The sequence below is a fragment of the Watersipora subatra genome, chromosome 2 (assembly GCF_963576615.1).
Source record: "Watersipora subatra chromosome 2, tzWatSuba1.1, whole genome shotgun sequence".
Classification (NCBI taxonomy): domain Eukaryota; kingdom Metazoa; phylum Bryozoa; class Gymnolaemata; order Cheilostomatida; family Watersiporidae; genus Watersipora; species Watersipora subatra.
This window is the reverse complement of record NC_088709.1, coordinates 6,238,875-6,310,963: the sequence shown is the minus strand read 5'-3', so window position 1 is coordinate 6,310,963 and position 72,089 is coordinate 6,238,875. Positions and strand designations below refer to the sequence as shown.

The following is a 72,089-nucleotide window of genomic DNA, read 5'->3' as shown; positions in this document are numbered from 1 at the left end:
ATGTCGCTATATGAGTGAAAATATGCTACTGCTCTCTGTTACGGCGCAATGTAATTTTATGCTTGCTCTCAGGCCTCTTATTAGTAAGCTTACTCAAGTTAGCCAGTGGCATTGTGCCAGGCTAATGATAAATGGCAGGCAGTTACATTACCTCTCATTTTTCATAAGCTGATTGTTAATACCTGTGCAACGCCGGGCATTCCGCTAGTATTATACTATAATTCACTCTGCATATAAATTTTTTTACCAAACTATCATTTTTAGTGATAATAAGTATATAATTTAGGGTACTTTATTTACATATAACAAAAACAGAATTATATAATTTAGTTCTTCTTGTGCTGTTGTCACTAATACATGATGGGTAATACCGAATTCAAAAAGTCAATATGAAACAGACTACATAAAAGCTTTGCATTTGCACTCTTTTGAAAACCCTAGAAACATTTATGAAACTTCTAGTTTACAGCCGCGGAACTATTTTTTCACATGCAAATCACAAGATTACAGGCCTTCAAATCAACAGTAAGAACTCACATTTTACTAAACTCATATTTCAACAGCCGACTGTTTAGAAAATTGTAAAAACATGAACTATAAGTTTAAAAACATTTTTGTGTTTTCTCATGATTTTCACACGCATGTGCAATACGCCTCATTTTATGGAAATGACAAAATTCTATAGAAATGAGAATCAAAGGTCAATAAAATGATACATTGTTTATAGGTTCAACTTCCTTGTAATCCTGAATTCTCACTGCAGCATTGACGACTTTACCAAGAAAGGAACGGTAGAGCAACATTTGAAGTGGTGGGTACTTCTGCGCTGGAAGAGTCAAGAGCCATCAGTTTTAGTTAATCAATTCTTGTAGTTTCAAATACACAAACTTTTTCTTTACTAGTTTATTAGCAATAATTTCATTTCAATAAAAATGTTTTCCAAAATTATGGCATACAGAAATCATACAAAGGGCAAAGTTAGCCAACCAAATCAAATAAATGGTTTGACACACAGTGTTTAAAATACCTTTCTCTCTTAAGAGAACAGATATTGAGTGAAACATTGTTAAAGAAGCTAACGATATTTTTTTTCGAAATAATTGTTAGAGGTTGCATGAAATTTTTTCACATCATTTAAGTTGAAATGAATTGGAAATCTGTGATTGCGGTGTAAAAAATGATGACAGAAACTGTATAAGATCTTGTAATCTATTATTTAGGTAAAATAAACCTTTAGCATAAACTATTCATTTTTAAATATTTTTTTAAACATTGAGAAACTTAACGATTTTAGGTGAGAAACTTAGCACTATGGCTTAAAGTTAGTAAGTTCAACCATGACTTGGGTGTTGCTTTGTTGATTCAGAATTAGGGAACTTGTCCACACATACATTGTATGTTAACATACTGAGCCAGCAGCTGCGCATATTTACTTCTTTTTTGTAGAAGATTGGATCTCGGAACCTCCTGTTCACCAGGCAAATACTTTACCAATTAAACTACATGAGATTTATGAGTTCATTGGATGATATATGTCGCTATGTGAGTGAAAATATGCTACCGCTCTCTGTTACGGCGCAACATAATTTCATGCTTGCTCTCAATGCTCTTATTAGTACCCTTACTCAAGTTAGCCATTGGCAATGTGCCAGGCTAATGACAAATAGCAGGCAGCTACATCACCTCTCATTGTGTTACCTCTCATTGTTTATAAGCTTTAATACCTGTGCAACGCCGGGCATTCCGCTAGTATTATACTATAATTCACTCTGCATATAAGTTTTTCAAAAATGATGATAGAAACCATAAAAGATCTTGTAATCTATTATATAGATTCATTATTTACCTACCTATTTGCTAACACATAATTGAAATTTTGAATATTTGAAACAAATATTGAAATTTTAAATAACGCTTACCATTTTTTTTACGGTAGAAAATACCATTTTAAAAAGCTTGTACAGTTCCTTTCATTGCCCGTTACCTTGAAATGCTATTTGGGCATAGTTCACTCATCTCAACTCCGTAAAGAGGAAGACTCTTGCATTGTTCTTACTTTCTGAACCACTAATCAGATCTGAGGTGACACCTTGCAAATGCTCCATGCCGATGACCTTACCAGAGATAATCAGCAGATCAGACACTGACATCCAATCCTGATAGACAATCGGAGGAACTAAGGCTATCTATCATAATAATGCTAACTGTAATCTGATATTTTGAACTCTGTCACCCAATTGGCAGGAGTTTAACAGACATGAAAATTTGGTAGATAGGCAGTAATTTATCTTTGTTAAATATGTTGCCTGATTGAACAACAGATGGCTTTCAAAAGCATTGCTAGTCTTTCCATGCAGTTGAGTGGTAAGCTCTTGTTTTATAGCACAAAGTCTAGTTGCTGGGTAGTTTTGGGAAGATCTGTATCTGTACATCATTTTTTAAATTTATCCTTCGTAGACTCACCATTATTCATGCATTGAGGGAAATTTGCCAATTTAATTCAAATACAGAGTTTGCAATAAACGATTGACACTTTTCAAACCATAAAACATGTCATGAACCCGATTGGAAAATTGGTCAAGCTCAATTTGTAAATATCGCTAACCATGGCCTAGTGGTCTACAATCCCTGATCTGCAAGCAACGTGTCGGGGTTCATTTCTCGAAAAAGGCAAAATAGTGGTGACAAGAATGACATGAAATCTTGAATTGCTCTCTGCAACTGGGTATATCTTCAACAGTCGATGGCTCCTTGCCACTAAACTCAGAGATTTTCATCCAAGATTACAGAGCCATTGTTGTACAAACAATGGCTCTGTAAAAACACACATAGCCGCTACTTGCAGTAAGCTCAACAGACATCATACTCTGTCTTCAAGGAATAGCTTACACCACATCGCTGTTCAGTTGTTAGTGTAATTGTTTCGTCTCGATTGGCACTATCTGTGGGACCAGATCCGATGTTTCATTCTTCATATTTTTATACGAAGAATACCAGAGTTACTTATGTGAAACAGTTGCTATGCATTTTAAAGTTATTTTTGTCGTTTGATATTGGTACTTTAGTGTGTGTTAACTTTCCCATACATCTTTATAAAGCTTAGTGTTTGTTTGTCTTTTGTTCATCTGTTTGCATGTCCAGTAGTTATAGCACCAAAGGTTTAGGCATGAAACATCTGCTGTGCACTAGATTTGAACTTGGAACCTCTCGTTCTGCGGACAGGTATTTATCCAATACACTCCATGATCCAACTGACTATACTATGGAATAAATTGTACGCATACTCATTACACATGCAAGCCTTTCATGGCTTCACACTGAACATTTCAGCTAGCGTTATGCTAGAATTGTTGGTCGGAAGGAAAATGCTTAAACTCCATGACCAACAGGGCTATTATAATCTGTATAGAGCTGTAGTAGGAACTGAAACTTATAGTCTGAATTACACAGAAATGAACACAGTACACAAAAGTAAACGAACACCTTGATTTAAAAATTAGAATGGTAGATGTTGTATATGTTGATTGAAAGCAAATTTTCTGTGCAAAATTTTTTTATTACCCATGCAACGCTGGGCAAAAATTTTTAAGAATTACCTTCATAATTTGAAAGTTATGCCACTTGCTAATTTTTTCTAAACTTTTAGCGTCTCAGACTGATTAATACAGTTAGTTGCTTTATAAGACCACAAGAAAACTGATATAGTGAGGCAATCATTATGAAGTCGATAGAAGCTGTTGCCATAGTAAGGCAGCCACAGCTTTCATAGTCTGGTTTTTAAAGAAGTTAAGTATACTATTAATTTGCTCTGCTTTTACCATGAGCTTTTACCTTTTGCCACAACTTTGGCTAATATGCTGTTACAATTAGGTTTTGTTATGTACATGCATTAAGATAAGACCATTGTATTAAATTGCTGAGAATAAGATGACAATTGGTTCCAATAAAATTTAGTACCATCGAGTGGCCAATTGTACAAAAATATCACATGAGAACCAAATGAAACGAACTTATCAGTGCATACACAGTAATAAAAGTTCAATGCTCTCAATTGCAAATTTATGGTATTAAAATATTCAACATTAGAAATTCAATTTTGAAATATTTGAAATTACGCTTATACTTATTTTACAAAACTTTTCTGCTCCAGTTTATTCTCTAAAAAATTTAAATTTTGCTAAAATCTTTTTGAATAATTACTAAAACATGGATATTATTAATATTCACAATTAGATTACTTTGATTAAAAAATAATTACTAGTAAATATTAATTTAATAACAATTTAATATCGCTGACATAAAAATGTTTAAAATTAAGCTTAAAAGCAAATTAATTTTTAATACTATTTTATAAATATGCTCAAAAAAAAAAAGCATAAATCTATTTTAAAAGTTACATGGTGTCAAACAAACAAAAAGTAAATTAATATGTTCAACATATGACTTTTCGAAAAGTTATACATTTGAATAATATAATACTGCTTTTGACAAATTTTAGTCTTCTTTTCCTTTTTACAGGCTGGGTTGGAACTTCCACCAACCTTCAAACAAGGTTACTTGTGTTGTACTATTAATAAAAAATTTGCACAGAACCGACGGCAAAGGTCCAATTTCCACAATATGTCTCCGGAAAACTAGAGATTAGAGGAGCCTATGAGAAACAATTCTTTAATCTGCAGTAAAACTCCAATCAATCCTTATTAGAAGTTATACATTGCAGATCAGCTCTCAGCTAAAAGACATGAGGAAAGGCCAGAAGACAAATAAGTGTCCATGACAGCTGTTTTAAGCAGACACAGTGATTTGGGAAAGGTTAAAAAGTAACGCTGCAAGCAGGGTTTGTGAGTTAGCGACCAGATAGCTTTTAGGTCTGTCACTTTATAAATCCGAGAATAATAAAACTAGAAAGGCTTAGCTACTGAGCCTTTTGGTTTTTCATCAGTTATTGCCATTCTTAATAACAATGCTTTTGAGAAAACTTTCTATTCAAAATTTATTTTAGTGATGAGTGTTTGGTGGATTTTTGCACAAGCCTTTGTTTTTAATGATTTTTTTTTGTGAGTTTAAACTTGAAAGAGCTATTACTACCTATAGAAGGGAGAAAGTTTGAGCATTGAAGCTGACATGATGGCTTAGCAGTTAGTCAAAACAGCTCAAATTATAAACTGACCGACTCAACCCACATTTGTCAGGATTTTAATCAACTTCCCATAAATAGCCAAAAGCTTAAATTAGCCCAGTTTTGATAATAATTCTATTTGAAGGTGTGTTATACTTTAACACGATCACCTTAAATGCTCAAGAATTATGGTTTGATTATTAGTTACATGCAGTTGGCTCATGAATTATTTTGGTTGATCCGCAATACAAAAATGTCATCTGTATTCTAAAAAATACTGCTTGATGAGAGAATAGAATGCCTCGTTGAAACTGACAGCAGCTGAAAGCTAATAAAGTATAGATATAAAAACGATATATATTTATATATGTATATATACAGTAAAATCTCTATACACGCAAGATGGCGCTGTATTTTTCAATCCTTCCCATATAGTGGCGTTTTATAAAAGGTGGCGTTCAAATAGAGGGTAGCACTTTATTTTTTAATCAAAGGGTCAGAACATTGAGAAGATAAACTTAATGTTGTTTATATTTTGCCCTCTTCTTTAGACAAAGCGACATTAATGCGGACGCTTCAGCATTTTTGCTAAACCACTTTTTATATTCGCCAAAGTATCAGTTCAGATACAGTTATTAGCCATTTCGATGGCTTTCAAAGTTTTAAGGAAGAGCCTGTAAAGCTTTAGAGTTAGAAACAGACTTCGATACGTCGTAAAAATGGCCGCTATTATGTCATGCGTTCTTGAAAACTACTCTCATCATTAAAACATATATATATTTCTCAAAGTTGGTCATCATATGTTTAGCAATGTGGGAGCATTGCTAGACTTTTGACTATTAGATTCCTTTTGAGGTTACGAACTTTACTGGTTCAATGTAAGTGTCAACTTTATTTATCTTTACTTTAATGACACCACACGACAACCGTGAAGTCTAAAATAAAACAATGCAACTAAAAAATAGAACGAAGTAGTCTTAATTAGCAAGTGTAACACAATGTAACATTATTTGACAGAAAAGAAATGATACAAATTGATACATATTATAATAGGGAACAGTGGTAAATACCTTTTGCCTCCTGTAGTTTCATTTGATTATAAAACAAGCTCCAGTGATTTGCTTACAACATTAAGACTGGATCGATTTTACTAAACTGGCTGACTGCGTGACCGGTTAGAACCAAGTTACAAAAACCGCATGCCGTCAACACAGATATCGCGTCATTGGCCGACAGAAATAGCCCCACAAACGCAAACCAATCACACGGCAGCCCACCGAATTCAAATCAAGCCATCAGTAACTGATATACCACCAAGGCAGCCTGAAGGCTGAGACAAGCAAAAATTGTATCTAACATTTTATAAACTGCATAGGAAGTACACATAATCCTTACAATATGCGTATTTGTAGGTTTGATTGTCTGGATATAGATATTTGCATAAATTTTGGAATAAAGATTCCGTGCCGAAGAAGATTCGATCTCGAGCCCTTCCATTCACCAGTCTGACACCCTACTCACTAGGCTACAGAAATCAAATTGCTAGCTAGCCAATACAAGTCATTATATGAGAGCAAATATGTAACTGCTTTGCGTACGACGGCGGTCATAGCATAACCTCACGATAAGCTGTTCGCTCACATTATTAAACGTACTGGCTAATAGCGAGCAACTCTCACTACTTCTCATTGTTTATAAGACAAAACGCTTTTCTCATGACATGTAGTTTGAAAGTTAGAATGGCAAATGTTGTTATATGTTAAATACAAATCAATTTTCTGACCAAAGACTTTTCTCTTACCCGGGCAACACCGGGTAGCACAGCTAGTATATATATAAATATATGTGTATATACATGTATATATATACATGTATATACATGTATAGGCCTATATATACATGTATATACATGTATATACATATATATATATATATATATATATATATATATATATATACATGTATATATATATATATATATATATATATATACATGTATATACATGTATATATATACCAATCTCATTGGTAATGGGATTTGTGTCCTTTGCCTAAGCTCTGAGCTGGACTGATGAGGCTTCACTAGCCGAAACAGTACTGTCTGTAGCATGAGTATATGCTCCCTCACTTCGGTTTGGTTGAGCACTCTGTGAGAGGTGCGGCACTATTAGCCTTTGTGCAAAGCTCATCACTTTTGTGATTTGAGCACTCTGGTGTCAGCACATTGACTTTCTTAAAGTCTGTGGGGCAACTTTGTTGTTTTATGGCAGGAAGTCAACTCTCATTGGTAATGGGATTTGTGTCCCTTGCCTAAGCTCTGAGCTGCACTGATGAGGCTTCAATAGCCGAAACAGTACTGTCTGTAGCATGTATATATTTATATATATATATATATATATATATATATATATATTTATATTTTTATATATATACACATACATGTATATGTGTATGCACATATGTATGTGTATATACATATGTATATATACATGTATGTATATAAACATATATATTATATAAGTGTAAATATATATACACATAAATATATTTATATATACGTATATGTATATACATGTATATACATGTATATCTATATGTAAACATATATAATTTTATATACATGTTTAGACATGTCAAACCTCCAAGGTAGTCGATGGTAAAGTTTACTAGAACGAAAAGATAGTTTATATGGAAACATGTTGAAGATAGTTTATATGGAAACATGTTGAAGATAGTTTATATGGAAACATGTTGAAGATAGTTTATATGGAGACATGTTGAAGATAGTTTATATGGAGACATGTTGAAGATAGTTTATATGGAGATATGTTGAAGATAGTTTATATGGAGACATGTTGAAGATAGTTTATATGGAAACATGTTGAAGATAGTTTATATGGAGACATGTTGAAGATAGTTTATATGGAGACATGTTGAAGATAGTTTATATGGAGACATGTTGAAGATAGTTTATATGGAGACATGTTGAAGATAGTTTATATGGAGACATGTTGAAGATAGTTTATATGGAGACATGTTGAAGATAGTTTATATGGAGACATGTTGAAGATAGTTTATATGGAGACATGTTGAAGATAGTTTATATGGAGACATGTTGAAGATAGTTTATATGGAGACATGTTGAAGATAGTTTATATGGAGACATGTTGAAGATAGTTTATATGGAGACATGTTGAAGATAGTTTATATGGAGACATGTTGAAGATAGTTTATATGGAGACATGTTGAAGATAGTTTATATGGAGACATGTTGAAGATAGTTTATATGGAGACATGTTGAAGATAGTTTATATGGAGACATGTTGAAGATAGTTTATATGGAGACATGTTGAAGATAGTTTATATGGAGACATGTTGAAGATAGTTTATATGGAGACATGTTGAAGATAGTTTATATGGAGACATGTTGAAGATAGTTTATATGAAGACATGTTGAAGATAGTTTATATAGAGACATGTTGAAGATAGTTTATATGGAGACATGTTGAAGATAGTTTATATGGAGACATGTTGAAGATAGTTTATATGGAGACATCTTGAAGATAGTTTATATGGAAACATGTTGAAGATAGTTTATATGGAGACATGTTGAAGATAGTTTATATGGAGACATGTTGAAGATGAACAAAATGGAAAATATAAAAACCTTTCAAGTGGTAGATTGTGTTTTATATGCATCCATAAAATAAGGAATTGAACTAGTAATGGTTACAGAGAACAGCTATAGATCAGCCGGCAGAGCTCGAGTCTCCGCCCATCTTTCTCCCAGACCGGTATCACATAGTCAAGTTGCATGACTATGAACAGGAAACCATAAGAGCTGTCACGTATCCCAGGGCTTCTGGTGACAACAATGATCTATAGAATATATCAGACTAGTGACCCCTCGCATGGTTGATGAATAACGGCTCTCTAAGCATTAACCAATCGGAAATGAGTCTCTCATTTCCGATTGGTCAATGTTTTATTCAATGTTTTTAATATTGGTGACCGAAGTAGTACCAGTGATATGGTGATTTATAACAACGCAACTCTATATATTTATTTCTCCATGACATGCCAGTTACCGAGTTGTTATTGATTCTCGTTATTATCTTCCTACGGTGACTAATGCTTTTCATCAGTTTTTCATGTAGGAAATGATGATGGAAATAGTGTAAGGGACTGTCATCCATTTCATGGCAACCTGATACACTCAGAAAACAACTTATCAACTATATCTTCCTGTAGCGACATAATTTTTTGTCCATTTTTCGTGAAATATCTTTGCGAAGTTATCTTTCTAGATCTACCCATAATTTAAAGGTTTACCTGTCTGTGGGACTGAAATGAAGGTGAAACGAGCTATAACTTAATGAAAATTAACCTGTCACTACCAACAGAAATATCCCTACTTAAGGTTGCTCGAGATTTATTATTGTGCTAGCCGAATGCTAGGCGTAGCCAGAATAAAAAAGTCTTTGGTCAGAAAATTTATTTTTATTTAACATAACAATATTTAGCATTCTAACTTTTAAACTTCATATCACGAGAAAAGTGTTTTTTGTGTAGTTCAAATGGGTTAAGAAAAAAATAAAACAACTGTAAAGGTTTTCAAACTTTTTTCAAAACAACTGTAACTTTTTAAATTCATATTACGATAGAAGATTTTGTTGAAATAAATTTGGAAAAAAACTGTAATGGTGTTTGAATGTAAATGTGAAATCATTAGCAAGTAATGGTTAAACATAGTGTGTTTTGCTGCGATTACAATGAAAAATTATCTGCTATACAATCATAGGGTTTTAATTTGTTTGTTTCAGTGTTGGGATCACAAAACGAAAATATCCTATAGACATATAGACTGGTATAGAAACCCATAGTAATTATCTCCTGGTAAAAATAATCAAAATCATAATCACCAAAAAATATTAACAAAACAATATGTTAACCTTAGTAACTATAATTACCTATAGTAACGTTAGTGTATTTAGTGGTTATGATCTGCAATAAAATGTAGCATTATAATGTACTATGTGCAGTACGTAGTGTGGAGAATTCTTACATTCGAAACAGACGTGTAACATAAACACTCAATTAAAGAAAGTTTTAGTATGTATTTATAGTAAACTTCAAACTGTTAACTAAAATTTTATTACTTATTTGTTTGTGAATCTGTTTCTACTATAACCAATAACGTTGAACTGTGAGGGAAGCAAAATAGCACATCAACATTTTGTTATTTCCTCATAATCAGTATCACAATCGCCGATTGGTAATTTCGAGAGAAATTATGGTTGATGTCATATGGGGGAAAACAAATTCCCCTAGTATGGTGAGAACAAAAAACATCGTGTTTCATAGAGTCAGGAGAAAAATATTTTATAACAGGGGCATCGTAACCCACGGGCGGGGCGCAATATATCAATTAATACACCATTTAGCTTGTGCAATCGAGAAAATGGTATAAGGTAGGTATGATCAGAGTGATAGAATTCTAAGGACTGTCTAGCTTAGTGGTTAAATGCATGATTGGAAACTTGTGGTTACATTCTCTGTGAGTTCAAAGACACAGCATAGTGAGCTTTTCATTCAAAGATTTTAATAGCTACAGCTGAACAGACTGAACCACAGACCAACGGACAGACGGACAGACACTGAGATTTATATATTTAGATTGATGAAACTATTAGAACATCTTGTACTTCCTCCAAATTGTACTGCATGTATACTGTGTACTGTGTATATGGTACGCCGTGACGCCACATCAGCGTTGTTGTCCAGCTACAGCTATTCTAATAATAGCTATAGATGGAGGGACACACATACCTACTTTCAGAAATGTATGTATATATATATATATATATATATATATATATATATATATATATATATATATATATATATATATATATATATATACACATGCATGTGTATATACATGTATGCGTATATACATATGTATATATATGTATACAAATATATATATTATATATGTGTAAATATATATATTATACATATATATTTCTATATATGTATATATATAATAATATAATGTATATACATATATATATTTATAGTAGTACAAACACGCAATATAATTATACTGCGAACTGCCTGGCTGTGACATGATTACTACTGGTACTGTACTGCTAATGCGGCTTCGTAGATAATCAGGAAAACCTATCGCCAACTATAATGCATTTTACACATGGGCATCAGTGAATACTTTTCAATGTGCAATTACGATTTTCCATGTGATGGTTGCAGCCTGGTCGTATTCACATCTGAGTTTCTGCTGAAGTTGTGTTACCTTACCGCACTTGTTGATCAAGTGACTACTGTCTCACCCTTCTCTCTGTATAATAATCATATTGTTGTGTTGATAGTTTACTCTTGTTCCCTTATAGATTCTTTTTTATGCCTGCTCATCATTGGTTACAATTATAATCTCTTAATGTCTTTTTAGACATCAGGAATACTAGATCTAATCAAATGGGAAAATATGTTTAAACATGGGATAAAACAGCACAGGTTGGATAAACCTCTTTCTAAAAGTTTGACACAATTAAAGCAGTTTTAGAAGTAGTAAACTATTTATGAGTCACCTTGTACTTTTTACTTTGGATCAACACATATACATGTATGCTCGCTTTCCTGTTGATTGTTTTCTGTACAATGATTAGTTATGTTTGAAAGAGAATTAACTACTTTTTGAATAAGCTTTCTGTCACATATTATCAAATATATAGCGTGTTTGTTAGAGAAGTTGACCATGAAGGCCAAAACTATGTAAGATAGACCATCAAGTACTGACTTCTTGAGAACACTGTCTTACTCGCCATAGCACAGCACAGTCGAGTCTAAGGTTAACTTAGAATTTCAGATGAGAACCTCCTTCAGTCATGCCTATTTTAGCAGACGACCTCCTCTAGTCATGCCCATTTTAGCAGAGAACTTCCTTTGTTCATGCCCATTTCAACAAAGGAACTCCTCTTGTCATGCCCATTTTAGCAGAGGACCTTTTCTCGTCATGCCCACTTTTTGTAATTTTTTAAGGAATTATTTTTTATTCTTTGTTAATATTTATTTTACAAAATGAATATTCAGTAAAATGCTTTTGTTATAATTTAGTGAATGTAGAATGTAGAAGTCTGATTACAATGAACCATTGTGTGGTAGCAGTAAAGAGCCAATCATAGTCTCCAGATAACCACCTAGTTGGCAGCCCAGCTAGTACATGATCTTGAGTAGCCGGATGGTCTGATCTGCCTCAGAGTTAAGTGCTTATCTTCACAGCTGGCCCAACTCTCACAGCTACTAATTGTCTAGTAGCCTGAGGCCCTGTAGGTTGGTTGTAGCTTAGAGTAACTAGCAATATTCAACCTGTTTGAAATTGTGTCCTCATTATAATCTTACTCTTTGCATTGTGCTGGCAGTGGCCTCACAGCTTCTAGCTACTCAACAAGACATGCGCAATTATTGCAATGAAGTGTTGTAATGAGGTTGGAAATGCACCAACCTTATTTGTATTCAGCCTTGACAAACCTGTATATATATATCTGATTTATTTCCTAGCTCTGAGCTGCACTGATGAGGCTTCAATAGCTGAAACAGTACTGTCTGTCGCATGAGTATATAATATAGCATAATATATAGTAAATATATATTATACTATATATAATAAGTATACTATATGGATTATAGTATAATTATATATAAATATACTGTGTATATAGTATAATTATATATAATCCCACGAGCGAACGAGGGGGAGCGAAGTTTGAGAGTTTTTATGATAAATGCATGTGCACACAACTTACGAAAATTATTCATCAACAAAGTCGCAAACCCTTGTCTCGAAATCTCATCAACAAATTTAACCAATGTTTTGTAGAGTCGTTAAAGTATAATAACAATACAAAACACATATAAGCCTATTTAAATATGTTACCAAGTTTTTGTAAATTGTTGACAGTCTCTTAAAACTTACCCATCTGAACGGATTATACACAAATAGACAGATTTATTTGGCCAAAAATCGTTATTAAAACTTGCTAAGCCTTACTTTTATTAAAGTTAAGACCGGAAATTGAAACGCCGAGCGACAGAGAATAGAACCATTAAGTCGTGCGCATTTCACAAAAAAATAATGTGCACATTTCACCAGTCTATAGCATTGTCGAATTGCCGAAGGTTTCTGTAATTAACGTAGGAATACTGAAATCGTCTCATTTTTGCCGATTTAAAAGTAACTGACATTTTAGACACTTTTGAGTACTTTGATATTCTAACCGATGTCCAACGCAGTGTAAGTAAAGAAAATGACGATGATATTTTGGATATAAGTTTGGATGACCACAGAACAATGACTACGTAGTACAGATTTTTTAAAAATCTATATAAATATCACAACTTCTTGATATTGCTAGCTATGACGTTTTGAAATGTAAACAAAATTGTGCATTGGTTTTATTTTATTACTATATTAATAATATTGGTTATTCTAATAATACCAGTGAATTTTACTTCTAATATTGGCCAATATTGCATTTCTCCTATTGCAGGGGAGAGATATAAACATATAATCTTTTCCTTTCATTATTGCTATTTGTTGTATATAATAACACCTACACCCAGTACATTACAGCTACCATTGTAGTTACCCTATTCCACTGCAGTGCCACTTGACTGCCAATATTGCATTTCTCAACAATCAGTACCCTTTCTTTTTCCATTATCTCTTTGGTCGTTGGCTGTATGACAGGGGAATTTCTAGTATATATGTTTGAAAAATTATTAAGAAGAAAGTAAACTGTTAGTAATTGCGCTTTTAGTAATTGGCTATATATATAAATATATATGTATATATACATATACATATATATCAATAATATATACAGTAATATTAATATATACACAATAGTATTAATATATATGCAGTATATATGTACAGTATATGCTATGCTCATGCTATACTCATGCTGTGTATATATAAATTTCAAAGTCTGTGTGTAGTTCAGTTTGTCCAGCTATAGATATTAAAATATAAAATTGAAGAACTCGTATCGCAGAAGATTTAATCTCGGAAACTCCTGTTTGCAAGGCAAATGCCTTACCAATTTAGCTATGCGAGATTGATGAATTTTTTGGGCGAAACAAGTCGCTATGTGGATGAAATTATGCTACTGCTCTACATTACAGCAAATCATAATTTTATGCGTGCTCTCCCGTGGGAGTAAGTAGTTGGCTCTTATTAGTAAGCTTACTCAAATTAGCCATTGGCAATGTGCCAGGCAAATAGCAAGTGACAGACAGCTACATTACCTCTAATTGTTTCTTGACTGATTTTTAATACCCGTGCAATGCATGACATTTCGCTATTGTATATATATACATGTAATTGCAATTTTAGCGAATATGCTGAGTAGAAACTAAGGCTACACACATACTCTATTTATGTACTCATAGAGGCAGTTACATAGATTGTGTTATGAGCAGTTTTTGGCAAAGTTTTAGAAGCATTTCTCATTGACTGATTAATTGCATGTGAAAGATATTGAACGTAAATATTTTGTAGACCACACTGCAGTGTAGGCTTATATCATACATGAAAGTACCTTTTCTTTGCACATAGCCTTAGGAAAAATTTTAGAACCTTCAACTAAAAATTTAAGGCTATAGAAATCTTATCTATAAAAATGAAAGAAGCCGACAAACAGTAAATTACTTGTAACTAATGCAGTTATGTTTCCTCTCTGGGAATAGCAGCTGATGCCTTCTCATAGGATTCCACAACACAAGGTGCCTCCTAAGTATTATATCGACACATTTTGATAAAATTAATAAGAGGTATAACTGGGTGGTAGTTACTATAATGCGAGATGGGGAAGAATCATGGCCATTTCTGATTCTTATTTGTGCATGTGCATATATGTGTATGCAGCATCATTGGTTGAGTTTGAAACTGAGTGTTATGTTCTTCCTGTCAACATTGCATCATCTTTCATTATGTACGTACATAATGAAATAATGTAATTCCACTTACGTACATACATACCTATGTGGAATTATATTATTCATTACTCCTCTGAACTGTATTTAACCTGAGGATCTAGTATTACTGAAGTTGTCCTCACTTGAGTTTTTTAAATAATTGCAGTTGAATATTTCACGTAGGCGGCGTTGTTAGTGGTTGTTGTTATAAATGTAGATAAAAGGTAATCTAAGGAGTTATGACCTCTTAAGTCAAGCATGTGATGTCATCTTTGAGATTCTATAAATATAATATTCGTAAGTGTAATAATGAGCAATAATAACAGCTCTGTCTGTAGACTGTGTTCCTTACTGAAATCTATTGCAGATCAATGCTTATAATTTATTAGTTATCAGTCTTTGCTATAATAAGAGCCATATCTGCCTACCTGTCTGGAGTCAGGCGATGAGGCTTAGGAAAAACATTTTCTCAGCACAAGAATCGAACCCACATATTTGTAATTAAGTCAAGTGTGCTCCTGTAGCGCTTCTAGACCACCTTTCCTCAACTAAAAGCAATTGGGTGCATTGTAATTACACATGTCGCTCTCTCACAGTACACAGGTTATCCACATACTAGTTATCATAATGGTAGGCTTATTATTTTTGGAAGGTTTGCAAGACGTGGACTCATCACTAATATAAGTAAAGCAAGGTGCTACCTGCAAGAACCAGCATGGTAGTGTTGATGTCATGGAATGTATCTATAGAACACATCGATGCTTGCATCACCAAGTGAAGTCTCCCCTTTAGAGTTCATTCTTTCCATTCCTCACTAACCAGCCAATAATGCAAGTATACTGTATTATTGTACAGTTATATGTATGTACAAATGTATGCACATATGTACATACATATATATACGTATGTATGTACGTATGTACATACAAAAAGGTATGTATGTATGTATGCATGCATGTATGTATGTATGTATGCATGTATGCATGTATGCATGTATGCATGTATGCATGTATGCATGTATGTATGTATGCATGTATGTTTGTATGTATGTATGTATTTATGTATGTATGTTTGTATGTATGTATGTGTGCATGTGTGTATGTATGTATCCATATATGCACGTATGCACGTATGCACGTATGTACGCATGTATGCATGTATGTATGCATGTATATAGGTATGCATGTATGCATGTATGCGTGTATGTATTGTTGAATATGTACTAGTTGTTGACATTGACCAGTCATTATCTTGTATTTGTATATACGTAGCTGTTGTCAGACTCTTTGTTCATATTGGCTTACTCATCTGTTATGTAATTCTTATGCAATAATCCTTTTACTCTCTTGTCTCACTTATGTAGTAAGTCAGTTGCTGTTTAGCTTTCAAGTATACAAGAATAACATGTATGTATGTACACATGTACGTATGTACGTATGTACGTATGTTCATGCGTACGTGCGTATGTACATACATGTGTACGTGTGTATGTACATATGTATATACGCGTGTATGTAGGTGAATATAAAATTTGATTCCCATTGGTGATCATCAACAAAATTATTGTTTTTATTACATGTAAAAGTAAAGAAAAAATAAGACAAGTAAAAACATACAAATCAGGAATTATTGAGTAAGTTGAACAGTTGATAATTTGTTAAACAATAAGTTGATAATCTAATAGTATTGCGGAGGAGTCAGGGTAGCGAATGAAGGTTGTAGTAACAGAAAGTTCATAAACTGAAACATTTGATGGTGGATGTAGTATGTTGGTGTCACGCAATAGACAACTATGTTGACCATATGTAAGTAATATATAACATATTTCACAAATTTTGCTATAAAATTTGTGAAACACACTTAAGTATATGCAATAAATAGAAGATTCTGAGGTTCTTTATACACTCACTGTAATAGATTTAGAAAGTTAGAGGAAATATAATACCGTATCATACGCTATTAGTAATTAAAGTCACTGACTACTGACTAAGTTAGCCTTAGAGGTTAGTGTGACACATAGCCTAGACCAATAGTTGTGGGCAGCACAATGTGTATTGAGAGAGTTATTATACACAATCACATACATACATGTATAAAAAGGTGTGCATCATACCATGATAGAGCATACAAGTGTCTATTGCATTTAGACACTGTCCAATAGGTCAAGGTCAGTATACATTATAGCTAACAGATATGAGCTGTATATTTTAATGAGACATAGTCTCTCAGTAATGTGATAAGATGATAGTTGATACTTATTAGAGATGCCTCCATTCAAAATACACGAACTAGAGATATCAAAATACAAGAAAAAAACCAAGTGTCATTCAAAAAATAAAAAATTAATGTGATTTAGCCAAATAATGTTTTGCCTCATATAACTTTACAATAGCATTGTAGCAGATAATAGCTGTCACTACTTGCATTATTGGCTGGTTAGTGAGGAATGGAAAAAGTGAATCTAAAGGGAAGACTTCACTTGGTGATGCGGAAATCGATGTGTTCTATAGATACCTTCCATGACATCAACACTACTATGCGGGTGCTTGCAGGTAACACCTTGCTTTACTTATATTAGTGATGAGTCCACTTCTTGCATTTTGTAAACATTCCAAAAATAATAAGCCTACCATTATGATAACTAGTTTGTGGATAACCTGTGTACAGTGAGAGATCGACATGTGTAATTACAATGTGCCCAATTATTTTTAGATGCGAAAACGTACTTGAGCAGCGCAGCAGTAGGGTGCGTGGCGTCGATTCTGAATATGTTGGTTTGATTATTGTGTGGAGAAATTGGATTTCCTAATGCTCTTAGCATCACTTCAGACAGACGAACAGACAGACGGTCACGGCTCTTATTATAGCAAGGAGTGATAACTAGTAAATTATAAGCATTGATCTGCAATAGATTCCAGTAAGGAACACAGTCTACAAACAGAGCTGTTATTATTGCTTAGTATTACACCTATTGATATTATATATAAAGCATCTCAAAGATGGCATCACCATAAATACTTGACCTAGGAGGTCATAACTCCTTGGATGACCTATTATCTACACTTGTAACAACAACCACTAACAACCCCACCTATGTAAAATATTTAGCTGCATTATTTAAAAAAACTCAAGTGAGGACAACTCCAGTAATACTGAATCCCGCAGGTTAAATACAGTTCCAAGGAGTAGCGATGAATATAATTTCTTATCTAAGCAATTTGATGATAGAATTCTGAGTTGCTATGTTACCTGAAAGTATTGCAACTGTTCTCGTATTTATATTATAATTTTTATGTTATACTATTATTGGCCATTGTCCACCTGACTGCTTCCTTTTGTTGTCACTAAGAAATCTATATTGTTAAATTGATATTATTATTTGAAAACGGTGGTCGACTAGTCAGCTGGTTCAAGCATCACTCTAATAAACTGAGTGTCATGGTTTTATGCCTATATTGGCCGACATCGTCCGGCTCTCATTAATTGCATGTATAGAATTTTGTGTTCGAGTGAAAGTTGTTACACTCAAAACGACTTGTCATACAAAAGTACAAGGTTTTGACATCTATCCAGCACTTTACCACTTCTGAAAACTTAATACTACTTCACAAATCCCTTTCCTTTTTTATTATGACACATCTGTTGGCCCATTGAAATGAATCTCAAGGGAAGGTAATTTCAGATAGAAGAACTTACAGTGGAAATTGGAATTTGTGCACTGAGGTCTACTCATTTCAATGAATCAAATATACATAATTTATTTCACATTCATGAGTTATAAAGGCTTATGGACAGAGAGAGTTGTATCAATCACTCAAAATGATCAATGATAAAAATACTTGAAATTGTTCTTTAATCTGTTTTAATTTTAATTATAAACAAGCTGAATAATAGCGGTAATTGTCATTCAGCTTGTTACATATTAACAAAAAGTTATTGGTAAATTGTAATATATATTATTAGTGTAATTCTTGACAATCTAAGAGTATTGGGCAAATATAAAGAAGTAGAAATATATAATAACAAGCAAAGCATCGTGGAACACCAAGCCATAATGATCAGACGCTTAACATGAGCATTTTTATATTACTGCAGTAGATCTACGAAAAGAGAATTATTAGTTATGTTTTGTCTTCTACATCTATAGCTATACAAGATAACTGAAGCCAGTATTTAGAACATATTCTCTGTTGACAATGTTGCAAGGTCAGATAGGCATTGTACAAAGGTCGTTGAGAGATGCTACGTATCATCAGGTGCTGATTGAGAAATGATTACCAATGAAGAAGGGGAGTTGTAATACCATCCTATGACTCCTTCTCTACAGCCCGAACACAGCTAAGCTGGTCTGACCAGATGAACAATAACTGCCCTAGGACAATGGTTCATTAACTATTGACCAAAATAATCACAGGTTTTTATTGGACAAATACAAATAGGAGCAGGGTGTTACAATACTAGGAGCTCAAGATCGTTTGTAGAATATTGTTAATAACTTTCAAGGTTTGACAGCCTTTTTCAAAGGTATCACTAGTTAGATTGTTTTATGACAAACATATCGTTATATTACGAAGTTTTTAAAAATATGCGAAAGACTTGATGCTGAGCACCACTTGGAAGCTGTTCACTCCTTAATCTGGACAGAAAAAGCGTGCCAAAAGCCAACATACAGAGTACAAAACAACATCGAGGGCCTCTTTATTAATTTTGCCACAAAGTATGTAAATATAGAAATGATATAGGCCTATAGCCAAAATTGGCTATATCTATGGCTATATCTTTTATAGCCAAATGACCATTTTATGAAGCGATCAATGGAGCGTGTCACATCGTTATGTAGAAGGGCCAACGGTTGAGAGGTCAGCTAGGTTTCTGTCACGAAAATTAAAGCTGAATAACTAAAAAGCCATCAACCGTAGCTCTCAGCTTAGTTAAAACTACAAGGCTCTATCCCTGCACATACACACCGTTAGAGACCAGCCTTCAGGTAAGATTTCTATTGTTGTATTTGGCAAAAGCTTTAACCTCTGCTCCTTTACGCTTTGCTCCTCCATTCATATAGCAACCTAATAAGGAATCTCAGCATCTGCCTACGGTGTGCGTTAGTCTTGGTTTTTGCTCTCCTTTAGAACTCATATAACCTTTTAAATGGACTTCCCAGCCCACCCTGCTGGCGGCTCAGTCACAGGACAGTACTTCACGAGCGCAGACGGTCAGGTTAAAGTGCCAGCTCTTGTCCTTGGAGACACCTTCCCGACAGTAAAGAATGACATTCTCAACTATAAGTGGAAAACTGGAGACTTTCTTCTCGCTACTTACCCTAAGAATGGTAAGTAGATCTGATTATAAGTCAGCAATACTTATGGCAGCCCTAGCTGGTAGAATGACTAAACATACTGTCACACCATGAAAACCTGACTAGAACAGGTTATTGGTAGCCTTTAGTATGTGTTGGGAAAAAGGCAAGAACATTTTAGTAGGGGGTAAATGCAGTATATATGTCTGAATCAGTCGTGTTGGAATACTTATATGACTGAACAACCCGTGATTTAATTACGACATTTACAACGAGAACAAAGAGTTAAAAACGGTATAAACAAAAAAGATACAAATGGACATTTACATGCTACAAATAGTCTTAATGGAATGATAAAAGCTGCAAAGGATTAATATGACCTTGACCTATGAGCCTTCAGTGCATACAAATACATTAACTCCTTCATGAATCTACATCATACAATAAACACAAATAAATGCAGCAGGAAACATTTTGAATATATTCAAGCATAATGCATTTATCTGAGCTGCTCACAGAGAGCATTGGTTTCATGGAGTTCAGATTCTTTACACAAACCGTAAGAGGATATGTGACAGAGTGCTGAAAAATATCTATCATTTGGTTTTGTTCATTTGTTTAACCCCTTAGCACTACCCATATCTATAAACCATGAGTTATTCTTCCAATGCTGCAATTAATAACATTTGCCAAATTCTATTAGTGATTCGTAAGCGATGCTAATAAGAATTTGATCGAACAGAAATCACAATTGTTATAAAATGAGCATTGAGCTATTGCAACTATCACACTATATATAAAGATCTAAGGCTACAGCTTTTGATGGTAGATTGCTGTGTTATTTACTGTCAGCAGAGCCTATTCGACTATTCCATGCCTTAACCCACTGAATCCTGGCTGTCCTCCCCAATGTTTGTCAGTATTCCTTGACAGTTTGCCAAAAAAAAAACCATTTTGAAACTTTCAAATGTATATAAATTTGACAACATAACAAATATAAAAAATTTTATTTTAATTCTTTTTGAAACCTAAACTGTCAAAATTTATCTTATTTTCCAAGTGCGGTGAAAATGTTTGCTGTATCATCTTGTCCATTGAGCGTATGCTAATCATCATTTTCTGACTCAAAGCTAGTACCACACAATTCTTCATCAGCATCACTATCATCTATTACATCCAACACCGAAGTCGTATGAAATGTTTTTGTCTAATACTGCCACTAAAATTGTTATATTAATAAAGGAAGCTGGGAAAGATATTCGAAGATGGCAAAAATGGAAGGTAAATTTCTGGCCTAATGCTCAATGTTAAAACTAATTGGATTTGTTTGATCTGTTACTTGAAAACAGCAGACAGAGCCTATAAACAGAGCCATGTTAATCTCGGAATACCGGCCGTCATGGTTCAAAGGATTAAATAAGACAAGAACCAACAATATTCATACCATTATGAGAATTTACGTGATTGAAGTCTGACGACTCCATGTTTATCCCAATCTTTTTGAGTATTAAAAATGCAAAAGCCCTTTGTATCTTTCAAGAATTCTTTCTTCTTCCTTAAAAATAAAAAAATTTACTCAGTTAAATAAATAATTTGTAGCTGCGCATCAGAATAAAGACTTTTTAAATTCTCTGCGAAGAGTACAATAGTAAAATTATTACCGTTCATTCACCTAAGAAAACATTTCCTTGTAGTTCTTACAAAAAACTAGTCTGTGTGTATTCATGCGAGGCTGTAAATTACTTAAGGAACTCATCTCATGTGGGAAGTGATGACGATGCTTCTCCAAGGCTCTGCTGAGTACAAGGAAGAACTGGCGAGACAACTCGTCATGTTAGACATATTTCCCATCTCCAACAGTGAAACCCATTTCCCTTCACCTCGTGTTCTCAACACACATTACCGACAAGATGTGATTGGTCCGGAGTACAGGAAGGGCAAAACTGTAGTTGGTAAGATAACTCCTGACAACCCGAAACACACGTTAATCGTGCCTACGCTTAGTTAAAATTCAGCTAAAACCTTGTTAGACTGATAGTTTAGAATTTTATTGCTAATGTGTTGATATTAAAAATTTAGGAGCCTTCGTGAGATTTAACTTTCTTGGACACACCAAATTTATAGGCTGCTTATAAAATATCTCTTTAGTAGCATAAGACACCTTCAGACTATTTGAAATTTACAAGATACACAAACGTTGAGAAAAACTAGAGTAACCTATTTGATATACAGTTGGACTAGCACAAGAGGTATAACTCTTTAAGCGTGGTGTGTGTATAATGTACTTATATGAAACAAAATTATTTGTATTCCTATGATATTAGCAAGCTTCTCTCTACATCTACTATGGCTAGCTAATAACATGTATGAATATTAGTACCTCACAGCTAGTCTCACCTACATAAGCTCCAACTTCATATTGCAGTGTTGAGAAATCCGAAAGATGTCTGTGTCTCCCAGTATCACCATGAAGTCAAAATGGTGAGCTTAAATTTTACACTTCTAACGCATTGCCAAGTATTTCTTTGTCAGTTTTCTTAAAAATCTGACTGGTGTCTTTGATAAAAACGTTAAGTACCACGAGTACCATAGACTTCTTTACTTGATATCTTTGATAATGATAACTTTATATCTTTGGTAAAGACATCAAATACAAAAGGTACTTGTAATCACAATTGATTTTTTATAAAAAAATTAATTTTAAGTCCTGTTAACATTTTTTAAAGGCATTATGCAGTGCTAGTATATTTATTATTCATAAAAACTAACTTTTGTGTAACCTAAATAAACAATTATGATGTTACGCAATATCAGATACAAAAAGTTGTATATTAGACACGCTTTTGACTAAAGTGATAAAACTACTAACTTTAGCTCAATTCCTGTCTCAGGTATTTTTAGTTTATAAATTTATAGTCTCAGCTGCTTTGCCGCCTCCCATTTTAAGAGTTTACCAGACTTGAGGCAAGTCTATCTTTTGTACACACGGCACTTTTAAGTATTGTAATGTATTTGATTATTCTCTTTTATTTGGTGTCACAAAGTTCCTTTGGATAGATGGATAGCGACTGGACGAGGATATAGGCCTGGTAGTGAGTACAAATACTCAAACCACAAAACGATTTATTTTGATTAAAAAATGCACCAGAATACATTAAACAAATATGTAAACCAAGAAGCGATTGCTGTACCATGGAAATACTACCATCGCAAGATGACAATGTCTAGGAAATTGTGGCGATGCAGCAGCAAGGACGTATAGTTGAACGATTCTGAAGCATACTTACGTGCCGTTTGGTTGATGAGGTCTTCCATTCTACCATTGCATGATAGCATTCTATGTTTTAACTTACAATAAAAAGAGGCAAGCAGATCATAACTATTTTCTGTCAGTTCCTCATCATTCAACACAATTGTTAGAGCTTTGAATTTCGAGCTTCTCTATAGTCGTTTGAAAAACACAAACCGGCATCATCTTGATGCGCTGATGTACCTAGATTATCAACATAAATTCTAGTCAAAGATGACAACCAGCTTGAAACTTCATCAAAACTATGCAAAAAATATTTCGTGAAAAGAAAACTGTACCAGCATAATACCAAATTTATGTAAAACTAACAATATAAAGCTGGTAGACAACAAATGACCAACTAAGAAGTATTTGGTAGGTTAGTGGGAGAGAGCGGATGATTCAAAGCTTACAAACATTTTATAGTCAATTTTAGAATCACTCGCAAGCTCTCCTTTTGCTGACTCTGCCACTGGCAGAATTATGTTTTCTTCAGAGTCAGGTTTTAACAAGTTTGGTTAAACGAAACAATTGAATAGGAGGGCCAACTACATGGACTAATGCGAGTGTTCTGGATGTTTTCAACTTTAGCTTAGCTCATTTGCTAAAAAGCACAATGCATTTAATGCTAAACACCTTTATACAGCTTTAGCCAGGGCTATGTAGCAAAGCTAACTATTGCTAGTTTTTTCCATCGCTTCAAACAGCTTACAACTGTGTATGGAGTTCAGTCAATTGATGTTAGTTACCCGCAGTTTGACATTAGATCACGTTGAGATGGAAAACTTTTGAGCAACTTTTGACTCTTTTCCTTTTTGTAAGCTGGTTATTTGCGATCTGTACACAAATCAACCAGTAATTGAACAAGATGCTTTAGTCAGATGACAGGTATTACTGCAGCTAAATTTATCTTCTTTAGAATTACCAGCTTCTACAGATGTGAATTGAGAGGCATATTTGCATCTACATTATATTTGCAATCTACAGTTACATCTATTAACAACTTCAATTGTATACCATACATAAAAATGTACACTACTTATCCTCCTTATATGTGGCTGTTCTGCCCTAAATTACTAAAGTAATTACTGTTAACTATTATAGGTATTGCAAGTACAAAATCTCATCTAACATTAAGTTTTGAAAACTTTGGTATGGAAGTTTAATATTCATCTGCTAGTCGAAACCAGTTACAGCTTTATTCTTCTGGCTGTTATTTGCAACCCATTTCATTTTATTTCTGTTTTCTGTTACAGATGCCAAAGGTCGCGCCACCATTTAAACCTCTTGAAAACTTACCCTTCTCTAGTTTTGTTAAGATGTTTCTCTTCAACAAGGATGTACCGTATGGAACATATTTCGATTACACTGCGTATGTCTGGTCTCTTAGAAATGATCCAACAGTGCATTTTATCTTCTTTGAAGACATGAAAACGGTAAGAATATCCCACGAAAGTGGAATATTAAACCATTGTCAGCAGATAGCCGGTAACTTCAATATATGACTATCGAGTATTAGCTATGTGAGTCTTTTCACTTCATTTTCAAATGTCTCTGGTCCAAAGACTCGTGTCTGTCTGTTAGCAAAAAGCGTGGTGGTCTTTATGTTCTGTGCCCCATCTCTTTGTGTTCTGTACACTATCGCTGTGTTCTGTACACTATCTCTTTGTTCTATACCCCATCTCTTTGTGTTCTGCACACATATCTCTTTGTGTTCTGTACACTATCTCTGTTCTGTAAACTATCTCTGTGTGTTCTGTAAACTATCTCTGTGTGTTCTGTACACTATCTCTTTGTGTTCTGTACACTATCTCTTTGTGTTCTGTACACTATCTCTTTGTGTTCTGTACACTATCTCTTTGTGTTCTGTACACTATCTCTTTGTGTTCTGTACACTATCTCTTTGTGTTCTGTACACTATCTCTTTGTGTTCTGTACACTATCTCTTTGTGTTCTGTACACTATCTCTTTGTGTTCTGTACGCGTATCTCTTTGTATTCTGTACACTATCTCTTTGTATTCTGTACACTATTTCTTTGTGTTCTGTACACATACCTCTTTCTGTTTTGTATGCATATCTCTTTGTATTCTGTACACTATTTCTTTGTGTTCTAGACAACTAGACAAAATTGAGTAGTAGATTTCCAGCTTATACCAGCCGCTGAACAAATTTTTGTGAAAGCTTTCGGAATTTCTTTATATTTTAATATATAGAGCTATTTAGAGTCAAATAATTTAACCACGCTTAGAGATGGCCTCGCAACAAATAAATATAAAAAGATGAGCTTACCTAATAGCTTAAGTTCAAAATATTTAATTTCACAGCAGACCAATCAGAAGGTTGATAACACAAGTGCCTGGCAGAATTGAAAAACTATGTTGTGTTGCACAAACTCTTTTAATAATAAGCCAATTAATAGTGGGCTATCATGTTACAGGCAGACCCCATTTTTATGTTGTCTTATGAAAACAGAATTAAAAAACTATCTGCATTGATGTTGCTTATAGACTAGATTAAAATTTAAAAATTATAATTTTTTTTGTACTTTTTGTGACTAAATTATCTGCCATAATGCTTAATTACACAAAGCTGCTTGTGCAGGAAAACAAGTATAAGTACACCTGCAGGGGTAAGTACATTTGTAAGTTCATTGTAGCCTTTTGAAAATAATTCAAATCAATATTAAGAGTTTGTAAAGGTTCCTTCTCATTTACTGCTTGTACTTAGCAGACTTCTAGCTAGTATAAAAAAGGTGGGGACGTTCTTAAAGACGCTCACTCTTCTATCACTTGAAATGTTTAGAACAGAACTCATAAGTTCTAATTATTTGTTGGTTTGACAGACATTCAGATTTCGAAAACTTACATAAATTTGAAAGTATGTTTACTGTATGTAATGCTTTAACTTTGATAGCCTTGCATCTCTGTATGCGCATTGCCGGAGGGGTGGGTTCTGTAACCCTCTCACTTTATTTTGGATGGACCGCAGTTATGCAAATCATTCTCACGGAAGAGATTTATTAGCCATTTTTAAAGTTTTTTGTAAGTTTTCTTACTGAATTCGTGATGCAGAGCTAGTGAAACTGTGCTATAGGAAATTGGTAGACAAGATGGAAAACCAACTGTTCAAGTCCAACCATTGGAAAAATAAATTTACTTACTATATACCTTAGATGGTACACAGAGCCTACAGAAGGAAAAATTTAGTTTTACTCAGTATCCGCTGCTTCAGTGAATGTCGATAAGGTTTACTACATTTAACTGACAGCACAAAATTGACGACAGCAGACAACATCACAGATCAGTGCTTGAATACTAACTTTGTGTAAATTTGAACAAATCCCAGTTTTATCAACATTTTAAAGTTGTGAAAAAGCACTGTAAGATTTGCGATTTTTGCGAAGTATTGACCAGAAACAGCTGCAACAATACACATTTATATCAAGTCACTTATTCTAAAAAATTGTTTGTTCAAAAACCTTTTCTAGAAAAGCAGAGCAAACTGTGATAGGTTTTCAGCGGACGACTTCCGAGAATAGCTAATTTTTATGGTCAATTTTTTAAACACTTATTTGTGTAACGGTATAATTTTTCACAAGCACATTTCACAAAAAAGACATATGCGCAAGCTGATTGGTGCAATTCTATAACGACAACTCCAAAGTTGATGCAGAATATAAAAATATATTTCTATATTTGTGGAGTCTGCTTTGACATTGCTTAATCAATATCTTCCATCTTGCGTAACCATAACAACGTAGCGTTGCAACTGGATTATAAGAAATAATTAGGAATGGTGGCCAAGAGAAATGCTTATGTCTCAGACACAATAGAAAATCATTGATGTTGACATCATAACCATATGTCTGCAGTTTTACTTGAATCATGACCACCAGATGCCACAGCCTGGAGCTTGCATCGTGAATTTTTTTTTACTCCCAAACTGATTTTTTGTTTTTCTAACATCATAATTATTGCTGAAAAATGAAATATCATGAGTATGTTGGTGTAGATAGACGTAATTTTAGAATGCTGTCAGTTAACCTTTAACCTTGATCTTTTTAAAGCCTGAATCGTATTGGTAGCTGTCAAAGAAGCGCATTGGAACAATGCTACAGGCAGAAATATTTGACTTTTTCAATTATTTCCTTTTGCAGCAAACGTGCATGAATAGTTTCATAATGACTAGCATTTAAAAATACATGGTCAGTAAATTCTATTCATTATGTCGCAATATCCTAAGAAAAATTATTTTCTTCAATAGGTATTTATTGTGGACACTCTACGCGGTGGTAGTTCCTCAGGAATGTTATAAGAAAGCTTTGGTGAATGGTACCAGGTTTTTGTGACATTTTGTGGTATTGATTGATATTTATTCAATAGCTCCGAGGTTAAGACCATTTCACTTACGAAGTTTATCAATTCAACTTGTTAATGCGCTCCCTTTCATAAGAATGGACAAGCAATTAGCTTGATTGTAGCTGAGGGTTGTATTTTTAGGATCCTATTGGCACAGTAGAAAGACTCAATGAGTTTATGGGAACTAAAAGGTCTTCAACATTTATCCAAAAAATAGTTGAAGCAACAAACTTTGAAAAAATGCGGAAGGCCAAGGTTGCAGCTGAGCACACGGAGGAAATTGAAGAAAAGGTTAGTTTATTATGTTTATTTAAGATTTAACTTAAAATTTATGGTTGAATAATTAGTTTTTATTAATGCTTACTAAAGTTGTTTTGTTTGAATTTTATCAAAGCTATTGATATAGTGTAGATGTCTGTAGCAGCAAGTTATATAATGGTCATGTGAGTCATTTTCTACGCTTAGCGAAAAACTCAGACTGGAATTCCGCCGGAGAAAGACAAGTCTAAAGTATTCGTCGAAAATATCTTCCGAAAAGGTAAGAGCAGTTGTTAACTACAGTACTATTCTCATAAAGTTTTGATTAGATTGTCAAAACTTTTAGGAAAATGTGAGGAAAAAATAGATGCTAGTAGGCTAAAGGCATCTTTAAGGAACATAGTGAGAATTTCACTAACAGTTATTATTAACAACATAATAATATTAAATATTATATTAATATTAAATAAATTTGAATTGAATATTTAATATTAAATTAAATAAACTAATATTATTGCATCAGCAGTATATTATTGCAAATTGAGGTTTGAATAACTTTTTTGTGCAATTCTGACTAAATGGCAGATTTTATCAACACTTTCAGGTAATGATAAGGAACAGAAATATTTGCGATTTTTTTCAAAATGTTGACTAAAAAGAGCTGCGACACTATATTAGTAAAAATAATATCTATACCATTATATTAAAATTGCTAATTTTTTGAACTAAATTATGAACAAATTATTTGCTCAGAAGCCTTATTTTTTAAAAGCAAAGTATATATTAATAGGTATTAAACAAATGATTTCTGGAATAGTTAATTTTGCAGCAATGTTTTAAATTTTGAATTTGTAGAAGGAAAAGATTTTTCCAAGCGCACTCCACAAGACAAGATATACCGGCCGATTGGTGTAACTCCCCATAACTGCTACTCAAAAATTTAAGCTTGAAAAGTAATGCGGTACATAATTATGCCACAGTACTTTTGTAGTATTTATTGAATCCACTTTAACCTTACCGTATGATTATTTGCCATTTTGAGTAATCAAAACAAGACTGTAGCATGACAACTAAACAAAAAAAATTATTAGAATGGCAGCCAACAGAAACACCTTTGTCTTGTGTTCTCTCATTGGCTAACCATCAGCATCGACATCGTAATTCATACATCTGTGTTTTGCTGAAAAAAGACCTAGTTATGTCACAGCTTTCATCTTGCAAGTATTTTTGTCTCCGAAACTATTATCTTTGTTTTTGTAAGATAGAAATTATTGCTGAAAAGTGCAATATAATGATTATATTGTCATGAATAGATGTAATCTTAAAATGCTGTCAGTTAACCTTCGAGTAGGTTTTGGAAGCTCAGATAAAGCAACATAAAGATTATGCTACTGATGATTGGCCCTAGAGAAATTGTGACAGCAGATATCGCTGCCGTGACATTGGCCAAATGCCTGAATAATGTGAATAAATAGCTGACATATGTTTGGTTTGCAAGTGACAGTTTCAACAGATTAAAGATATAGTATTTTTGGCATAAATATGTAAGTCCTTGAATACATACATAACACTGTATTACCAGCTACCATGATAGTAGATATAACTTAGGTGTAAACTAGACACAGTGCTAACTGAGCAAACAATGGTATTTAAAAATTAATGCTTGAGCATTTTTAAAATTCAAATGAAACTTTGAAGTTTAAACAACTAATTCAATTTTTTCTTATATTAACGAAATGTTATTGAAATTAAAATTATCCTTATACTATTACTAACTCTTTGTGTAAGACTTGCACTTTTTATGAGTAACGGCAGCAATGCATCAAATGAAGATTTATCTAATGTGGCCAATAATAAGAATTAATCATTCTATAATTATTCACTAATGTTGTGCTATTAGAATTGTAGTCTTGTTTTCTTAAAGACTAAACATATTGTCTGAAAAATGACATAATCTTCTCAAAAACTATTTGAACGCTTTTGTCAACTCAAAAACAAGCTCATTATAATATATTAACACATAGTAGTATAAAAATTCATGAGTAACATTCTACCAAATTGTTGTTTATTTCTAGCGAAGGTTTATTTGTCCTTAAAGTTAACTTATAGTCCTTGTGTTTTCCATTGTACAAAGATTAATAGGGCAGCCAAGTTGATTACTACATTTAAAAAAAGCACAGAAATTTTTTATGAAGCCAAAATAATATCAGCTTGAACAGCTATAAATTCATGCTCTAAAGCAGGGGTGTCATACTCAAAGGGCCAGATGTAACTTATAATTGTAACAAAATGTAATCGAATAATGTAAAATGACTAACTAGTCTTTGATATTAAATAACTCTGACTTAGTTACTTAAAGTTGCAAACAGAACAGTTGCACAGCAAAACATGCAGAACACTTGTTTTCGAAAACAAATCAGAAAAGTTACAAAATGCAATTACACATCGGCATACTTTCAGTAAAATCAAAAATTCTGAGCTGCTAAGAACATGAATTTGTTTGCATACACATTAAACCTGCAAATACTAAATAATTGCAACAGCACCAACACAAAGTCAATATGTAAGCGGCAAAAAACATAAATTTTTTTGCTATTTGCTGAAACAAAGTTAACTTGCACAAAAAAGCAAAATATACAGTGTTTGACAAAATTACTTATTGATTACATACAATACAAAGTTATGAATATTATTTATATACATACAGTTTGGTCATGAACATGAAAATCAGGAAACTCTAATTTCGAATTTTTTCTCGCGAGTATTATCCTTCAAAGCATAGCAAATCTACATCCCAATATAACACAAATGAACTGTCATGAACATGTTTCAAATAATAAAAATATGTTCAGTAATTCTGTTCTTGACTTTTCAGACTTTAGGGGCAGCTCTAAGAATCAATATGATCCTATCGATATTGAATGATAACGTTAGTCTGACTACGGCTGATAACCTAAAAAGGGCATTTTTATTCGAGCATAACGATTCAAATTGACGAAACATTATAATTAATGTTTCAATTTGATTTATGCAGTCTTTCTCTGTCTTACCCCTTCTGAATCTGCGTATTTACTTCTGGAGATAAAAAATGATCGCGAATAATAACTTTTAAAGTGACCGCGATGATTTTCAGTTCAGCTAGATGTCCAAATGGGTGTGGTATTTTAGTTAAAACTTTTGCTAGAGAAATCATTGAGGCATATTTGTACGTTTGTTTGATTAGCCAGAAAATTTTATTTCCGACTAATCAAAATTATTCTTATGTAATTTAAAAGTAACGATACAAGGAATAGATAAATTTCAGAGACAAGATAACTCACGTTGGGTGCCTAGCAACGTTATAAATACGGGAGTTAACTACGTCGCGTGCAAATGAATGCGAAGCTCTCGCGAGCCACATAAAATGACGTGGTGGGCCACATAAAATGACGTGGTGGGCCACATAAAATGACGTGGTGGGCCACATAAAATGACGTGGCGGGCCACGTGTGGCCCGCGGACCATGTGTTTGACACCTGTGCTCTAAAGAGACACAACAAAGGCAAGGAACCTTGTTTCATGACAACAAGTTTTTATGTTGCCCTTAATCAGTACAGGCTCAAATACCCAGGCAAAATAAAACAAATACAACAAATAAATTGAAAAGCTTAACCATTGCTGGAAGCCATATTTCACCATGGTGGCAGAGCATATACCCGTGGTTGGCACAAACACTATCAGTCATTAGCCTCTGGCAAGGTGCCACATTCCACAACCCTGGGACAGCAACCACAGCCAAGATCTAGGGCTAAACATGACTTTCTATGCTGTTAAAAACTTCAACAGTGAACCTATACCTAGGTAGGTTGACTAGCGGGATCATGTAGAAAATAAAGCTATCCTCCCGTAGAGCTATGACATAATCTCAACTCTCAGCTGAACTAAATAGAAGTTATCTGCCCCTTTGTTTTATATTAACATATATTTGCTTATATTTCGCTATTTTATATTTATAAGATCAACTTCTGCTTATTTTGTTGAAGGAGCCACCGGCGACTGGAAAAATTACTTTTCTGTTGCTGACAATGAACTATTTGACAGCTTCCTAGCAAACTGGGAGGCAGGGAAGGGTATACCATTCAGATACTAGCTGAATCTCTAGCTGAACTATTACTGGCTGCTTGAACTCATACAAACTTGAAAGCGGAGGATAAACATCATAACTGACTTTTATACAAGTTGTCTCTGACCTCTTCAGTAAATAGTTTATTATGAGTTCTGTGTGCCTGAATACAACCCCATTGAATTGGTAATTATCGACCTATTGAGGGGTAACTAGCACTTAAAATGGCTGTTGTTTTGGTATACGCTAGCAGCAGTACAGCTTATAAAAGTGTTGAATACAACCGTGACCTTCAGACAAGCTCTAATACTGTCGTTTCTATGCAATGCTTGTCTTGTGTGTGGCTATTAGCCGCCATGGTAGGTGCACTAGAGAATTATAGTACTGCAACAAATGATTAGCTAGAAGATGCAAATGAACCACTACAAATGCATCATTAATAATAGCTTTCACTTGAAAGGTTTCACATCTCAACCTCCTACTGCCAAGGTAACAGACACAGTAATCGGCTCCAGTAAGAAAAAAGGCACTCGAATGTTGGGGGAAAAAACTTCGCATTCGCAAAACACTGTAGAGTATCTGTTTCTAGCAGTTTTGTTATGATAAGTTTTCAAGGTATATAACTGTCCCTAAACTAGATGACCCGATACCTTGATAAGCTAGGTTACACAGTGGCACCGGCATTGAGCTCATTGCTATGTTTGGCAGTGGTCTAGCAAGGGTTTGTACAGAAGGACTGGGGAGTACTAGAGCACCCTGGATAGTAACAGAGCACCCATTCAGCCATAGCCTAAGTTACCAGGGTAAAATAATTCGGATCCTAGCCTCGCCTCCCGCAATGCAGATAATATTTTGTGTGGAGCTGTGACAGGATGACTGACAAATTATTATTCCAGAGTATTAAAGTGAAATAGACAGGTACAGTTGGCCACATGACAGATGTATGCGGTGTCTAATATACAACAGAGGACAACTTCGCTTATGTTTGTATTTCACTCCACTAAACCAGCTCCATGATTGTATATGTACCTTCAATTTTTGATTTTGATGTTGATGCCTTCCTTTGTAACCTATGACCTTATATGAGACAACGTTTTCAATCTTTAGGCCGCGCTTCAATTTCCAGGCCTCACTAACTCCTAGTTTTTCGACCATCGTTAAATCTTTGTTCTTATTTGTCTTATGACAGCTAAAATTGCACCACTCAACCAACAAATACAAAACGTTTAAAAATAATGAGTGTTAACTCACACATATATTTACTGCAAGCTGTTTTTATGATCGCAATGAATCCTTTTTTGATAAAATAACAAAAGAGCTTTGTAGCTTTGAAAATCCATTTCATCTCATTTAGTTTTATGCCATTTTAAACCTGATTTATCTACCACTGTTTCGTAATTCCTACTTGTTGCTGTTGAGCTCTTTTCCAAACACTCTCATACATTTTTGCTTCAGTAAACTGTACTTCCAAGTCTTTGATGCGATTGACAACTAAAAGGATGACAGAATGGTATCTGAAAACCACGTTTGCCGCATCACACTGCTCCATTTGCAGAGACATAAGCTACAAATACATATATACAGTTATTATGTATAATGCTGTAGAACTAGGTGCTGTCCTGAGGTGATGTCACTATCTGCTGTTGCTGGATGCTGCCACTTGATGCTCTAACTAGGTGCTGTCATAAAGGGCTGTCACTGTCTGCTGTTGCTGAGTGCTGCCACTTAGTAATGTAACTACATGTAGGTGATGTCATAAGGTGATGTCACTACATGCAGCCTCTGAGGGATGTCACTATCTGCTGCCCACTATCCACTTTCAATGGTTGAGGTTGTCTAATATTATTTTGTTGCAAATGAAAGTGATCATGAGCTGCGTTATTAAACCTTCATGATTCTCTCTACATGAGAATTACAATTTCAGGTTTTCAAATTCTGGTTCGTTCAAAATATGACTAAAACTAATAGACCAGAGTTTTGATAATTTTAAGTAATTTTACATATAATTTGAATAAAAAAGGCCACTCATCACTGTGAAATTAATATATAAACCCTTATTGTTATCTCACTTTACAGACAGATAGATAGTAGTCCAGTAGTTATGGAGAGAGTTAATAGCAATATGACAAGAGGTTGAGTCCACACGTCTACTGCTTGTGTAGACTTCCTATCAGCTCATTCTGCTCATAAAAGCAACATTATCTTCACAGTTTGTTGACTGTACTCAAATGATATTTATGTGTGTACATATAAACAGAGATATCTATGAGTCGTGTAGGTATTTATGTAAATAACAAGCTAACACATGCTACAATTATATCAGCCATGATTCAATTGTTAACATTTGGTGAGCTATTGATAAAAGCTAAGTGATTCCCACTAAGTTAAACCTAGCCTCCCAAAATGTGCTTTTCATCTTGGTGTGTTCTGTCTTTTAACAAAAACGACAAATAGCTTGGTTAATTTAGTGACACCATAAAACAAATTTCTTTACTATCATCACCACGTAGTCTGATAATTTTACTGATGCTTCGATTGCAAGTAATTCTTCTAATAGAGTTAATGTAATAAAGACAAAGTATTAGTTTGGACTTATATATTTAACTCAGAATATAAATACAAATGTACATACTTTGTACTCTGTAGCATGTCAAGATTTATTGTCGTACCTATGAGTCTGATTTACTGATGTTTGCTTTTAGTATTCCATAACCTGGTTATAAATGCTCTAGCTGAAACAGACCTGATTCTTTTGTACATTTTCTTTCACGTAAATGGCACAGAGATATGTTGTGAGTAAACAACACAGAGATATTTTGTGAGTAAACAACACAGAGATATTTTGTGAGTAAACAACACAGAGATATGTTGTGAATAAACAACACAGAGATATGTTGTGAGTAAACAACACAGAGATATGTTTTGAGTAAACAACACAGAGATATGTTGTGAGTAAACAACACAGAGATATGTTGCGAGTAAACAACACAGAGATATGTTGCGAGTAAACAACACAGAGATATGTTGTGAGTAAACAACCCAGAGATATGTTGTAAGTAAACAACATAGAGATATGTTGCGAGTAAACAACACAGAGATATGTTGCGAGTAGACAACACAGAGATATGTTGCGAGTAAACAACACAGAGATATGTTGTGAGTAAACAACACAGAGATATGTTGTGAGTAAACAACACAGAGATATGTTGCGAGTAAACAACACAGAGATATGTTGCGAGTAAACAACACAGAGATATGTTGCGAGTAAACAACACAGAGATATGTTGCGAGTAAACAACACAGAGATATGTTGCGAGTAAACAACACAGAGATATTTTGTAAGTAAACAACACAGAGATATGTTGCGAGTAAAAACACAGAGTATGGTGTTCCTAAAAACTAACAATTGGTTCAAAAGCAGTGATGGAGATATCAAAGCTGAGCTCATTGCTGGCAAGGATAACGCTGATTGAACCATGAATTATAAATGCCAGACATTTTCAAGTTAAATATAGCTCATAAATACTGAAAACTCTCTCAGTTGTTTCTCAAGCAAGCCTTATTCTTTGCTATCATAACCTTTGACCTACTGAACAGTGACCATGCATAGAAATGTCTGGCCTATTATGTTTAAGGTGAGCTCATGGGAGCTACGACAGAGTTAGGGAGTTGAGCTAGAGACCCAGCTGACAGCATTTACGATATGTTAGACAGCTCAGTGTGATTCATTGTAAAGGTATGTAAAGTGTGAATCCAAAACAGCAGACCCTTTGAGTCAATTGAATAACAGCAGCTTATTTGTGAGAATAACTTAGAGGTTTATGCAAATGTATGCAGACTATTCATTTTTAATAATTTATTATTGGTGAGCAGCTAAAATCTATTTATTAAAAAATATTTGACAAAACAATGATATAACAAAGTACCTTTTTAGATTTCTTATTATTTTACAAATGTTGATTTATTGCTATGGAGCTAGAAGGAAGTCTCTAGAATATATGAGGTGGTTTACGGCTGCATATGTAAAATCTGAAATCTTATGTCTGGTTTTACTTAGAGCAAACGACGCATGTTACAGGCTTGTTCAGAGCATAGGGTGGACAACTTCCTCCCTTGCTGCATTCTATACGGTTAAAATAGAATAATGAGCCATTGGTATCGCTGCCTTCACCATTGATATACTCTGGACTCTCATCTACACATTCAAATGTAGATTGCTGGGCGTGGTCATATGCCTGTGACATGAGGTAACCTAAAACAGAAACATTTTCATTGATGCCCTGAAGTAATTTGTAACCAAAATAATGGGTAATCTTTACAAAATGAATAGAGATGATATTAGATGTAGTCACACCTTCATACTCCTTGGTCCACCCACTGTAACATGTTCTCTTGCCTGGCACCATCATTACAGAACCTCTGCCTTTTGTATAGCACCTGGCACACGGAGCGTTTTGATTCTCGGCTACACTGGAAAACACTCCATAATTGCTGGTTTCATATTCAACACCTGCCATTACGCTACCGTACCAGTTAGCAGTATTGAATGGTTTGTTGTATTCTGGATCAAGTGGCAGGCACTGGTAGTTTACCCCACCACCTGAATATTCGTATCTTGAGCCACTCGCAATCCCTATATAAGCAAAGAAGATTAAAAGTAAACTAGAATACTGTGATAAAATGAACAAAGTAATACAATAATGCTTTTTATGACGAAGAGCAAATTTGAACATAAGTAATGCGATGGTATGATTGGTGAAACTTCAATCCACTATTAAAATTAGTCTTTACCCTTGTACAAAAGGTCAGCATCGCTCCCACACGTCTTCCTCCCCCATCTTGTGTACACTGCCCCTCCTGCTTTTTGAGCCAATGGAGCGGTTCCAGGTGGACCACGTGGTCCAGCAGGTCCAGGTGGTCCAGCAGGTCCAGGTGGTCCAGCAGGACCAGGCGATCCATCTTTTCCTGGGTATCCATCTCGACCTGTGACAAAATAAAGATGGGTGTGGCAAACATCCGCAAACCAAATTGGTTACGATGACTGCAAATAAAAATGGCAAAATATACCATTTAAGCTTCATAATTACTGCTGCCACCAGAAGACTAACAGGTTTTGATCTGGTGTCTATGGCTACTACCGATATTACAAGCCTTTCATAACTTGAAGGAAGTTGTCTCCCTTCAGCCGTAATATTGGCGAGCCATTTTTGTACTTTGTTCCTGTTTAGTTTTAAGAAGTTATTTAACAAAAGTTTTATGATAATTACAGAGCAAACTTTGCAAAGCTATCATAAGCTGTATTTCAAGAACAATAATAGACCTTAACTAATGACAGAATGAATAATAATAATAGTAATGATAAAATCTTAACTTACCATTAGTACCAGCAGGACCTTTTAATAACTCTAAGTCACCTTAAAAAATAAACAAGAGTTTTTGTAAAACAAGTATAACAACCTAATTATAAATATTTAGTAACAATTGGATCAAATTATGGGAACTGGTACCCTGCATGGCAGTCGAATGTGCTGTGAAGGGTCGTCTCATGTAGGAACTTAGCCTATCATTAAATGTAGGAACTTAGCCTATCACTAAATGTAGGAACTTAGCCTATCACTAAATGTAGGAACTTAGCCTATCACTAAATGGTCTTCTTTTGAACTGCGTCTATATTATTTTTGTTTGTTCTGTCATATAGCACAGTGAATAACTATTAGCGCTACTAGTCTGTGACAGCAGAAGGCAATCGATTAGTGCAGGTGTTACAGTTCTGGTCTACCAATTAGGAAAAAAATAAAACAACTGTGAAGGTTTTTAAACTTTTTCAAATAACTTTAGCATTTGAACTTCATATCATGAAAAAAGGGTTTTGTTTAGTTGAAATAAACTAAGAGAAAAATAAAACCACTTTAACCCCGTTTAAAAGTAAATGTGAAATAATTAGCGAGTAATAGCTAAATAAAGTCTGCTTTGCTATGATTACAATAAGAATGATTTGAAAATGATACAAATCATACAAAACTGAGAAAACAAAATAAAAAGCATGAATTTGTTGAATTAATAATAACAACTTATATTTGTGATACCAACTCACCATATGGCAGTTTAAATTAAGCTACACAATGGCCCTGGCCATATTCTATTAACATCTCTTCACCAACATCTCTCTATGTTATATTTGTGTTTGTGATATTAACTCACCATATGGCAGACTGCTAACAATTTCTCTTTTCTCTCTCTGATTCCCATCTTTCAGCTTCTCCGAGTCCTCTATCCCCAGCTACAAGTACAACCATTGAATTATTCGGTTAAATCACACTTTCTATATATTTAGTTGTCTGCTTGCTTAAAATCACTAAAACCTTTGGTATGAATTAAAAGTAGCATTATATATATAATATTTAGTATGATCAATATTATGAGAACTGTTTCTGTTCATTCATCCGTCTATCTGTTCAAAACAATGATTTCAGTTTAAAAAAATGATTGCTTTGTATAGGACTTGACTGATGCAAACACCTGCGCCAATCGGTATTCAGTTATTGTTGAATGATTGTGCAGATAGTTGTTCCCAGCTTCATCAGCACACCTGATGATCGATCTCCTACAGTAGCGGCAACTGTTTTGCTAACTGTGTGCTGACTCAGCGTTTCAAATTTTTCAGCGTACCAATGTTATGTACAAAACAATTTAGAGTTGTCACCCACTTCCTGGTTTTAATCAGCTCCCTACTGCATGTTTGTAATAGTGTTAAAATAGTTATGGTTGGTCAGTGAAGTGTAATACATCATGCTATAATGGTTAAGGAAAGTGTGAGAATAGAAGAGAATATTCCTTCTGATTACGCAATAAAAATTAATTATATTAATGGTGAATGAGGCGTGGTAACTTTGATAGGACAGAGGCTGCTTAAGAACTATTTTGATGATTGTCGGTAGCAGAAAGCAAAAGATCTGCACTCTGATGAACAATCACAATATATTTAGGGTGGTCTGAAACATGAATCCCAGAAGGTGATGCATTGTCTGTATCATTTAGGTGGAAAGCCTGAGTGGAAGAATTTGAATATTTTGCTGATACAAGGAGTTTGTTTGATAATGATAGCACAAAGGGACCAATGTAGAAAACTGCAAACTTTACTATAATAAGAGCCGTGCCCCTCTGTTCAAAGCCACGGTTGTATACTATATTTTGTTTGCATATAATATTTATTGAGGTTATCATGAGAGTATAGAATTATGTTGATCTCATTAATAATGAAAAATAAAACTAAAACTCAAATGAGTATATGATATGAGTAGTCCATATGATATGCTATGATATGATATGAGTAGTCCATATGATATGCTATGATATGATATGAGTAGTCCATATGATATGCTATGATATGATATGAGTAGTCCACATGATGTGCTATGATATGATATGAGTAGTCCATATGATATGCTATGATATGATATGAGTAGTCCACATGATGTGCTATGAAATGATATGAGTAGTCCACATGATGTGCTATGATATGAGTAGTCCACATGATGTGCTATGATATGATATGAGTAGTCCACATGATGTGCTCTGATATGATATGAGTAGTCCACATGATGTGCTATGATATGATATGAGTAGTCCACATGATGTGCTATGATATGATATGAGTAGTCCACATGATGTGCTATGATATGATATGAGTAGTCCACAGGATATGCTATTGATGCAAGCAGCCAAATATGCCATGGAGTAGAGTGGATTAAACTGTATATATGTACATGTGATAGAAAAAACTAAACATTTGATTTGGCAATTGGACTAGATTTCGAACGAGTTGGATGCTTTTAGATGGATTTGCTCAACAGTTGCAACAAATCAGTCTAAAAACAAAAAAAGAGCACTGCTGTAGAAACACTCAAACACGTTGCAGAACTCTGGTATGCCTAGAAACGATGAAATGATAAATTCAGAAACCATAGGAAAACGTAATCCGTCATCCTATTACAAGAGAACAACTTTCTCAAAAAGAACGAGACATAATCCAAAAATGGAATGTGGATGAGCACTGTATCATAAGAGAACATTTGTCACAAGAATATCAACCCAATACAACTCAGCACAGAAAAGCATGTCAGCAAAATCGATGGAGTAGTTTCAACGTAGCCTAAGGTGTGTGATATAGACGGTATTCTTTAGATACATGTTAACATTGCACACCATAGCTGTGGTCCAATGGAAGCGAAATATCGACACTGTAGTTCTCTCGCGTTTATGGGAGAAAAAACTGAAGGGTCGATAAGCAATCCTAATTTTTGAATCTCTGTGTGAGTCAGGTTGGTTAAATGCTCCAGTTGGTATGTCTTTAACCTTCACACTTCCAACATACTAAATGCTGAGTATTTCCATTGTAATTTTAGAAAACTTAACAGTACCAATGGTCATGTGTTCCATCGAGGCAGATGATGCTACATCATCTTGATGTAGATGATAAATCTATCATCTACATCATGATAATAGATTCATCATGATCAGCTGCTGCTCATGATGAATCTATCATCATGAGCAGCAGATGAATCTCATGATGATAGATTCTGCTGGATTCTATGATGCTAACCATAGAATTCAGGAGAAACTGCTGGATTCTATGGTTCTTCCAAAAGTTTTTAACCATAGAATTCATGAAATAGCCTACAGACTGTTTGGTGCTCTTTAAAACTAGCATGAATTTTCCCCTTTGTGCCTGCAGACATACTTTCATGATCCGAAGAACAGATGGCTTATATTGTCAAATGCCTTACAAAAATGGCAAATCCCATTTGAATGAAAACACATTCAGAATAACTCGTTCTTTAATTATTTTGTGAGAAACACTTATTAGGAATCTTTTTTACCGCCCCAAGAATCAATAAATGCCGGTACTATTGTATCAAACATACTATTGCCTTACACTGTGATGAAAAACCAGATGCTGAACACTCAAGAAGGTATAACCTAACAAATGCAAATGAAGTTGCAACTTTCCTACAGGGCAGTGTTGGTAATCCCACGACCAAACGAGCGGAGCGAAGTTTGAGAGTTTTTATGATAAATGCATGTGCACACAACTTACGAAAATTATTCATCAACAACGTCAACGTTATTCAAAACAAGGATTTGCAAAAAACGTTGCAAATCCTTGTTTTGAAATCTCATCAACTAATTTAACCATCGTTTTGTAGAGTCGTTAAAGTATAATAACAATACAAAACACATATAAGCCTATTTAAAGATGTTACCAAATCTTTGTAAATTGTCGACAGTCTCTTAAAACTTACCCATCTGATCGGATTATACACAAATAGACAGATTAATTTGGCTAAAAATCATCACAAAATGCTTGAAAAATTTGGTTTAATAAAAGTTAAGACCGGCAAATGAAACGCCGAGCGACAGAGAATAGAACGGGCGCACGAATTAAGTCAGACGCATTTCACGAAAAAATAGCGTGCACATTTCACCAGTCTATAGCATTGTCGAATTGCCAAAGGTTTCTATAATTAACGTAGAAGTACAGAAATCGTTTCTTTTTTGCCGATTTCAAAGTAACTGACATTTTGGAAACTTTTGAGTACTTTGGTATTCTAACTGATGTCCAAAGCAGTGAAAGTAAAGGAAATGACGATGATATTTTTTTAACGATTCTTATGAGATTATTACAATATTTAATTATTAGTTTGGATGACTATTGAAGTGTTATAGTCACACTAACAACATCGATGATGGGTAATATGTTACTGTTATTATTTTTTGTAAATAGTTTTGTTAAATAGACTTTCTAAAAATCTATATAAATATCACAACTTCTTGATACTGTTAGCTATGAGATTTTGAAATGTAAACAAAATTGTGCATTGGTTTTCTATTATTACTGTATTACTATATTAATAATATTGGTTATTCTAATAATATCAGTGCATTTTACTTCTAATATTGGCCAATATTGCATTTCTCCTATTGCAGAGGGAAAAATATAAATATATGATCTTTTCCTTTCATTATTGCTGTTTGTTGTATATAATAACTCTCACACCCAGTACATTACAGCTACCATTGCAGTTATCCTATTGCGCTGCAGTGCCATTTGACTGCTAATATTGCATTTCTCAACCATCAGTGCCCTTTCCTTTTTCCAGTACCACTCTGGTCATGGGCTGTATGACAGGGGAAACTCTAGTGATAGAAATTATTCTAAAAGATCAGTCATCACATAATTCAAAGGAGTGAATTCAGAGCACTGATTACAAACTTTGAGTGGCTCTCATCAAGTGCATAAGCCTATGACGTATCCATGTTTTTTCCAGCTCCTAAAACCTTTCTTTTCATTGCATTATTGTTCTATGCTTGTAAGAATGGACACATTGCAATAACTGCATCTTCATCAAGAATTGCTGAAACACTTCTAAAATTTGGCTGTACATCTTATTCCCGATTCGAGTTGTCAATACCGATTCATTGTAATTCAACATGTAAAATATCTCTGCTAGATGGAACTTGCTATCTACTGCATGAAGCATGATTAATAGCTTGGAACAAAGTTCTGAGGTTTCATCGATACCAAGTTGAAGGACTGGATAGGTCATTAAACTAATAATTAGGTAATAATAGGTAAATTAATTATCTTAAAGAAATATTTCTGACAAACACTGCCTGTAATTCGCAGAAGAAGAAGAAGACCCTCCTTGATCGCCGCAAGTTTGAAACAGACATCAATATATAAATATGAGATTACAAAACAGCTTCAACCAAGGCGATTCTTATTCTCATGGTCAACTAGCTCAACATGCTCAATTGCAATTTGCACTTGTGAAATGCTCAATTGCAAATTGAAGGAAGAACTTCCAATATACGTAGAAATATGGATGATGAACGCAATGGACATTCCTCTCAAATTGCAAGACCAATGAAACTTGTCTACGAGGAAGTAGAAACTAACTTCAAGTTGCTCCAGTGATTAGTATCTCACACTCATTTGACTACTAGGAACAAAGACATAAATGTTTACCCTAGAAAGTGTTGATTCAATAAAAGATGCGAATCAAGCTTCTCTTTATCCAACAGCTCCTCAATTCTCTAAACTTTAATGGTCTGCCTCCTTGTAATATTTTGTTAAAATTAGGATCTCCACTAATGTTGCTAAAAATCTAGACCAAAGGAAAGGTCATTAAAATGGGGCTTGGGACCAAGTAGTCACTGTCACAAAGAATTTGATAACAGCCAGTAAATTGACAGAAACTGATGATGGACTAACATATTACGCTCACAAGGAATATTGTTTATTGATAAATTTTGAAGACAACAGTTCCAACTTTTTTCCAAATTATAGGTTCATGGCATTATGCTTATATTATTTGGTGTGCGTTTCATTGTTTAGCAACTTAGGGAAGTTGAATCGATAATTAAAAGAGTATGTTTTTAAAAATTAAACATGCTTTATCTACTTACCTTTTGTCAGATATAGATTATTTTACTAATACATTTACGGGTATGTATAAAAGTATGAAAAACTTAAGTATGAAAAAATAGTATAAAGAATAAGAATAAGTAAAAAGAAAAATGAAAAATTTTTTTAAGCTTATATATATTTTATATATGTATATTTTATAAATATATATTACTCTTACACATTTTCTTACAAGTTTGAAAGCAAGATTAAAGTCAGTTAAGATTCCTACCATCTTTGATAGTTTTGCCAAAGCACCATTCAGTTCTTCTAATTTGGTCTCTATAGTAGCAAAGTTCTTTTCATTTTGAACCTGACGCTCCTGAAGGTCTGTAAGAGAATTTTCTACCAGAGATTTACCAGAACAGCAAACAAGAGTGACAAGTAGAGAGATATAGAAAAGTGTCTCCATCATTCTTGTTGACTTGTATGTTGAGGTAGTGTGTTGATTCAAATATATATATCCCATGCTTATTTTTGCGGCCCGCTATTGGCTCGTCGACTAGGTTTGTGAGCAGCAACACATTGTACACAGTATACAAGTTTCATCATTGAACATTGTCAGAAGGGATGTATTACAAGTTGCCATCTCTCACCTAGCGCTCTTTTGTCTTTCCTTTCTTTCCAAGCACTTTTTTATACGTTTTCGGAAAACACCTCAAGAAACTGTACTACCAATTATTTCATGCAATTAACAGCTAAAAGAATAACAAAATTGTATCTATAAACCATGTTTCACACATAACGCTGCTCCGTTTTTAGAGCCATAAGCTAGGAATAAACAATTGCTGTAATTCTGTATAATGCTGTTACAGTAAGTAGGTGCTATCATTAGGTGATGTCATGAGGTTATTTTAAAACCACAAGATGCTGTCACCACGTATTGTCACTAGACACTGAAACTAGGTGCTGTCTTTAACCACTATCACTATACGCTGCCACTGAGTGATGTCACTATCTGCTGTCACTATGTAGTGCCTCTAAGTTCTGTCTCACGCGGAATGAGTAAGGTAATCTAATATTATTCTGTGCCATAAACAAAATCATGAGCTGCCTTATTATACCTTCGCGATTTCCCTTATATGAGAATTAAAACCTCATTACGTTGTGAAATTATTTTGATTTGTTTAAACATCAATAAAAGCTAATAGATTAGGAATTCTTAATGATTTTACATGTATGTCTTTTTACATGTAATTTGGATAAAACTTTTTTATAAAATTAATATAAACACCCTTTATTGTTGCATCAATTTACAGACAGATAGATAGTAGTTATGGAGAGAGTATAATAGCAATATGACAAGAGGTTGAGTCCACACGTCTGCTGCTTGTGTAGACTTCCTATCAGCTCATTCTGCTCATAAAAGCAACATTATCTTCACAGTCTGTTGATTGTACTCAAATGATATTTATGTGTGTACATATAAACAGAGATATCTATGAGTCGTGTAGGTATTTATGTAAATAACAAGCTAACACATGCTACAATTATATCAGCCATGATTCAATTGTTAACATTTGGTGAGCTATTGATAAAAGCTAAGTGATTCCCACTAAGTTAAACCTAGCCTCCCAAAATGTGCTTTTCATCTTGGTGTGTTCTGTCTTTTAACAAAAACGACAAATAGCTTGGTTAATTTAGTGACACCATAAAACAAATTTCTTTACCATCATCACCACGTAGTCTGATAATTTTACTGATGCTTCGATTGCAAGTAATTCTTCTAATAGAGTTAATGTAATAAAGACAAAGTATTAGTTTGGACTTATATATTTAACACAGAATATAAATACAAATGTACATACTTTGTACTCTGTAGCATGTCAAGATTTATTGTCGTACCTATGAGTCCGATTTACTGATGTTTGCTTTTTGTATTCCATAACCTGTTTATAAATGCTCTAGCTAAAACAGAACTGATTCTTTTGTACATTTTCTATCACGTAAATGGCACAGAGATATGTTGTGAGTAAACAACACAGAGATATGTTGTGAGTAAACAACACAGAAATATGTTGCAAGTAAACAACACAGAGATATGTTGCGAGTAAACAACACAGAGATATGTTGTGAGTAAACAGCACAGATATAGGTTGTGAGTAAACAACACAGAGATATGTTGTGAGTGAACAACACAGAGATATGTTGCGAGTAAACAACACAGCAATATGTTGCGAGTAAACAACACAGCGATATGTTGCAAGTAAACAACACAGAGATATGTTGCGAGTAAACAACACAGAAATATGTTGAGTAAACAACACAGAGATATGTTGTGAGTAAACAACGCAGAGATATGTTGTGAGTAAACAACACAGAGATATGTTGCGAGTAAACAACACAGAAATATGTTGCGAGTAAACAACACAGAGATATGTTGCGAGTAAACAACACAGCGATATGTTGTGAGTAAACAGCACAGAGATATGTTGCGAGTAAACAACACAGAGATATGTTGTGAGTAAACAACACAGCGATATGTTGCGAGTAAACAACACAGAGATATGTTGCGAGTAAACAACACAGAGATATGTTGCGAGTAAACAACACAGATTAGTTTGTTTTTAAAAACTAACAGTTAGTTCAAAAGCAGTGATGGAGATATAAAAGCTGAGCTCATTTCTGGCAAGGATAACTCTGAATGAACCATGAATTATAAATGACAGACATTTTCAAGTTAAATATAGCTCATAAATACTGAAGACTCTCTCAGTTGTTTCTCAAGCAAGCCTTATTCTTTGCTATCATAACCTTTGACCTACTGAACAGTGACCATGCATAGAAATGTCTGGCCTATTATGTTTATGGTCGGCGCGTGTCAGCCAAGACAGAGTTGCGGACTTGAGCTAGAGACCCAGCTGACAGCATTTACGATATGTTAGACAGCTCAGTGTGCTTCATTGTAAAAGTGTGTAAAGTGTGAATCCATAACAACAGACCCTTTGAGTCAATTGAATAACAGCAGCTTATCTGTGAGAATAACTTAAAGGGTTAAGCGAATGTATACAAACTATTCATTGTTAATAATATGCTATTGGCAAGCAGCTAAAATTTATTTATTAAAAAATATTTGACAAAATAATGATATAACAAAGTACCTTTTTAGATTTATTATCATTTGACAAATGGTGATTTATTGCTATGGAACTAGAAGATAGTCCCCTAGAATGTATAAGGTGGTGTACGGCTGTGTATGCAAAATCTGAAATCTTATGTCTGGTTTTACTTAGAGCAAACGACGCATGTTACAGGCTTGTTCAGAGCATAGGGTGGACAACTTCCTCCCTTGCTGCATTCTATGCTGTTGAAATAAAACAATGAGCCATCGGTATTGCTGCCTTCACCATTGATATACTCTGGACTATCATCTACACATTCAAATGTAGATTGCTGGATGTGGTCAAATTTCTGTGACATTAGGTAACCTAAAACATAAATATTTTCATTGATGCCCTGAAGTAATTTGTAACCAAAATAATGGGTAATCTTTACAAAATGAATAGAGATGATATTAGATGTAGTCACACCTTCATACTCCTTGGTCCACCCATTGTAACATGTTCTCTTGCCTGGCACCATCATTACAGAACCTCTGCCTTTTGTATAACACCTGGCGCACGGAGCGTTTTGGTCATGTGCCGTGTTGGGAAACACTCCATAATTGTAGGTTTGATATTCAACACCTGCCATTATGCCACCGTAATAGTTACCAGCATTGAATGGTTTGTTGTATTCTGGATCAAGTGGCAGGCACTGGTAGTTTACCCCACCACCTGAATGGTCATGTCTTGAGCCACTCGCAATCCCTACATAAGCAAAAAACATTAAAAGTAAACTAGAATACTGTGATAAAATGAACAAAGTAATACAATAATGTTTTCTATGACGAAGAACAAATTTGAACATGAGTAATGCAATGGTGTGATTGGTGAAACTTCAATCCACTATTAAAAATGGTCTTTACCCTTGTACAAAAGGTCAGCATCGCTCCCACACGTCTTCCTCCCCCATCTTGTGTACACTGCCCCTCCTGCTCCTTGAACCAATGGAGCGGTTCCAGGAGGACCAGGTGGTCCAGCAGGTCCAGGTGGTCCAGCAGGACCAGGTGGTCCAGCAGGACCAGGTGATCCATCCCTTCCTGGGTACCCATCTCGACCTGTGACAAAATAAAGATGGGTGTGAGAATATCTGCTAACAAAAACTGTTACGCTGACAGCAAATAAAAATGGTAACATATACCATTTATGCTTCATAATTACTGCTGCTACCAAAAGACTAACAGGTTTTGATCTGGTGTCTATGGCTATTACAAGTATTAAAAGCTGTTCATAATTTGAAGGAAGTTGTCTCCCTATAGCCGTTTTATTGGCTAGCCACTGTTGTATGTTGCTGCCGTTTAGTTTTAAGAAATTATTAAACAAAAGTTTTAGGATAATTGCAGAGCAAACTTGGCAAAGCTGTCATAAGCTTTATTTGAAGAAGAATAGAGACTAAAGTGAGAGGGCATGAAAGTCAGAAATAGACCTTAAATAATGACAGAACGAATAATGGTAATAACAATGAATAATAATAGTAGTAATGATAGAATCTTAACTTACCATTAGTGCCAGCCGGACCTTTTAAGAACTTCAAGTCACCTTTAAAAATAAACAAGAGTTTTTGTAAAACAAGTATAACCTTTTAATTATAAATATTTAGTAAAATTTGGATTAAATTATGGCAACTGGTATTTTGGCAGTCTAATGAGCTTTGGGAGATCATCAGTTTTGCAGTGAAAATTGTCAATAAGCTGTCTTTTCTGAACATCATCTATATTATTTTTGTTTGTTTTGTCATATAGCACAGTGAATAACTATTCGCGCTAATAGTCTGTGACAGCAGAAGGTAATCAATTAATGCAGGTGTTACAGTTCTGGTCTGCCAAGCTAAATAGCATTTGTTCATGTCCCATAGAAAACAAACTACTATAATAACCTTCAACCCTGTGCTGGATGGACACACGGACAGACAATTCCCTTGTTATGATTAAGAATACAGAGTTTTTAAGTTTCTTGTTTTAGGTAATCATTCCTTTAGGAGTTGGAATAGTTTAAATTAAGCTACACAATGACCCTGGCCCTATTCTGTTAACGTCTCTTTACCAACATCTCTCTATGTTATATTTGTGTTTGTGATACTAACTCACCATATGGCAGACTGCTAACAATTTCTCTTTTTTCTCTCTGATTCCCATCTTTCAGCTTCTCCGAGTCCTCTAGCCCCAGCTACAATTACAACCATTGAATTATTCGGTTAAATCACACTTTTTATATATTTAGTTGTCTACTTGCTTAAAATCACTTAAACTTTTGGTATGAATTAGCATTAAGTATATATATATACAGTATATATACTGTACATATACTGTATATATACAGTATATATACAGTATATATACAGTATATATACAGTATATATATACTGTATATATACTGTATATATACTGCATATATACTGTATATATACTGTATATATACAGTATATATACAGTATATGTACAGTATATATACAGTATATATACTGTATATATACTGTATATATACTGTATATATACTGTATATATAACAACATTTACCATTCTAACTTTCAAACTACATATCATGAGAGAAGTGTTTTGTGTAGTTGAAATAAGTTAGGAGAGAAAATAAAAACAACTGTAAAGGTTTTCAAACTTTGTCAAACAACTGTAATTTTCAGATTTCACATCATGATGAAATGACTTTGTGCAGAACAGGTTCTTTTTTTTGGAGGCATTGGACGATGTGTAACTTCTGAGAATGCATGTATTTAACTGATAAATAAAAAAATTGAAATTTGAGTTAAAATTTTATTAGAACAATGTCTGCCAAAAATGGTTGAATGAAAAATTATTATTAATAGGATCTATCCATAAATAAATGGATTTTTTGGCAAAATTTCAAAACAGTAATTACATTAAAATAATGCTTCACATATGAAGTATACATACCAAACCCTAAAATAGAAAAGAATTGTGGGGGTAGTACTCTTCTATCATGTTTTAAAATTTTGCTAAAGTTAGTGTATATGCACAAAATACTTTATAGTCATAATGGTAAGATAGAGATGCTTGTACACGGTATACATATTACTCTAAACACAAATATCTAACTGTAATGGATTTTACAATGGCTTTGCTGCCCGTTAATGCATAAATTGGCATTGCGTGCACTGATCTATTGGTGTGGGGCTCTTTTATAAGTTGGCATGTTTTGAGTAACAATGGTGACAGGAAACATCAATAAGTTCCTACTACACTTGTATTATTAGTTCAAAATTAGCAGTAATTTGTTTTCAACGCTAACTTTATACACTGTACCTTTAACTAATTTCAGTTTTGCTCAAAGTTGCACATATTTCCAAAATTTGTGTCACCGCTGTTACACTGTCACTATTGTTACACTGTCACCATTGTTACACTGTCACCGCTGTTACACTGTCACCGCTGTTACACTGTCACTATTGTTACACCCCTCAACTCATATGATTATAGGATTAATTTGAGTGAATTTCATATTTAACAGTAATTTGTGGTGTTGTTGATATTCTCATGTATGAGTTACTTATTATATTGTAAATTTAAGCCATTGTGGGAATGTAACAAGCTTTTTCTAGCAAGTTAGCAGATGGTTGCTACCTTACAAATGTATTACTGTGACTTGCGACTCCGATACTGAGAATGGTTCAAAATTTAATCCGATCCAATCATGTGAGTAACTTGTAACAAGTGCTTGAAACAGAATATTGTTAGGTGGAAAGTCTGCTGGTCATTTCTGCTTTCAATATGGGTAAGACAACATCTGCTGAGCAGATGCGTAAATATCGTGAAAAATACGTCAATATTCCAAACAATAGACTCAATATTTCACTGCCCTAGTCAAAATCAGAAGAGTAGAACAAAATCATAAGCTCAACTTACAGAAGATCAATTGGAGGAAACTCGAGAAAAAGCAAGAATTAGAGTTTAGCAATACAGAGATCGGGAAAAAACTTTTGAAAGTAAAATTACCAGGTATGTACATTCATTTTTTTTCTTCAAAAAACTTAATGCTTTACTACATCTGCGTACATTATGGATGCTTTAGGTTAATGTGTCAAATATATTGTGTAAAAAAATGTTATTAAAGTTTATATTCATTTTTTGTAGCAACCACTTCCAAATTTGGCAACCCACAATCTGAAGTTAAAGCTGTAAAAGGATTGATCGAGCACTTCTAAACAGCCCAAGCAAAGGTCGCCAGACTGTCCATAAACTAGTAATGACAGTTGGACTATCATTGTCAGAAGATGGCAATAGAGATGAGAAAAGATAAAATAAAACAAAGAAATAGAAAAGTAAAAGTATGCCATTGAAAAGTTTTAACTTTTACATAGATCCTGATGACCATGCAATCAGTGAACCAGAAAGTGAGTGCAATTCCGAACCCATCAAACAACTAGCAAGCACATTAAAAGAAGGTGATCATGTGCTAACATTGCTGCCTGGAAAAAAAAATTCTAGGCATTATGTAGGAGTGGTAACCAGTGTAGATGCCCTCAAAGCTAAATTGCAGTTTTTTTTAAAGAGTGAAGCCAAAAACACTTTTGTTGTTAATACAAAAAATATAGGGTGGGTAGAATTTTATCACATAGCCAAGTCACTGTCTTGTCCTACTCTCTCTAAAAGAGGTCAGTAATGTTTTACAGAAGATTTAGAGCATGCAGAATGCTCTAAAACATTTTGTTAGTACATTCTCACAATTACATGATCAATATTCATTTTTTCATCTTACGTTATTTAAGCTTAATCATGTTTGTCATGTATTATAACTATTATATTATTATATTTTATACTTTGAAACTAATAAAAAACATTTCAAGTTAAGGCCGGTCTATATATATTGTAATCATTAGTTTTAATACTATTATTGATCTCATTACAGTGAACTTAAATACTTATAAGTTTACAGAATATAAGAAGCGTAACGATGGTGACAATCTAATGTAACAGCGGTGACATGTTTACAAGCAGGTAGTTCACAACTACCAACTAATATCTAGATAAATTTTAGCGCATATGTCAGCAAGCTTCTTTAAAATAAGGCAGACAAGTTTTTATAATTATGCTTCCCAACAAATCAGAGAGTTTTAAGGATAAGCAACTAGCTCTTCAAAATGCATATTTCTCTGATGTAACGCGAGTGACACACCAACTACAAAATTTCTCAGTAAAAATTAACTTTAGTGTGACATATTATACATCTTTCGAAAGATCTTGTTGAGCTCTAAGAGAATATCTGATTTAAAATCGTCTTAAATGCAACACCAATCTTTTATAATTAAATTTCTGCTCTAATTGTAACAATGGTGATTATGGATAGACCCAATAATAAAGATTGGAAACTAAATAATGGTTAAACTTCAAACAGATATTATATTCAAACTATGTTTAAAAACTGCAAGTTGAAAGAAAAACAATCGTGCAACAAACTTTAAAAACTTATATTATAAAGTTCAAAATATATACAAAGTTTATATCTACCTATATATATTTCTCAAAGTATGTAAATGTATGTAAATATAAGAGAGTGAGGAATAACTGATACTAACGGCAAACCTTACAGATAGTCTTACATTAATCCTACAAATGATTTTTGTAAAATGTGAAAATAATTATGAATTCTTAATTGGTTAGGTTTAGAAGGAAAAATATGTAAGCTAATACACAAAGCGACCACTGATAGAAACTTTTGAAAGGGAATTTTTTGAACCAACAAAAATTTTGTTCGTATTCAATGATTGTGGAACGCAAGGTATCAAATCAAAATCCAAAAAACATAATGTAGCTGGGAAAAAGTCTTCTGAGCGGCTGGAATAAATTCTTAACAAACTGAATGTAGATGTAAAACAAATAGCGAGTATGTAAACTAGGAAATGTCGATTCAACGTATATATTTTGGTAACTTATATAATCAGTACAACAGTTGCCTAAGTTCAAGTTTAAGATAAATCATTAGCTTTAACGAAAAAAGATGAATAAGCATCTCATTGCATATACTTAGGTCCAAAAATATTTCTGAACAGGAGCATCTTAACTCGTGGACACAAAGCTAAAATAATTAGCATACGAGCGGTGTACATTAGTGTTGAGCCGGTATCTAATTTAGTGCCGGATCGGATATCCTTGCTCATTTTTATCGGTTTTTCGGTATCGGTATCCTCGGTATTTACCATCTTCGGTATCCTTTGCCAACTAAGAAAGTTCGGTATTGTCGGTACTATTGTTCGGTATGTGGTTATCAGTGTGTCTTTAAATTGTTTAAACTTTAAATCATAACTGTCTCGAACAATTTTTATCGTTGTGCAAAAAGTAGCCTGTGCAAAAAACATTCTTTAGTCAGCAATATATTGTTACGGCAAAGAGACTCCTTGTTTTAGAAAGCCAACAAAGAAAGATGGACGTATAATTTTCATGATAGATGTTTTTATTGTTTATTCTATTAAAAAATATCGTTATTGATACAAACATTATGTATAATAAAGAACAGATAGATAATGGCAATGGGCTCTCTTTGTTAAATATACTGAAACAGTTTAAAAAAAATCTTACTATCACATATTGTAATCAGGTAATGTAATCACATAATTATACGCAGTCCAAGTGGAGTCCAGTCCCGTTAGAGTCTTTATACGTCCTCCCATCTGTGTAGGACTCCCAAACCTTCGAGGCTGGTGGCATTATCAATGTAACGTAATATAATAGTAGATACAGTAAGCGTGGAAATTTTTTTTGAATTTGTTCGCCAATGCATGCTGAGATTGGCATGTTCGTTATGAAGCGTTTTAAAAATCTCTCTGAATATCCGTATAACCATATACCGATAGGCTTTTACGGATAAATACCGAACCGGCCGACTGCGGATACCTAGCTGACACCGAAAATGATTGGTTTCCTCGGATACCGAGAATCCCTTGGTATCGATAAGAGCGGATAACCCAATACCGGCCCAACACTGGTGTACATGTTATATGAAAAGATATTTGACCATTATGGTGTTCTAGCTCAGTCGCCGAGCGTCGGGATAAAAAGCTTGTCGATGCGTCTGTGGTATTAGTCGCGAGTTCAAAACTATCAGAACACGGAACTTTAATATCAAGATTTTAAGATTTATAGCCAGAATGCAGACATACGACGACTACAGATGACATACGGACTTTGAGAAATATAGGTAGATTATATATATATATATATACATATATATAATATGATATCATATATATAAAAGTATAATCAATATAAATTTTTTTTACACTTATATAAATTATATTTACATATTATAGATATACGGTACATATATAACTCTTACATACTTTTGCAAAAGTTTTAAGACAAGATTAAATCCAGCAAACATTCCTACCATCTTGAACAGTTCTTCTAATTTGGTCTGTATTCTAGCAAAGTTCTTTTCATTTTGGCTCAGACGTTTCTGAAGGTCTGTCAGAGAATCATCTACTAGAGAGTTACCAGAGCAGCAAACCAAAGTAACAAGTAGAGAGGTATAGAAAAGTGTCCCCATTGTTCCTGTTGACTTGTATGTCGAGAGAGTGTGTTGATTCCTATATATATCCCATGCTTATCTTTGCAGCCCGCTATTGGCTACAACTTTTATCATCGTACATTGTCAAAGGTAAGGTATGAGGAGTTGCTATCTCACCACCTAGCATCTTCTGACTCGATTTGTATGCACTAGTCAAGTGTATGCATGTAGTACATACACATGATCAGTATACAATTCTATATGCTAGTATATATAAAAATTATATACTAGTATATAACTTTTAGTGCCTGTTCAAATGTGTGTCAAACTGTTTAACTAACCACACACATTTTTCTCTCGTGACGCTCTTGTGACGCTCTCGTGACGCTCTCGTGACGCTCTTGTGACACTCTTGTGATGCTTTCGTGACGCTCTCGTGACGCTCTAACTAATGCAGACATGTTGCTAAAATAAACATAATTTGAAATCTACAAAACCTATTCAGTTATGAACTATTTTCCTGGGTGCAAGCAAAAATGTTAAACATTTTAATGCCTAACACTTACAATTGAAGAGTAAGTTAGAAGCTATCAACTACTGTAATTCACGAGAAGATAACTCAAGTTTGGAGATTATTTCATGCCCTTTCACCTACAGTATGTATGTAGTTTACTAACTATTGGGGTAGCAAACACTGTAAGGTTGATTTTCTGCTGAATACATTTAATAATATAATAATATATAACTAATATAAATAGAAAATAAACATCAGAATAAATGTAAATACGTATTAATCTTCTTATCACAAACTCAAACTTTTACAAATAAGCATGAGTAGGTTTGCCTATTAAGAAAGTTTAATCATCATTGGAAAAATGGCTCAAATTTATTTATGCTCATAGTATATCTTAAAGCGCAGCTTTGTTGGTTGATTGAAATGTTTTAGAAGTATATTTATATAGCATGAAAATCAGTAGAAAACTTTTCTGTGCACCATATAGCTGTTCTCAGGCATGGATATGATGGTTCTTATTATAATAAATAATATCATAGTAAAAATTCTAATTAATTATATATAATAATTTTTATTTAGGTATTCATTCTGATGTTCATAAACACATAAACACTTCGTGATACCTCACATGGTTTATTTACCAAATTTATACTTTTCAAGTTATCAATAATAGTTTAAAACAAACATGGTGCGCCAATAAAACATATATATATATATATATATATATATATATATATAAACATATATGTTTTTAATATACATATATATTAAAAAATCTCCAATCTGAAAGGTAAATAATAAATAAACAGTAAAATTTAAATTCTTGTTATCAACCCTGGTACCTGTTTGCTGTGATAATTTTACTGTTTCTGTGCTGCGGATGGGTTTAGAGTTGCTCGCAGCTGATGAGCCTGCACTTACTGCCTCACTGATTTGGAGTTGTACTATTAATCTTTCACAAAATCGCGATGCATCTCTTAAAACAGAACATGTTAAAGTAGACTCGCCATCGGGTCTTGGTTGCTTTTCAATTCATGCAACTAGTTGTCCTAAAAAGTAATTATTTCATCACCCTCATACAAACATTCTACCCTTGGTATGCAAATATTCTTGTAAAGGAAAGGCAAACAGTCTAACAGAAACAGTAGTGAGTAGCAGTAGAACTTTTTTGTAGTAGAGACCAGCGTAGGGGTGGGCTGAAACTTTCTTACCTCCACTGGGGCGAGCTTAGTCGAGTATCGATTTAGATTCATCAGCAGTGAGCATTTCTATGATGTTAAAGTACTCATACAGCAAATAACTTCGCATAAAGTTAGTGAATCAAAATGGTGTCGAATGCGTTCAGATTTTATCCTTTATCATTAAGTCATCAGTTTCCTACAACTTGATGAAGATGACTGCAGCTAACCTTTGTAAAGACCTGATATGAATTAACGTTTATGCTGTTCATAGATGCACTGTGTACAAATGAATAGAAAATATACTGCTTCTAAGAGACTAAGTTTGTTTTACTACAACTGCAGGAGCTTATAAATATAAAAGAAAGTTATGACTATATTAAACTGATATACAGTGTGGCAGTGAAAGAAGGGTACTAAATGAATCAAGCGTATAAGAATGATAGGACTCGGCGATTGTGCTGCACACAGTACTTTGGGTACGCTATGAACAGTTCAAAAATGGCTTTTTCAAGCTGTGAGTGTAAAACTTGATGTTTAACTTGGAGTATAAGATACACTAAAAGAAGGAGAAAGGCCAAAGAGAGAAAATTAAGAGAAATAAAAGAGGAAGAGTTTGGAGCAGAGAAAGATAGAAAGAGAGAAAATTAAGAGAAATAAAAGAGGGAGAGAAAGAGAGAAAAAGAGAGAAAAAGAGAAAAAAAGAGAGAGAAAGAGAGAGAGAGAAAAAGAGAGAAAAAGAAAAAAAAAGAGAGAGAGAAAAGAGAGAGAGAGAGAGAGAAAGAGAGAGGAGAGAGAAAGAAAGGGAGAGAGAGAGAAGAGAGAGAGAAGAGAGAGGGAGAGAGAGAGAGGGAGAGAGAGAGAGAGAGAAGAGAGAGGGAGAGAGAGAAGAGAAAAAGAGAGAGGGAGAGAGAGAGAGAGAGAGGGAGAGAGAGAGAGAAGAGAGAGAGGGAGAGAGAGAAGAGAAAAAGAGAGAGGGAGAGAGAGAGAGAGGGAGAGAGAGGGAGAGAGAGGGAGAGAGAGGGAGAGAGAGGGAGAGAGAGGGAGAGAGGGGGAGAGAGGGGGAGAGAGGGAGAGAGAGGGAGAGAGAGAGAGAGAGAGAAAAGAAATAGAGTAGTACGCAAAAAGAATGATGAGTAAAAAGTGTGAAATGCAGATTACGATAGACTGTTAAGTCAACAGATGACAAATTGGAAAATGCCTGGTGAGAAAGGAATGTACTATTAGCTGTGAAAAGTATCATAATGGGATTCGCCAGAATAACCTTTAACTTACAGCTCCTTAACACAACCAAATGCATGAGTTCAACTTCTCAAAGCTGTAAAAGAGGGTCACTTTGCACCTACCCTAATGCATGCAGAGCCATGGCCTCCAGTTACAAGCATCACAGTGATTCATAGGTGTTAATATCAAGTTATATTGAAGCGATTGTATTCCTGGATGACCGTATTCCTGAAAGCACTTTGATAATCTACAAAAGCAACCTTTTTAGAATATTTTTAGAGCACATTCTTTATTCATGTAGATTCTTTCAAGCCTTGGAAAAATTAGAACATATCAGAAGATGTTTCAGATGTGTTGCAATGTACTTTCAATTGCCAAAAACACATGCAAATGTTACAACCAGTGCATTGTCAATCTTGAGCTATTACTTGGAGCAAACAACACAAGTTATGGCCTGGTTCCGAACCTACAGTGGGCATTCTATCCCAATGTTGCATTGTGCTACATTGAAATGGAACAATGCACTATTAGTGTTATTGCCTTTACCGATGATAAACACAGGGTTCTCATCTACGCATTCAAATGTAGAAGGATGGATATGGATCATCCTTTCTGCCATGAGGTACCCTAAAATAAACATCCAGATACGTAATTTATATAAATCAATGTTGCCATAGTAACTGCTGATAGTAATGATGGCATATTAGTAGAATAAACCAAGGACCTGGATAACCAGAATGGTAGATAGAGTCTATGAATACCACAGTGTGATATCAGTGGCAATAGTTGGGTTTTAAGAGTAATCAATATCATATACCAAGCTTACAAACCACATGCAGCAAAAGAACTAGGGCTAAAATATTGTTGTGGTTAAGTTAATGTAGCAAACCTAAAGCTTTTTCAACAAAAATCATGTAATGGTATGAATAGTAATATCAAGCTTAGGGTTGTCTTCACTTGACTCGAATACTTTACAAAAACTAACTTGAATGTAGGTTGGTGTATATTCATCTCAAAGCCATTTTATCTCAATATAAATGTGACAGAACACAATGCAAACATAATGTATGTACAGGAGCAATCTGAGAGTTGTCCTCTCTCTATTATTGCATTACATTCAAACTTTTAACATGCGACATGAACAGTCATAAAATAATTGACTATATACCTCAAGTAAATTCCAGCTTACATGATTAACATGGAAATAGAAAACTATTGCCTGATGAAATCAAATAGAGTCCACTAGTCATCCTTTATTCATTAGAATAACTGCTTTAATGGAGTAACTGCGATGTCAATTGCTTATCGTTTGAAACCAGCGTGAAGAAAGTAACTCCAAGTTTATGCACATATTTTGGTCTCAGTCATGACTCATCACACAATCCTTGCCAATGCTAAATATGTTTCCCACACATGCCACAGAAGGGCTCCCAGAAAATCAAAGGTACTCTTTTTTGAATGCTTCGATAGTTTCTTTAAAAACTGAAGTCTATAATAATGACAGTCAAAATACTAAAGAAAATAAACTTTCTGCAACAACTAGATTGTGCATAATTACCTATGGCTCACATTAATTCATACTGATGATTCAATGAAAAGATAGTTAAACCCAAAGACTGTAGTGAAAGTGAGCTTTCATCTAAATGGTCTTTAGTGGTTTATCTTTTTCATTAATTCTATTGACCTACTGACATCCTATTGACCTATTGACATCCTATTGACCTACTGACATCCTATTGACCTACTGCCATCCTATTGATCTACTGACATCCTATTGACCTACTGACATCCTATTGACCTACTGACATCCTATTGACCTACTGACATCCTATTGACCTACTGACATCCTATTGACCTACTGCCATCCTATTGATCTACTGACATCCTATTGACCTACTGACATCCTATTGACCTACTGACATCCTATTGACCTACTGCCATCCTATTGACCTACTGCCATCCTATTGATCTACTGACATCCTATTGACCTACTGACATCCTATTGACCTACTGACATCCTATTGACCTACTGACATCCTATTGACCTGCTGACATCCTATAGACCTATTCAACGACTCTCACAAGATACCACCTGACCAACCACTCTTGCAATATTTCTACACTTTTTGGCTTGGTGGCCAAAAATACCTTCATACTCCTTGGTCCACCCTTTGTAACATGTTCTCTTGCCTGGCACCATCATTATAGAACCTCTGCCTTTTGTATAGCATCTGGCGCACGGAGCGTTTTGGTCATGCGCTGTGTCGAGAAACACACCTGACTTGAATGCTTGATACTCAACACCTGCCATTGTGTTTCCATTCTAAGTACTCTTAAATGGCTTGTTATATTCTGGGTCCAGCGACAGGCACTGGTAGTTAACTCCTCCGCCAGTGCGATCATATCTCGTGCTACTAGCAATCCCTAAACACAGTGTTTCTCACAATCAAATACAATACTACAAATGTAAAGTCTTATAAAATTTACTATTTGGCTGCAATGAGAAGCAGATGAGTAAAAAGAAAGGTTTTGAATCAAACTTCTTCAACTAGCAACTAGCAACTAGCAACTAGCCACATGCAGTGATTCAATTAGCAAAGCTGGCATCCGTTATTCAGTGAAATCTTTACCCTGGTATAGAAGTTCAGCTTCGCTCCCACATGTTGTCCTCCCCCATCTGGTGTACACAGCCCCTCCTGCATCTTGAGCCAATGGAGCAGTTCCATAGGGACCAGGTGGCCCAGGAGGTCCAGCTGGTCTAGGAGTCCCAGCAGGTCCCTCAGGCCCAGCAGGTCCAGGCAACCCATCTTCTCCTGTTATAAATATCAAGATGGATGCTAGAGTTTCTACTCACTAAGACAGTGAAACTAAATGAGCCAAAAGTAACCAAGTATTCATTTTAGAACGTTGATACAGAAATAATATATATGTAAAATTTTGTCACTCTAGTGAGCCCACTAACAATAAGTACCAATACATACTGCAGCAATAAAGAACTGCAGTATGGTTGACCTTGTATTATAAGCTGTTTGAAAGTCAAGAAAAGAATAGTTCGTTATTGCCGGTATTCATTGGTCAGTTGTATTTTTAACCTATAGAAAAGAAAAAAATGCTAAGTTTAGGACACCTCCTAAACCTCTCTACATGGCACGCATTGGTCATATCAGACTAACAGACAAAGAGATAATTTGAGCTCACCCTTAGGTCCAGCTGACCCGATCAAGTTTTCCAAGTCACCTGTAGAAGTAAACAGGCCATTCTAACCAACATATTTCAAAACAGCTGACCTTAAAATTAGGTCAGCTGTCTGAACAGATTACTAACAGAAACTATGAAAAGACATTTGTTCTAGTTAAACCGACTACGAATGTTGCTTTTACACTAACTCTTTGTTATGACACACCTGTATCACCTGTCATGACACACCTGTATCACCTGTTATGACACACCTGTATCACCTGTTATGACACACCTGTATGACCTGTTATGACACACTTGCATCACTGGTTATGACACAATTGTATCCCTTGTCATGACACAATTGTATCCCCTGTCATGACACGCCTGTATCACCTGTCATGACACACCTGTATCACCTGTTATGACACACCTGTATTACCTGTTATGAAACACCTGTATTACCTGTTATGACACACTTGCATCACTGGTTATGACACAATTGTATCCCCTGTCATGACACAATTGTATCCCCTGTCATGACACAATTGTATCCCCTGTCATGACACACCTGTATCACCTGTTATGAAACGCCTGTATCACCTGTTATGACACACCTGTATCACCTGTTATGACACACCTGTATCACCTATTATGACACACCTGTATCACCTATTATGACACACATGTATCACTTGTTATGACACACTTGCATCACTGGTTATGGCACAATTGTATCCCCTGTCATGACACAATTGTATTCCCTGTCATGACACACCTGTATCACCTGTTATGAAACACCTGTATCACCTGTTATGAAACACCTGTATCACCTGTTATGACACACCTGTATCACCTATTATGACGCACCTGTATCACCTATTATGACACACCTGTATCACCTGTTATGACACAATTGTATCTCCTGTCATGACACGCCTGTATCACCTGTCATGACACACCTGTATCACCTGTTATGACACACCTGTATTACCTGTTATGACACACCTGTATTACCTGTTATGACACACCTGTGTCACCTATTATGACACACCTGTATCACCTGTTATGACACCTGTATCACACATAATTTATTTTAGGATTTCAGACCAACACAATTGGCGTTTTTAGAGAACTGTTCTTTATTACTTATAAAGCTTGCACATGCTCATTAGCCAATTAAACCGTATTCCTCTACAGACCAGCACATGTACTACATGATGCATCTTTGGTATCAAGTTACCATAATTATGGTAGATGCATTTTTGGTATCAACTTACCATATGGTAGATGCATTTTTGGTATCAACTTACCATATGGTAGATGCATTTTTGGTATCAACTTACCATATGGCAGAGAACTGATTATTTGTCTTTACTGTATATGATTTATTTTCTTCAGCTTTTTGATATCCTTTACCATCAGCTGCAAATAATGTAACATATTTTTAAATACTTTCATATCTAACATTTGATATTTATTTATATATTTCATAAACCTCTATTTATTGTTTTTGGGTTTGCGCAAAATATAAAAGTGCTTTGAATTTTAATTGGTAACTCGTAATCAATATTGTTATTTGTGCAGATGTTCCAAAGATAACTCTTACATGTCTATGCATGGTTCAAAGATAAGACACTGTTTAAATAAAGATAAAAATCATTCAGTAAATACTAATACCATCTTTGGCAGCCTGGCCACAGCTTCATAAAGTTCTTCCATTTTGGCCTCCATCTTAACAATTTTTCTTTCATTTTGGCTCTGACGTTCCTGAAGGTCTAACATGTGATCATCTGCCACCAGAGAGTTACTAGAACAGTACACAAGGGTAACAAGTAGAGAGCTATAAAAAATAGTCCCCCATGCTAAAAACTGACTTGTATGTCCAAATACAAAGCAATGAGTGGTGTGCTTGTATTATGTGTGCTGTATTTGGTTCATTATAGTTACCATTCTTATCTTTAACATCTGCCTTGGCGAGGTTATTAAAATATGTTGTGTACAAGAGGGGGCCTTGGACACAATATATGAGTTTTATGAGTGTACATAGCTAGCAGTTATGGATAAAAAGTCCCGTGTCTTATCTAACACCTCTCAATTTGACTTCTAAATACCATGCTAGCTTTTATTAGCCAGATATTATGTTTGATAGCAATTATTACTATAGGAGTAGCTCGTGTAAGGTTAGCCAATAACAAGCTGAAAATACACAACTAGCTGCCAATATGGCCATTATATGGATGAAGGCTTTAGCAGTAGTGAGGCGCTGCTTTTCTTAATAATGTTAAAACGCATTAAACACAACTTACTTGTGGGCATTTGTTTGTCAAAGAACTGTCAAAAACTTTAGCCTAATTAAAACTTTACAATAGTAAATTAGTTTGGAATCAATTACTACACCAGGGGTGGGCAAAGTTTTTTCTCAAAGAGCAAAATTTTAAAGTTGCAAGATTTTTGGGAGCCGCATCATATGTGTGTCAGTATAACATTTCATACTAATAATACAAGTTTGGTGGTGGTTGTAATAAAATTTATTTATTAGAACACTTTTAAATAACATTGAATAATGTTGAAGTGAGCCTAAAGAGCTTTGTATAACTTAAAGTTTAGTGAGATACATGGAATTGGTTATGGCTGCTCATTATCTCTTGGTAGTCTGGCTCTCTACTGCGGCATGCTATTCTTGGGAGCTGACACAAGTGATCTTGGGTCAAAGCGGATCTCAACTTGCTCTTGATATTATTCATGTATGAAAATGCTGATTCACATACATATATATATATATGGCAGCAAACATAGTGTACAACCATCTTCCTAGTTGAACAAGCTGTGGATATTCAGCCTTTGTTGAAGCTTTCAAGTAAAACCCCTCCTCAATTTCATCTAGATCTGTACCTTTGAGGTTACACAACTCCAATTACAGAGATGAGACATTAACACTTTTCAATAGCAACTGAGTAACCCACTCTCCATTAGGCTTTGCCTTCTGAGGTGCTTTTATGAGTTGTATGATATGTTTCGAAGATTGAAACTGACTAAATCGATTGCTAAACTCTTGTTGCAGCTTTTCTATAAATTGAGTGTACTCAGCTCTACAAGACACCGTTTCTTCATCGTTGTCTAAAAATGCTTTTAGAGTAGGAAAGTAAAACATATCACCTTGCACATCCACCAGAAACAACTCCAACTTATGGGAGAAGGCTTGAACAGCTGATAGTGTATTAATGATAGTCTTGTTCTTCCCTTGAAACTTGAGGTTCAAATAATTCAAATGGCCACAGATGTCAACAAGGAAGGCAAGGTCACTCATATCTTTAGAAAAGCTCATCATCTCTTGAAACTGTCTTGCATTCAGGCTTATGCATGTATTTAAAATTGAGATTAGCTTCTGACCAATATGTACTCCACAACCTCGACAGAGCATTTCCCTTACTTAGCCATCTAATGTTATTGTATGTTAGTTAATCTTCACAAGTGGCATCGCTTTCTTTGAGAAACTTCCTTAAGTTTCTGTGTCTGAGAGCTGACTGACTTCTGAGGAAGTTGATCATCTTCATAGCCTTACACATTAGTTGTTGAAAGTGACCATTTAGTTTTCCGCATAAAACAGTTTGGTGGATGATGCAATGGAATGCTAGCATTGATAGCATATCCCTCTTCAATCTAGCTATGAGCCCTTGATCTCTTCCAACCATGGCTGGTGCGCCATCTGTTGTTACAGATATGCATTTGAGGAAAAATATCTTCATCTTATCAAGTCTTTTAACGAGGGCATCATAGATAGCCTGATCGGTTGTTTCTCCTTCTAATCCAACCAAAGTAAGAAGCTCCTTCATTTCTTCACCATCAAAGAATATGCAACACAGGGTATATGACTAAAGCATAATACTATGCTTTATAAAGAAACATACTGATGCTTCATAAAGAAGCACGTAGTATAAATGTGTGGGTTAGTCACTTTGAAACAATTATCGTAAAATAAGTGCAACATTTTCTACTTGGAGTTGTGTTCTCTCTTTACTGTCTTACAATGCACTTGTATGACTTCAGCTTGCAAATGCATGGTAAAAATGATTACCAGTTGTTAGTGTACACCCAGTAGCCTACATACCTTACGAAGACTGCTAATTAAGCTCCATCCATTATATCAGTAGATTCATCAATGGCGATTGAAAAGTAATCCGCCTGGTTTATATGGGTTAGCAAAGTCATTCTGAGATGATCATTAATGCTTTCAATTCTACCAGTGGCAGTTTTCTTAGAAACTGGTATTGCCTTGACTTTACCAATCACATCACGCTTATCTGGAAAAAGTGTTTCTATAGCCTCAACCATGCATTTTTTTACAATCTCAGCATGCGAATAGGGAAGCATTGCTTTTGCTAGAATCTTTGAGACTTGTCAGTAGCTGTGAAAGAAACTAGCATATTTTCTGAAAAAGTTAGTGATTTTGAAGTTTATCTACATGTAGCTTTTGATGTTGAGCATAAGATCCCAGTGGAAATGTTGCAGTTAAGTCTCTGTGCTTCGTTGCATGATGTCGTTTGATGTTCGTCTTTTTGTTAGCGGAGATCGTTTCCTGGCACAACAGACATTGCGGTTTGCCATGCCTAAAAGTGAATGCATATTCCAGGGTCCACTCATCTTGTAATTCTCTTGTAGATTCATTTCTATTTCGTTTACTTTGTGAGGCTTCTATTGTAACTCTGGGAAAGGTTCGTTTTGTTGAAGATGCCATTGCTACCCCCACTGCATTAATTGGCTCAATTGCAAATGACATGTTCAACTAAGGCACAGCATCTTATATAAGCCAGCATTATGAAATCATGATGAAATGACTTCCTGATGAACCTTTCTGGAGCATTCTATTTTTGTCCTCATTAGGTCAGCAACGGACGTTATTACATCAGAAAAGCTACATGTACATGATGTCATGAATTATGACTCATGATGCATGTGTAGGCTATATATATAACGCAGTAATAGTGCACTTTTAGATAAGCCCAATATGTCACAATGCATGTAGTTTTGTACAGTATATTATAAGGATATTTTTGTATACGTCAAAAGAATTTGAATTTTCACAGAGTTAAAAGAGCCGCAACAAAACTTGCAAAGAGCCGCATGCGGCTTTAGAGCCGCACTTTGCCCAGCCCCGACTTACACCATGAAACAATAAATTATGAGCCCAATAAATATTTTCAATTATTTCTGTTTAAATTCTGAAAGCTTCTCTTTAAGTGATCACCTAAAACAATAGTCCTCGGACAGCCTATGATTTTAAACTTTATACTAACCATCGCGGAATAGTAAAACTCAATGAACTGAAAAAATTGTGGTACAATTATATGAAAAATTGCCATTTTCAAGTGATGCTTTACAAATGCCACTATTTTCGCAGGTCACAGTCAATCGGTACCACAAAAACTATTGCTATTTTTATGTAAGATTTCTATTATGTCGTTATAATAACCTCAAGTTCATCTGTTTACTGGTTTACTCCAAAGCTCATTGCTAGTTTTATATATTCTCATAACAAACATGGCTTCTTTTCCTTAAAATAGTGTCAATGTAATTCTTGGCTTTTTGTAACAAGTACCTTGGCGTGTACAAATGAGCGAGGATGAAATTGTTTATAGAAACTACAGGTCATGTATCTTACATTACTTGCTAAAGTAATATATATCTATATCAATAAAGGATATGAATAAAACAAAAAACAACTCAGCACATAAATAACTAAGGAACATTTATGCTTTTTTATAACGTGTTAGAATAGTCCACTGAATACAGAAAGACAGAATTAAGTGCAACTAATAGATTATTTTATCATACTGTATGGAAACACTGTTTGTGCTCAATTTGGTTCTCTATTGGCATCAGCCAGGTCGAATGGTACTAGTTGCTGATCCTGTATAAATGGTTCTCACTCAAAAAGCTTAGACTATTACTAATGTACAGAAACATTACAGAACCAGTAGCTAAACTATTGCATTTAAATCATAACAAAATTATAATTTGAACATAACAATTGTAGCTACTTTAACAAGGAGTTATCTTCTTTTTTATAATAAAACTATCTGCAGGTGGATAACTTCTCATTCACCTCTTCACACATGAAGACCCTGGTTGGACAACAATTTTGATATACTAGCTTATAAAAACATAACTTTTGTCTATCTGTATTTACTGTTAGGGAGACACCAAAGATGTTGCTACACCACACCAAGTTGCTACGATGGCATACCCCCTCCTCTTTGCCACCAGCCTCTTCCTCCACCATGGCGATGCACACCTGCAATAAAATGCTGTCACCAATCTCACGGCAGTCCCTACCGCAAACCTGTACGCCAGCTAAATAAGCAGCCGTGCTGCTATATGATGAACTCTTATACCAGAGCACCACACACAGATTTCCTGCCAGCAAAAGTACAGCAACTCACTAGATTAGCTCACTTGCTCTCCTCACTGACACTTCTATCCCTTTGAATCTGGTTTACACCCATCTATATGGAGAGATCTGTTAGAAAAGTTGGCTTTTCAAAAGCCCTGACTTTCCATGAAAGCCAATCCTTGTATTATTGGCCAATCACAGGAAAGCCTCAGATATTCACATAGTATCCCACATTTACAACCTAAAGGAAGGCCCTGGAATATAAACAAACTGATAACATACTCATGAAAATATATGGTTTTTTTGGTATTTGCACATTATTTAGGAAGCTAATTAACCCTGCTAAACAGCTGCTACAATATTTTATATGGTATTTTTGCGATAGAATTAACAATTCGATCCTACAAAAATGTTTGCGCGAGGTTCTTTATATGTTAAACCAATAAATATTTCATAAAAATGCTGGGCTTCTGGCCTTGATGTTAATGTTACTGAATACTTCTATTGCTTGTCTTTACCAAATGGTTTCTTTCCAGTTGCTCTTAAATGCTGATCGATTTTCTACGATAGGGATAAAATCAATGAATAGTCCCAAAGTACTAAAGGCTATATATTTTAGCCTGAGATCCTTAACTGGGGTCTTCAACCTACACAAAATTGGTAACTCTAATCCTGTATTGATTGCTGGTAAATGATTTCAAATGTCTATGGTAAACTTGTTTACCCGCATTAGCAGTGCTTCAAATTTGGACACAGCTTCTCAGTGAACTTCAAGAACAACTTTAAGCATATCTCACCAAGGTTAAGTTCATGCATGCAGACACCCTTTTGAACACCCTTGAAGTTGTGATAAGGCAGCGATAAGCTGTGCGTACAAAACTTATGACAGAGAATATTCTTCCAAAAACTGGTTTGGTAGATCAGTCAAAGAATTTTCTAGAAATATGAGAAATTTATAAAAGTTCCTATTTCTCATGTTCAATCTTAATGATTATTCTATTAGGAATAAAAAGATTCCAAGATCTAGCAAATAGCATTTCGTTGAACGGCCACCATAACTCTTTTTGATCTTGAACAGAGTGGCACAAAGCTCACAATATATTTTCTCTTGGTAAAAACTATAGCTATTTTGACTCCTGATGCCTCAGTTATTTACCAGTAATCTTCAACCAAAAGATATTTAATTTAGGACAAAGTGCTGCCGATAAGTGAAAGCTACAAAAAGTTGCTAAAGCCTTGCACTTGTTGAGTACACTTTGTAATCCAACTAAAAGTTATTATTGCTTCTTCTCTTCGTCAAGGTGTTAGTAAGTTAATCTAAATTATAGCAAATCCAATGCATGACAAACATAAAACTATCAAAAATCAATTTTTATTTTAATGCATTAAAGTATTCTTGTAATATCTTTCATAAAACTGGCTATCAATATATGTAGTATCAATCAATAAAGCATACAATGATCCTGAAAAGGCATCTTCAAAATGCATAACTTATAACTGGCTAAATTAATAAATTTACGCATTTAAACATGAAAAGCTATAAAAAGGTTCAGAGTTGGATAATTTGTAGCAACAAATAAAATTACGAAAAAATTGATTGGTTTGTTACGCGTACAATAAGGCATTGATGGTAGACAACTCTCAAATATAGTTGCATGTCAGATTATAGAAATGACGAGTATCTAACCTTCACTCATGTAGAAGTTTGATCTACTGAACAATCTTCTACTAACCTTCATCACCTTGAGTTGAATTTATTGGACTATTTAGCCTGTGCGCTTACAAGTGGTAACTGGGCTGCACTATCAAAAGGTATGCAAAACTCAGAGTTGAGTCACTTCTTTCTTTGATTTCACTGTTATAGTTATGCTATATTATTGTAATTTTTACCTGGCAGTTTATCATGGAAAGTTCTTTTACTTTTGGTATCTCTAATGAGCATCATGTCTTTGATCTCTAGTTTAAGAGATTCTTTTTCCTTAAATCGAGAACCGAGTTTACATGTTTGTACATGTTGATTTCATTTCAGGCAGGATACGCCCAATTGTCAAATTCAATGTTCAAAACAGACTCTTTCATAGAGATTTCATAGTCAATCATAAGCTGTGATTAGAAGAATTTTATGAGAAACACAAAAGTCATCTTAGATATAGATTCGATGACCTTTTGAGCTGGTTTTCATGGTTGTCACCATGTTTTCTCCTCGGTTGTCTCACCAGTTTCTGCCCAAACTCAGAAAATCTCACTCGAGTGTGCTGACCTCCATTATCAATTTATATAGCCTTTTTTAACTCATGTCAAAAACTTTGATGTCCAATGTGTATGTTGTTTTTAATAGAACAATCTCAAGATATCTTCAATATATTTGACTTTACAAAAGTTGCTACATTTGTGTTAAAAGAAGTCACTTGCTTTAACTTACTGTATAACTTTACAATTGGCTTATCTTCAGCAGTCCTATCTTACGTGCTTACGAGCCTTTGATTATTTTTTTACTGACTTTTCCTTATGAAATCACCAGAAAGCTTCATCTTTATCACACACATAATCTTCATTATAGACACACTTAGTGGCTTCCAGATGTTTTTATTAATGTGATTGAGCTCTGCTTTTAATTTTATCAATGAGAGCATAATCTTATTTCAACATTAATTTTAATTATTATAAACAGAAAGTTGAAATGAATCTTGTCTACTTGTATTAAAATCTTGTGAAATTACCAGTACAGGGTAAGCATGATGGTTACCTTAACCACCTAACCTCAATTTAGTTTGCCGTACATAAGTGAAACATCATGAACCAGCCCTAGTCTTCATTTCTTCAATATTTATTTTATTTGTAGTGCATATACAGCAAATAGTGCATTCCTAGCAAAATGACCAATTTTCACAAAAAGCAAGTTCATAAGCCATGCCGATTGCAAATGCATCTCTACACCTTGTACTCTCATCTGTTCTAAATCAAAAAATCAATGGATGCTGTTTCTTTCCCGAGTCTGTTTTCGATACTTTCCCACCTACTCCTAGGTAGTATGGCGATCTCCTAAAAGCCCTCCTAGGATATATGTGTGTAGGTGTGTGTATGTGTGTACTAGTTGTGTAGTAAGTGTACGCTGAATGTGTATCAAGTGCGTAGCAGGTGTATATTGAGTGTACATCAAGAGTGTAGTGAGAATATATTGAGTGCATATTTAGTGCGTAGTAAATATGTACTGAGTGTGCATTTAGTGGAAAGTAAGTGCATACTGAGTGTGTATGAATGTGTTTTGAGTGTGTAGAAAGGATATACTGAGGCTAGCTGTGCTACCCTTCGTTGTCCGGGTAATGAGGTAATGAGAGTTGCCTGCCACGTGCTATTATCCTGGCAAATTGACAATGGATAATTAGAGCAATCTTATTAATAAGGGTTACCCCTCTCTGTGACATACGCTATGACTATGCGCTATGACTGAAAGCGCTAGCCTATTTGGTTCCATATATTGTCTAGGGCATCTATTAAACTCTGTGGCTTAATTAGTAAAGCGTCGGACAGGTCAACGGAAGGATCCGAAATCAAATCCTATGCTTCATTGGATTCTTTATTCCAAGATTTTAATAGCTATAGCTGGACATATACAACGGCGACGAACTTTGAGAAATATATATAGACTAGCCGTGCCACCCAACGCCGGGTATTAAATATCAGCTTAAAAACCATGAGAAGTAATGAGAGTTGCCAGCCACTTGCTATTAGCCTGGCACATTGCCAATGGATAGTTTGAGTAAGCTTACTAACATAAGCTACCATCTCCATGACGTTATGCCATGACCGAAAGCGGTAATCTATGCGCTTCCATATACCGACATATATCGCAGAGCAAATCTATCAAGCTTTGTGGCTTAGTTAGTAAGGTGTCGGACTGCCGAACGGGGCATTCTGAGATCAAATCTTCTGCTTTACGGGTTTTTCAATTCAAGATTTCAATAGTTATAACTAGTGCTGGGACGATATCAAAAATTCGTTTCGATACGATATGATGGCGTAGTCAACCGATATATCGAAATATCGGTTATCTTATTCGGAGTTGTCTACTTGTCAGGAAAAGCTGCCATAGAAAAACAACTCCATAATGAATGCATGTACCAGTATAATTCTTTGAAGAATCGGGTATCAAATCGAATAGAATATCCTTTGTATTTTCGTGACGTCGTTCTATAATTGTCTGCCATCTTTATGGACAACTTTTATCATTAAAAACACGAAACTTCTGCAATTAATTATTGCAAACAAAGCTTTTGTTTGCAAATTTTTCATTTTAGTATCAAAACAACACCGAAAAATACTATTAATCATTTAAACATCAACGATACTTACAGAGACAGATGGTACATACCATATTATAGTCATCAAATTATTAATAACAATCAATCTTGCCACAATCAATACTCATAGAAGATCTATTCTTCAGACCTGAACTCCTGTATATAGTATCAATCAATTTATTTTTGTATAAGTTATCTTGCATTACTTATTTGAAGTCATCATCTCATGTAAATTTTCTTGCAATCTTTACACAAATAATCTCAAACTAAACATGAATTGTTCACTACTATCTTGCATTCAGGATACTTTTACAATTTCTATTTTATTTGATAATATGCCTGCAAATAGAGGCTTTTTGTTATTTTGTTATCAGCAAAATTAAATATTACTAACTAACATACTATTAATCAAAAGAATGATGATCGTTTTCTACAAAGATGGTGGCTTTTTTCGTAGACGAGCGCTTGTGCAAACAGGGCGAAGGCGTCAAAAAAACCGATGGATCTATATTATCGTTGATATCGTCAAATATCGACGATATCCGATATTTCGATATGGGCAGAAAGCACTCGGTACGGTCGGTATCAGAAAGTGATATCGATGGTATATACCGAAATATCCTAATATCGTCCCAGCACTAGTTATAACTAGACATATACAACGGCGAATACACCAACTCTGAGAAATGTATATAGATAAATTGTATAAAGTGTGAAGTAAGTGTATGCCAACCGTTTATAATTAGTAAGTAAATGTGGTAAGCAAATACTGCATGCGCATCAAATGTGTAGTGAGCATGTATTGATTGTGTATTTAGTGTGTAGCAAGTGTACAATG

General features: G+C 34.5%; 3 protein-coding genes across 4 annotated transcripts; 1 reads left to right on the top strand and 2 right to left on the bottom strand.

Annotated features, from left to right (window-relative positions):
• Positions 1 to 19,983: 19,983 nt before the first annotated feature.
• On the top strand, positions 19,984 to 32,714 carry LOC137387727 (sulfotransferase 1B1-like). Its single transcript, XM_068074227.1, has 8 exons — positions 19,984 to 20,102; positions 20,245 to 20,444; positions 22,160 to 22,363; positions 22,837 to 22,892; positions 24,957 to 25,136; positions 28,201 to 28,350; positions 28,525 to 28,597; positions 32,340 to 32,714. The coding sequence occupies exons 2-8, from the start codon at positions 20,264 to 20,266 to the stop codon at positions 32,444 to 32,446; spliced, it is 951 nt and encodes a 316-aa protein (XP_067930328.1). The 5' UTR covers positions 19,984 to 20,102; positions 20,245 to 20,263; the 3' UTR covers positions 32,447 to 32,714.
• A 3,571-nt stretch (positions 32,715 to 36,285) lies between these two features.
• On the bottom strand, positions 36,286 to 45,743 carry LOC137387544 (short-chain collagen C4-like). Of its 2 annotated transcripts, XM_068073998.1 has the most exons (7): positions 45,695 to 45,743; positions 44,119 to 44,216; positions 38,621 to 38,699; positions 37,795 to 37,833; positions 37,211 to 37,402; positions 36,774 to 37,052; positions 36,286 to 36,671 (listed from the first exon to the last, which is right to left on the bottom strand). In XM_068073998.1, exons 2-7 carry the CDS (start codon positions 44,119 to 44,121, stop codon positions 36,469 to 36,471), a joined length of 795 nt encoding a protein of 264 aa, XP_067930099.1. In that variant the 5' UTR covers positions 44,122 to 44,216; positions 45,695 to 45,743; the 3' UTR covers positions 36,286 to 36,468. The 2 variants fall into 2 exon arrangements, with proteins under 2 accessions (XP_067930099.1, XP_067930098.1); XM_068073997.1 differs by lacking the exon at positions 45,695 to 45,743 and having other exon boundaries at positions 44,119 to 44,303.
• Positions 45,744 to 46,927: 1,184 nt separating this feature from the next.
• Positions 46,928 to 54,502, bottom strand: LOC137387686 (uncharacterized). Its single transcript, XM_068074174.1, has 6 exons — positions 54,344 to 54,502; positions 49,075 to 49,153; positions 48,488 to 48,526; positions 47,854 to 48,045; positions 47,417 to 47,695; positions 46,928 to 47,314 (listed from the first exon to the last, which is right to left on the bottom strand). Exons 1-6 carry the CDS (start codon positions 54,500 to 54,502, stop codon positions 47,112 to 47,114), a joined length of 951 nt encoding a protein of 316 aa, XP_067930275.1. The 3' UTR covers positions 46,928 to 47,111.
• Between the last annotated feature and the right edge of the window lie 17,587 nt (positions 54,503 to 72,089).

What these genes read in the sequence shown, in the direction of transcription:
- LOC137387727 (XM_068074227.1), top strand. Translation starts at nt 20,264, where the DNA reads ATGGACTTCCCAGCCCACCCTGCTGGCGGCTCAGTCACAGGACAGTAC. An exon ending in CGCTACTTACCCTAAGAATG is followed by an intron (nt 20,445 to 22,159) that starts GTAAGTAGATCT and finishes AAATTACTTAAG; the next exon opens with GAACTCATCTCATGTGGGAA. An exon ending in TCTTTGAAGACATGAAAACG is followed by an intron (nt 25,137 to 28,200) that starts GTAAGAATATCC and finishes TTGTATTTTTAG; the next exon opens with GATCCTATTGGCACAGTAGA.
- LOC137387544 (XM_068073997.1), bottom strand. Translation starts at nt 44,301, where the DNA reads ATGATGGAGACACTTTTCTATATCTCTCTACTTGTCACTCTTGTTTGC. An exon ending in TGCTGACCTTTTGTACAAGG is followed by an intron (nt 37,053 to 37,210) that starts GTAAAGACTAAT and finishes TTGCTTATATAG; the next exon opens with GGATTGCGAGTGGCTCAAGA. An exon ending in GTGGACCAAGGAGTATGAAG is followed by an intron (nt 36,672 to 36,773) that starts GTGTGACTACAT and finishes TTTCTGTTTTAG; the next exon opens with GTTACCTCATGTCACAGGCA.
- LOC137387686 (XM_068074174.1), bottom strand. Translation starts at nt 54,502, where the DNA reads ATGGGGACACTTTTCTATACCTCTCTACTTGTTACTTTGGTTTGCTGC. An exon ending in TAGAAGAACTGTTCAAGATG is followed by an intron (nt 49,154 to 54,343) that starts GTAGGAATGTTT and finishes TTGTAATTGTAG; the next exon opens with CTGGGGCTAGAGGACTCGGA. An exon ending in TGCTGACCTTTTGTACAAGG is followed by an intron (nt 47,696 to 47,853) that starts GTAAAGACCATT and finishes TTGCTTATGTAG; the next exon opens with GGATTGCGAGTGGCTCAAGA.